Source organism: Loxodonta africana, chromosome X (genome assembly GCF_030014295.1).
Source record: "Loxodonta africana isolate mLoxAfr1 chromosome X, mLoxAfr1.hap2, whole genome shotgun sequence".
NCBI lineage: Eukaryota > Metazoa > Chordata > Mammalia > Proboscidea > Elephantidae > Loxodonta > Loxodonta africana.
The window spans coordinates 175,506,571-175,578,138 of record NC_087369.1 but is presented as its reverse complement, the minus strand read 5'-3'; the positions used below and the strand labels follow the sequence as shown (position 1 = coordinate 175,578,138).

At 44.5% G+C, this 71,568-nt stretch overlaps 2 protein-coding genes across 2 annotated transcripts; one reads left to right on the top strand and one right to left on the bottom strand.

The window, feature by feature from the left end:
* Positions 1 to 24,318: 24,318 nt before the first annotated feature.
* LOC135228816 (PWWP domain-containing DNA repair factor 4-like) lies at positions 24,319 to 28,553 on the bottom strand. Its single transcript, XM_064277726.1, has one exon. It carries the CDS (start codon positions 26,345 to 26,347, stop codon positions 24,623 to 24,625), a length of 1,725 nt encoding a protein of 574 aa, XP_064133796.1. The 5' UTR covers positions 26,348 to 28,553; the 3' UTR covers positions 24,319 to 24,622.
* A 5,016-nt stretch (positions 28,554 to 33,569) lies between these two features.
* LOC111748444 (synaptonemal complex protein 3-like) lies at positions 33,570 to 51,003 on the top strand. The gene is made up of 9 exons (XM_064278500.1): positions 33,570 to 33,712; positions 35,687 to 35,832; positions 36,023 to 36,092; positions 36,266 to 36,300; positions 38,388 to 38,505; positions 39,343 to 39,442; positions 41,229 to 41,327; positions 50,121 to 50,225; positions 50,351 to 51,003. The coding sequence occupies exons 1-9, from the start codon at positions 33,570 to 33,572 to the stop codon at positions 50,402 to 50,404; spliced, it is 870 nt and encodes a 289-aa protein (XP_064134570.1). The 3' UTR covers positions 50,405 to 51,003.
* The last annotated feature ends 20,565 nt before the right edge of the window (positions 51,004 to 71,568 follow it).

The window sequence follows — 71,568 nt, the reverse complement described above, 5'->3', positions numbered from 1 at the left end:
TAGCATCTCTTGTTTCCTACCATAGCTTGCAGAGACCCTAACCCCGTCTCATTAATATAAAAAAGACAACCCATTCCCAAATGGGATTATAACCACAGGCATACTAAAAAAAAAAAAAAAGCAAAGGAAACTCGTTGACATTGAATGGATTCAGACTCATAGCGACCCTAGAGCATACAGTAGAAGTGCTACATGGGGTTTTCAAGGTTGTAAATCTTTACAGAAGCAGACTGCCACACCTTTCTCCCATGGAGCAGCTGGGGGTTGGCACCACTGACTTTATAGTTAGCAGCTGAGTGCTTAAGCACTGAGCCAGCCCAACCACAGGCATAGTAGACCTAAGGATTTACAACACATGTTTTGGGGGGACACAATTAAATTCGTAACAATAGCAGCAATTGAAATATATTGTTTAACGACTTGAGAACTCTTAAAATAGTTGATGCTACTTCCAAGTAGCACCCTATTCCCTCTGTTTTCATCTTAACTTTTAGAATTTTGCCCCCAAACCTGCTCCTCCTTCAGTCTTCTCCCAGAGGCTGGCTCCTCTCCCGTGCCTAGCCTTAAGGTGTTGGGACCCTATTTCTTCTCTCTGTATGTTCTCCCGTGATCCCGTCCCGCTCCTGGTTTAAATGCCACCTGTTTACATCTGCCGTTGATGAGCAGTTCCATGGTAGCATCTCTTGTTTCCAACCATAGCGTGCAGAGGAGGGCCCACACTAAGCTTCTCAAAGATGCAGTGTGACTCCTCACCAGCATGTTTCTTCTTACAGGAGTGTCTCTCTGTCCTCCCAAAGACTCAGCTTGGAGATTGGATCTCTGGCCTGACAAATTAAAACATTTCTAATACTCCATTCCCCCGACCTTCTGAGCAATTGCTCAACACCCTTCCAGTATCTCCACCTCATTTACTGAAGGCTGCAGTCCAGGTGAAGGATTCCACCCCAGAAGCATATTATGTTGGTTCCAGGACCTTGAGCCCCGAGTCCCAGGTGTGTGCTCCCATGTCAAGAAGTTCTCCAAGGTATTGACTTATAATCTGCCCCCCTGCCCCCCGCGGGTCCCACATGCTCAAAACCCATTCCCACATGTATTATCCCAGCTCTTGCAGGTCCTGCAGCTCCTTCTGAATATAAGGTGTTTCCCACCCAAACAGGAACGCTGTTTTCCTCCTTTGGCTGGGATGATACCGCACCCTGCCATCAGTCTGGAAGCAATGAAAAATTAGCGGGGGATGGATGTTGGGTAAGAGAAGAAAAATCTCTTGAGACACTGCCTTGGATGAAGTCATTGCAGGGTCCCCAGGAAAAAGGGGGCTGCTTCTACCTGGCTAAGGATTCAGTAAAAATGGCATGGCAGTGGCGGCTGACTCCCCTCTAACTTCTCGAGTGAGAGACAGAATCACCATGAGCATCCACAGCCCAAGGCTGATTGCTATGAGGTGGAGGTCAGACATACCGACAACCTCCAACCCTTCTGGTTTTTTACTATTTTTTTCCATCCTTTTACTTTCAACCTATCCGTGTTAATTTTATTCCTTTTTTTAAATTTTTATTGTGCTTTAAGTGAAAGTTTACAAATCAACTCACTCTCTCATACAAAAATTTGTGTACACCTTGCTATATAATCCTAATTGCTTTCCCCCTAATCACACAGCCCCCTCCTTCCCTCCACTCTCTCTTTTCGTGTCCATTCTGACAGCTTCTGAGACCCTTTGCCCTCTCATCTCCCCTCCAGATAGGAGATGCCAACGTAGTCTCGTGTCTGCTTGAAAAGAGAAGCTCACTCCTCACCAGTATCATTTTCTCTCCCACAGTCCAGTTCAATCCTTGTCTGAAGAGTTGGTTTTGGGAATGGTTCCTGTCTTGGACTAACAGAAGGTCTGTGGACCATGGCCACCAGGGTTGCTCTAGTCTCAGTCAGACCATTAAGTCTGGTCTTTTTAGGAGCATTTGGGGTCTGCATCCCACTGCTGTCCTGCTCCCTCAGTGGTTCTCTGCTGTGTCCCCTGTCAGGGTAGTCATCCGTTGCAGCCCGGCACGGTCTAGTTCTCCTGGTCTCAGGCTGATGTCGTCTCTGGTTTATGTGGCCCCTTGTGTCTCTTGGGCTCATAATTACCTTGTGTCCTTAGTGTTCTTCATCCCCCTTTGCTCCAGGTGGCTTGAGACCAATTGATGCATCTCAGATGGCTGCTTGCTAGCGTTTAAGACCCCAGACGCCACTCTCCAAAGTGGGATAGAGAAGGTTTTCTTAACAGATTTCATTATGCCAGTTGACTTAGATGTCTCGTGAAAGCATGGTCCACAACCCCCCGCCCCTGCTACACTGGCCTTTGAAGCATTCAGTTTATTCAGGAAACTTCTTTGCTTTCAGTTTAGTCCAGTTGTGCTGACCTCTCCAGTATTGCGTGTTGTCTTTCCCTTCACCTAAAGTAGTTCTTATCTACTATCTACTTAGTGAATACCCCTCTGCCTCCCTCCCCCCTCGCGTAACCATCAAAGAATAGTTTCTTCTCTGTTTAGACTGTTTCTCAAGTTCTTATAATAGTGGTGTTACACAATATTTGTCCTTTTGCAACTGACTAATTGCACTCAGCATAATGCCTTCCTGATACCTCCATGTTACGAAATGTTTCATAGATTCATCATTGTTCTTTATCGACGTGTAATATTCCATTGTGTGAATATGCCGTAATTTATTTATCCATTCATCCATTGATGGGCACCTTGGTTGCTTCCAACTTTTTCTACTGTAAACAGTGCTACAATGAACATGGGTGTGCATATATCTGTTTGTGTAAAGGCTCTTATTTCTCTAGGATATATTCCAAGGAGTGGGATTGCTGGATCGTGGTAGTTCTATTTCTAGCTTTTTAAGGAAGCACCAAATTGATTTCCAAAGTGGTTGTACCATTTGACATTCCCACCAGCAGTGTGTAAGTGTTCCAGTCTCCCCACAACCTCTCCAACATTTATTATTTTGTGTGTTTTGGATTAATGCCAGCTTCACTGGAGTGAAATGGAATCTCACTGTAGTTTTGATTTGCATTTCTCTAAAGGCTAATGATCTTGAGCATTTCCTCATATATCTGTTAGCTACCTGAATGTCTTCGTTAGTGAAGTGTCTGTTCATATCCCCTTTGCCCGTTTTTTAATTGGGTTATGTGTCTGTTTGTAGTTGAGTTTTTGCAGTATCATACAGATTTTACAGGTCAGGCGCTGATCCGAAATGTCATAGCTAAACACTTTTTCCCAGTCTGTAGGTAATCTTTTTACTCTTCTGGTGAACTCTTTGGATGAGCATGTTGCTGTTGTTGTTGTTATTAGGTGCCGTCGAGTCAGTTCCGACTCATAGCGACCCTATGTACAACAGAACGAAACACTGCCCTGTCCTTCGTCATCCTCACAATCGTTGTTACGCTTGAGCTCATTGTTGCAGCCACTGTGTCAATCCACCTCGTTGAGGGTCTTCCTCTTTTCCGCTGACCCTGTACTCTGCCAAGCATGATGTCCTTCTCCAGGGGCTGAGCCCTCCTGACAACATGTCCCAAGTATGTAAGACGCAGTCTCGCCATCCGTGCCTCTCAGGAGCATTCTGGCCGCACTTATTCCAAGACAGATTTGTTCATTCTTTTGGCAGTCCATGGTATATTCAATATTCTTCGCCAACACCACAGTTCAAAGGCGTCAACTCTTCTTCGGGTTTCCTTACTCATCGTCCAGCTTTCACGTGTAGTTGATGCGATTGAAAATACCATGGCTTGGGTCAGGCGCACCTTAGTCTTCTGGGTGACATCTTTGCTCTTCAACACTTTGAAGAGGTCCTTTGCAGCAGATTTCCCCAATGCAAAGCATGCTGCTACCATGGCTGTTGATTGTGGATCCAAGGAAAATGAAATCCTTGACAACTTCAATCTTTTCTCTGTTTATCATGATGTTGCTCATTGGTCCAATTCTGAGGATTTTTTTTTTCTTTATGTTGAGGTGTAATCCATACTGAAGGCTGTGGTCTTTGATCTTCATCAGTAAGTGCTTCAAGTCCTCTTCATTTTCAGGAAGCAAGGTTGTGTCATCTGCATAACGCAGGTTGTTAATGAGTCTTCCTCCAATCCTGATGCCCCGTTCTTCTTCATATAGTCCACTTTCTCAGATTCATTTGCTCAGCATACAGACTGAATAAGTATGGTGAAAGGATACCAGCCTGACGCACACCTTTCCTGACTTTAAACCAATCAGTGTCCCCTTGTTCTGTCCAAACAACTGCCTCTTGAGCTATGTAAAGTTTCCTCAAGAGCACAATTAAGTGTTCTGGAATTCCCATTCTTCGCAATTTTATCCATAGTTTGCTATGATCCACACAGTCGAATGTCTTTGCATAGTCAACAAAACACAAGTAAACATCCTTCTGGTATTCTCTATTTTCAGCCAGCATCCATCTGACATCAGCAGTGATATCCCTGGTTCCCCGTCCTCTTCTGTAACCGGCCTGAATTTCTGGCAGATTCCTGTTGATATACTGCTGCAGCCATTTTTGAATGATCTTCAGCAAAATTTTGTTTGTGTGTGATATTAATGATATTTGTCCGTAATTTCCACGTTCGGTTGGATCACCTTTCTTGGGACTAGGCATCAGTATGGATCTGTTCCAGTCAGTTGGCCAGGAAGCTGTCTTCCACATTTCTTGGCATAGACGAGTGAGCATCTCCAGCGCTTTATCTGTTTGTTGAAACATCTCAATTGATATTCCATCAATCCCTGGAGCCTTGTTATTCACCAATGCCTTCAGAGCAGCTTGGACTTCTTCCTTCAGTACCATCGCTTCCTGATCATATGCCACCTCTTGAAATGGTTGAACATCGACTAATTCTTTTTGGTAGAATGACTCTGTGTATTCCTTCCATCTTCTTTTGATGCTTCCTGCGTCTCTTAATATTTTCCCCATGGAATCCTTCACTATTGCAACTCGAGGCTTGAATTTTTTCTTCAGTTCTTTCAGCTTGAGAAAGGCCGAGCGTGTTCTTCCCTTTTGGTTTTCCATCTCCAGCTCTTTGCACATGTCATTATAATACTTTACTTTGTCTTCTTGAGAGGCCCTTTGAAATCTTCTGTTCAGTTCTTTTACTTCATCAATTCTTCCTTTTGCTTTAACTGCTCGACGTTCAAGAGCAAGTTGCAGAGTCTCCTCTGACATCCATCTTCGTCTTTTCTTCTTTCTTGTCTTTTCAGTGACCTCTTGCTTTCTTCATGGATGATGTCCTTGATGTCCTTCCACAACTCGTCTGGTCTTCTGTCGCTAGTGTTCAATGCATCAAATCTATTCTTGAGATGGTCTCTAAATTCAGTTGGGTTATGCTCAAGGTCATATTTTGGCTCTCGTGGACTTGCTCTGATTTTCTTCAGTTTCAGCTTGAACTTGCATATGAGCAATTGATGGTCTGTTCCACAGTCAGCCCCTGGCCTTGTTCTGACTGATGATATTGAGCTTTTCCATCATCTCTTTCCACAGATGTTGTCAATTTGATTTCTGTGTGTTCCATCTGGCAAGGTCCATGTGTATAGTCGGTGTTTATGTTGGTGAAAGAAGGTATTTGCAGTGAAGAAGTTGTTGGCCTTGCAAAATTCTATCATTCGATCTCTTGCATTGTTTCTCTCACCAAGGCCATGATTTCCAACTCCTGATCCTACTTCTTTGTTTCCAACTTTCACATTCCAATCGCCAGTAATTTCAATGGATCTTGATTGAATATTCGGTCAATTTCAGACTACAGCAGCTGATAAAAAAACTTCTATTTTTTCATCTTTGGATGAAGCATAGGTGTTTGATTTTCAGAAGCTCCCAGTTATCTGGTTTCTCTTCTGCATTGTTAGTAATCTTTTGAATACTGTTTATGCCATGTATTAGGGCTCCTAACGTTGTCCCTATTTTTTCTTCCATGAGCTTTATCATTTTCGATTTTATATTTGGGTCTTAGATCCATTTTGACTTCGTTTTTGTGCATGGTGTGAGGTATGGGTCTTGTTTCTTTCTTTTTTTTTTTTTTTTTGCGGGTGGATATCCAGTTATGCCAGCACCATTTGTTAAAAAGGCTATCTTTTCCCCCATTTAAGTGATTCGGGGACTTTGTCAAATATCAACTGCTCGTATATGGATGGATTTATGTCTGGCTTCTCAATTCTGTTCCATTGGTCTATGTATCTCTTGTTGTACCAGTACCAGGCTGTTCCGACTACTGTGGTGGTATGATAGGTTCTAAAATCAGGTAGAGTGAGGCCTCCCACTTTGTTCTTGTTTTTCAGTAATGCTTTACTTCTCTGGGGCCTCTTTCCCTTCCATATGAAGTTGGTGATTTGTTTCTCCATCTCATTAAAGAATGTCGTTGGAATTTGGATCGGAATTGCATTGTATCTATAGATCGCCGAGGGTAGGATAGACATTTTTACAATGTTAAGTCTTCCTATCCATGAGCGAGGTATTTTTTTCCTCTTTGGTAGGTGTCTTTTGGTCTCTTGCAGAAATGATTTGTAGTTCTCTTTGTATAAGTCTTTTACATCTCTGGTAAGGTTTATTCTTGGGGGCTACTGTAAATGGGATCGATTTGGTGATTTCCTCTAGGATGTTCCTTTTGTTGCTGTAGAGGAATCCAACGGATTTTGGTATGTTTATCTTGTATCCTTGGAAACCCTGGCGGCATAGTGGTTAAGTGCTACGGCTGCTCACCAAAGGGTCGGCAGTTCGAATCCGCCAGGCGCTCCTTGGAAACTCTATGGGGCAGTTCTACTCTGTCCTATAGGTTCGCTATGAGTCAGAATCGACTCGACGGCACTGGGGTCTTTTTTTATCTTGTATCCTGATAGTCTGCTGAACTCTTCTATTAGTTTCAGTAGTTTTCTTGAGGATTCCTTACGGTTTTCTGTGTATAAGGTCATGTTATCTGCAAATAGAGATACTTTTACTTCTTCCTTGCCAACCTGGATGCCCTTTATTTCTTTATCTAGCCTAGTTGCTCTGGCTAGGACCTCCAGCACAATGTTGAATAAGAGCGGTGGTAAAGGGCATCCTTGTCTGGTTCCCGATCTCAAGGGGAATGCTTTCAGGCTCTCTCCATTTAGGGTGATGTTGGCTGTTGGCTTTGTGTAAATGCCCTTTATTATGTTGAGGAATTTTCCTTCTATTCCTATTTTGCTGAGAGTTTTTATCATGAATGAGTGTTGAACTTTGTCAAATGCCTTTCTGCATCAATTGATAACATCATTTGGTTTTTGACTTTTATTTATATGGTGGATTACATTAATTGTTTTTCTAATATTGAACCATCTTTGCATACCTGGTATAAATCCCACTTGGTCATGGCGAATTATTTTTTTGATATGTTGTTGAATTCTATTGGCTAGAATTTGGTTGAAGATTTTTGCATCTACCTTCATGAGGGATATATGTCCATCATTTTCTTTTCTTGTGGTGCGTTTATCCGGTTTTGGTATCAGGGATATGGTGCCTTCATAGAATGAGTTTGGGAGTATTCCCTCCTTTTCTGTGCTCTGCAATACCTTCAGTAGTAGTGGTGTTAACTCTTTTTTGAAAGTTTGGTAGAATTCTGCAATGAAGCCGTCAGGCCCAGGGTTCTTTTTTGTTGGGAGTTTTTCGATTACCTTTTCAATCTCTTTTGTTATGGGTCTATTTAGTGTCTCTACCTCTGTTTGTGTTAGTTTAGGTAGGTAGTGTGTTTCTAGGAATTCATCCGTTTCTTCTAGGTTTACAAATTTGTTAGAGTACAATTTTTCAAAGTAATCTAATATGATTCTTTAAATTTCATTTGGGTCTGTGGTAATATCGTCCATCTCATTTCTTAGTCAGGTTATTTGTTTCCTCTCCTTTTTTTCTTTTGTCAGTTTGGCCAATGGTTTATCAATTTTGTTAATTTTTTCATAGAACAAGCTCTTGGTCTTGTTAATTGTATCGGTTGTTTTTCTGTTTTCTATTTCATTTAATTCTGCTCCAGTTTTTATTATTTGCTTTCTTCTGGTGCCTGAGGATTTCTTTTGTTGCTCTCTTTGTTCAAGTTGTAGGGATAATTCTTTGATTTTGGCCCTTTCTTCTTTTTGGATGTGTGCATTTATTGATAGAAATCGACCTCTGAGCACTGCTTCTGCTGTGTCCCAAAGGTTCTAATAGGAAGTGTTTTCATTCTCATTGGGTTCTATGAATCTCTCCATTCCATCCTTAATGTCTTCTTATAATCCAGTCTTTTTTGAGCAGGGTATTGTTCAGTTTCCAAGTGTTTGATTTCTTTTCCCTGCTTTTTCTGTTATTGATTTCCACTTTTATGGCCTTACGGTCAGAGAAGATGCTTTGTAATATTTCAATGTTTTGGATTCTGCTAAGGCTGGCACTGGGTAAAGGCTTACTTTATGACCTAATACGTGGTCTCTTCTAGAAAATGTTCCATGTGCACTAGAAAAGAAAGTAAAATTGGCTGCTGTTGGGTGGAGTGTTCTGTGTATATGTCCATGAGGTCAACTTGGTTGATTGTGGCATTTAGACCTTCCGTGTCTTTATTGCATTTCTTTCTGGATGTCCTGTCCTTCACTAAAAGTGGTGCTTTGAAGTGTCCTACTATAATTGTGGAGCTGTGTATGTCACTTTTCAATGCTGGCAGGGTTTGTTTTATGTATCTTGCAGCCCTGTCATTGGGTGCATAAATGTTTCATATGGTTATAGCCTCCTGGTATATCGTCTCTTTAATCATTACATAGTGTCCTCCTTATCCTTTCTGATGGATTTAACTTTAAAGTCTATTTTGCCAGAATTTAATATTGCCACTCCTGCTCTTTTTTGATTGTCGTTTGCTTGATATATTTTTTTCCATCTTTAGAGTTTTAGTTTGTTTGTGTCTCTAAGTCTAAGGTGTGTCTCTTGTAGGCAGCATATAGACGGATCATGTTTTTTTATCCATTCTGCCACTCTCTGTCTCTTCATTGGTGAACTTAGTCCATTGACATTCAGCCTAATTATGGATAGGTATGAATTTAGTGCTATCATTTTGATGTCCTTTTGTGTGTGTTGTTGACAGTTTATTTTTCCCACTTAATTTTTTGTGCTGAGTCGTTTATCTTTATATATTGTCTGTTCCTGATATTCATTGTTGTTGATTTTGTTTCTGCTGAGTCTCTATTTTTTTTCTCGCATTTTATTTTGATGTGTAGGATAGTTTGTCTCCTTTGTGGTTACCTTAACATTTACCCCGATTTTTCTAAATTTAAACCTAACTTTTATTTCTTTCTATCGCCTTGTCTTCTTCTCCATATGAAGGATCTATGAGTACATTTCTTAGTCTCTCCTTATTGTTTTAATGTTGTCTTCTTTTGCGGAATAACATCGCTGTTTCCCTGTTTTGAGTGTTTTTTTACCTTGATTTATTTTTGTGATTTCCCTGTCTGGGTTGACATCTGATTGCTCTGTCCCATGTTCTCGTCTTGGGTTGATACCTGATATTATTGATTTTCTAACCAAAGAGCTCTCTTCAGTATTTCTGGTAGTTTTGGTTTGGTTTTACAACTTCCCTAATCTTCTGTTTATCTGGAAATGTCCGAATTTCACCTTCATATTTGAGAGACAGTTTTGCTGGATATATGACTCTTGGCTGGCAATTTTTGTTCATCCATGCTTTACATAAGTCATTCCATTGCCTTCTTGCCTGCACGGATTCTGCCGAGTAGTCCGAGGTTATTCTTATTGATTCTCCTTTGTAGGTGACTTTTTGTTTATCCCTAGCTGCTCTTAAAATTCTCTCTTTATCTTTGGTAACTTTGAGTATAATATGTCTTGGTGACTTTCTTTTAACATCTACCTTATGTAGAGTTCAATGAGCACCTTGGATAGCTATCTTCTCATCTTTCACAATATCAGGGAAGTTTTCTGCCAACAAATCTTCAACAATTCTCTCCGTATTTTCTGTTATCCCTCCCTGGTCTGGTACTCCAATCACTCATCGGTTATTTCTCTTCATAGAGTCCCACATGATTCCTAAGGTTTCTTCATTTTTTTTAATTCTTCTTATCTGGTTTTTCTTCAGATATATTGGTGCCAAGTGCTTTATCTTCAAGTTCACCAATTCTGCCCTCCACTTGCTCAGTTCCGCTCCTCTGACTTTCTACTGAGTTGTCTAATTCTGAACTTTTATTGTTAATCTTCTGATTTTCTGATTGCTGTCTGTCTATGGATTCTTGCAGCTTATTAAATTTTTTCATTATGTTCCTGAATAACCTTTTTAATTTCTTCAACTGCTTTATCTGTGTGTTCCTTGTCTCGTTCTGTGTATTCCCTGATTTCCTTCCTTCCTGTTGTCCTCAACGGCTCTGTATATCAATCTCTTGTATTCTGCCTCTGGTAATTCCAGGAAGGCACTTTCATCTAGATGATCCCCTGATTCTTTGTTTTGAGAGCTTATTGAGGCGCTCATGGTCCATTTGTTTATGCGACTTGATATTGGCTGTTGTCTCTGAATCGTCTATAAGTTATTGTATTAGTTTATTTTATGTTTGATTACTGTATCCTAGCTTCTTGCTATGTTTTGTTTTGATATGCCCAAATGGGTTGCTTGAGTGAGCTAGCTTGATTATTTTTGCCTTTGGAGCTCTGACATCCTGTCCCCAGGTGGCTAGAGCTGTTATCAGGTATATCAGTCTAGGATTCCATTCCCTTTTCTTGTATGAATTCCGCTCAGGTGTCCAGGTAGCTGATCTTCAAGTGTGTGCTACAGGCTCTGTTCTACAGTCTTAGAGGGGCTGAAGTGATTGGTGTAAGTACCAGTCTCTGGTTGCAGCAGGGGCTTATGCTCTGAAGAAGGCACGGGGCTGAGAATCATCCCCCAAGTGTCTCTGAGGAAAGCACATCCCTCTTCCCTAGAGTGTACAGGTGGGTGGGTTCTGCAGACGGACCATGGGCACCCAATGTTTTTGGTTGTGAAGACTGGGAGGTACCAGTCATCCTTGGACCACTGTTGCGGGTGGCTGGGGGACCTGAGAGGAGCCACCAGTCCTTAGGCCCCTGACGTGGGTATGTGAGGACCCTGTCTAATAGACAAAACGGTGTCAAACATCAATCACCCACCCCTCCATCGCACAGCTGAAACAGTTGTAGTATGCCAACAACGGTCTGTTCTACTGAAAATAGGCCCACACAGGTCCATGCAGGGGGGAAAGGTACTCAAAGCCCACAAACCATTTATGCCTGGAGAGGAGCTGCTTCTATCTTGAGCTCCCCTGGTTAGTGGAGCTGGCAAATTATCTTTTCCCCCAATTGCAAGTTTGTTCCTTCTCCAAGGCCGAGAGGATGGCTCTAGGTGCTCCACTGGGCCTATCTCAGGCTCAGTGAAATCAACAGCCTCTGAAGCCAGCTTGGGGGCGGGGCGTGGTAAAATATACGCAAGTACTTAGCTTTTGCCGAGAGGAGCATTCTTCTCTGGTTGTGGAGGTGTGAGTAGTCTGTGTGGCTGGCTGCTTCTCCCTTAGGAGACTGTGGACGAACGCTAGTACCAGCCCACCACAGCTGCTATTGGGAATGGTGCCTGAGGGCTTCTGGCAATTCAGGTCTGTTAATTCCTCTCTGCTTCTGAACTGTCTCTTCTTCACCCTACCCCTCAGTTTGCTTTCTAACTTTGCCTTTGATGCTCAGGGCTCCTAGCCTGTCATAAATATACTTGTTTCGAAATCTATAAGAAAGGAGAGGCAGAGCCAAGATGGCGGACTAGGCAGACGCTACCTCGGATCCCTCTTACAACAAAGACACAGAAAAACAAGTGAATCGATCACATACATAACAATCTACGAACCCTGAACAACAAACACAGATTTAGAGATGGAGAATAAACTAATACGGGGAAGCAGCGATTGTTTTCAGAGCGTGGAGCCAGCATACCAGTCAGGTACGGCACAAGCACAGAGAGCTGCTCCACCCCCCTGAACTAACCCCGGGAGGGGGACCAGCCGGATCCGCGGGCGGCGTGGGACGCAGCCGGTAGGAGAAGTCCCCGGGAGGTAGTGACTGGTCTTGGAACGGGGAGAGCAGCGTCCCAGCCGGGGAACTGTCCCGCCGGGATTTGGACTGGACGCAGGTACGGCATAAACACGGAGAGCTGCTCCACCCCCTGAACTAACCCCGGGAGGGGGCCCAGCCGGTTTTGCGTGGGTGGCGTGGGACGCAGCTGGTAGGAGAAGTCCCCGGGAGGCAGCGACTGGTATTGGAGTGGGGAGAACAGCGTCCCAGCCGGGACACTCGGTCACGGCACAAGCACGGGGAGCTGCTCCACCCACCTGAACTAACCCCGGGAGTGGGCCCAACTGGTTTTCAGAGGCGGCACGGCAACGCGGCTGGAGGGACGAGAAGTCCCCGGGAGGCAGCGACTGATTTTGGAGTCGAGAGTGCACCGTCCCAGCAGGGGAGCCTTGACGCTGGGCGTGGGGCTGGAAGCAGAGGATCTGACCATGACTCCAGCGGGCCAGACACCCCGGGGGCAATCTCCACACAGCCAGCACACATAGGCGACGCGCCCCGCGGGAATCTCAGATATAATAGTCATTCCAAGCAAGACAAGCAACTCTGGCTATATTCTGAGGTGCTACTCTCCTATCTCTCTGTTCCCTCCCCCACCCTCCCCAGGCGGCTTCATTAACATCCGAATAGCCTGAGCCAGAGGGAGAACTCTGATAGGGATCTGACTGCATTTTTTTTTAGCGGATTTTCTGGAAAAACTAGTTTCCCAGTGATGGCTCGGAGACAACAATCCATATCAAACCACTTAAAGAAGCAGACCATGACAGCTTCTCCAACCCCCCAAACAAAAGAATCAAAATCTTTCCCAAATGAAGATACAATCCTGGAATTATCAGATACAGAATATAAAAAACTAATTTACAGAATGCTTCAAGACATCACAAATGAAATAAGGCAAACTGCAGAAAAAGCCAAGGAACACACTGATAAAACTGTTGAAGAACTCAAAAAGATTATTCAAGAACATACTGGAAAAATTAATAAGTTGCAAGAATCCATAGAGAGACAGCATGTAGAAATCCAAAAGATTAACAATAAAATTACAGAATTAGACAACACAATAGGAAGTCAGAGGAGCAGACTCGAGCAATTAGAATGCAGACTGGGACATCTGGAGGACCAGGGAATCAACACCAACATAGCTGAAAAAAAATCAGATAAAAGAATTAAAAAAAATGAAGAAACCCTAAGAATCATGTGGGACTCTATCAAGAAGGATAACCTGCGGGTGATTGGAGTCCAAGAACAGGGAGGGGAGACAGAAAACAGAGAGAAAATAGTTGAAGAACTCCTGACACAAAACTTCCCTGACATCATGAAAGACGAAAGGATATCTATCCAAGATGCTCATCGAACCCCGTTTAAGATTGATCCAAAAAGAAAAACACCAAGACATATTATCATCAAACTCACCAAAACCAAAGATAAACAGAAAATTTTAAAAGCAGCCAGGGAGAAAAGAAAGGTTTCCTTCAAGGGAGAATCAATAAGAATAAGTTCAGACTACTCAGCAGAAACCATGCAGGCAAGAAGGCAATGGGACGACATATACAGAACACTGAAGGAGAAAAACTGCCAGCCAAGGATCATATATCCAGCAAAACTCTCTCTGAAATATGAAGGCGAAATTAAGATATTTACAGATAAACACAAGTTTAGAGAATTTGCAAAAACCAAACCAAAGCTACAAGAAATACTAAAGGATATTGTTTGGTCAGAGAACCAATAATATCAGATATCAGCACAACACAAGGTCACCAAACAGAACGTCCTGATATCAACTCAAATAGGGAAATCACAAAAACAAACAAATTAAGATTAATTGAAAAAAAATACACATAACAGGGAATCATGGAAGTCAATAGGTAAAAGATCACAATAATCAAAAAGAGGGACTAAATACAGGAGGCATTGAACTGCCATATGGAGAGCGATACAAGGCGATATAGAACAATACAAGTTAGGTTTTTACTTAGAAAAATAGGGGTAAATAATAAGGTAACCACAAAAAGGTATAACAACTCTATAACTCAAGATAAAAGCCAAGAAAAACGTAACGACTCAACTAGCATAAAGTCAAACACTATGAAAATGAGGATCTCACAATTTACTAAGAAAAACGCCTCAGCACAAAAAAGTATGTGGAAAAATGAAATTGACAACAACACACATAAAAAGGCATCAAAATGACAGCACTAAAAACTTATTTATCTATAATTACGCTGAATGTAAATGGACTAAATGCACCAATAAAGAGACAGAGAGTCACAGACTGGATAAAGAAACATGATCCATCTATATGCTGCCTACAAGAGACACACCTTAGACTTAGAGTCACAAACAAACTAAAACTCAAAGGATGGAAAAAAATATATCAAGCAAACAATAAGCAAAAAAGAAGAGGAGTAGCAATATTAATTTCTGACAAAATAGACTTTAGACTTAAATCCACCACAAAGGATAAAGAAGGACACTATATAATGATAAAAGGGACAATTGATCAGGAAGACATAACCCCAATGACAGGGCTGCAAGATACATAAATCAAATTTTAACAGAATTGAAAAGTGAGATAGATACCTCCACAAATATAGTAGGAGACTTCAACACACCACTTTCGGAGAAGGACAGGACATCCAGTAAGAAGCTCAATAGAGACACGGAAGATCTAATTACAACAATCAATCAAATTGACCTCATTGACTTATACAGAACTCTCCACCCAACTGCCGCAAAGTATATTTTTTTTTCTAGCGCACATGGAACATTCTCTAGAATAGACCACATATTAGGTCATAAAACAAACCTTTGCAGAGTCCAAAACATCGCAATATTACAAAGCATCTTCTCAGACCACAAGGCAATAAAACTAGAGATCAATAACAGAAAAACTAGGGAAAAGAAATCAAATACTTGGAAAATGAACAATACCCTCCCGAAAAAAGACTGGGTTATAGAAGACATCAAGGAGGGAATAAGGAAATTCATAGAAAGCAATGAGAATGAAAATACTTCCTATCAAAACCTCTGGGACACAGCAAAAGCCGTGCTCAGAGGCCAATTTATATCGATAAATGCACACATACAAAAAGAAGAAAGAGCCAAAATCAGAGAACTGTCCCTACAACTTGAACAAATAGAAAGTGAGCAACAAAAGAATCCATCAGGCACCAGAAGAAAACAAATAATAAAAATTAGAGCTGAACTAAATGAATTAGAGAACAGAAAAACAATTGAAAGAATTAACAAAGCCAAAAGCTGGTTCTTTGAAAAAATTAACAAAATTGATAAACCATTGGCTAGACTGACTAAAGAAATACAGGAAAGGAAACAAATAACCCGAATAAGAAACGAGAAGCACCACATCACAACAGAACCAAATGAAATTAAGAGAATCCTTTCAGATTATTATGAAAAATTGTACTCTAACAAATTTGAAAACCTAGAAGAAATGGATGAATTCCTGGAAAAACACTACCTACCTAAACTAACACATTCAGAAGTAGAACAACTAAATAGACCCATAACAAAAAAAGAGATTGAAACGGTAATCAAAAAACTCCCAACAAAAAAAAAGCCCTGGCCCGGACGGCTTCACGGCAGAGTTCTACCAAACGTTCAGAGAAGAGTTAACACCACTACTTCTGAAGGTATTCCAAAGCATAGAAAATGACGGAATACTACCCAACTCATTCTATGAAGCCACCATCTTCCTGATACCAAAACCAGGTAAAGACATTACAAAAAAAGAAAATTATAGACCTATATCCCTCATGAACACAGATGCAAAAATCCTCAACAAAATTCTAGCCAATAGAATCCAACAACACATCAAAAAAATAATTCACCCTGATCAAGTGGGATTTATACCAGGTATGCAAGGCTGGTTTAATATCAGAAAAACCATTCATGTAATCCACCATATAAATAAAACAAAAGACAAAAACCACATGATCCTATCAATTGATGCAGAAAAGGCATTTGACAAAGTCCAACACCCATTTATGAGAAAAACTCTTACCAAAATAGGAATTGAAGGAAAATTCCTCAACATAATAAAGGGCATCTATGCAAAGCCAACAGCCAATATCACTCTAAATGGAGAGAACCTGAAAGCATTTCCCTTGAGAACGGGAACCAGACAAGGATGCCCTTTATCACCGCTCTTATTCAACATCGTGCTGGAAGTCCTAGCCAGGGCAATTAGGCTAGACAAAGAAATAAAAGGTATCCGGATTGGCAAGGAGGAAGTAAAGTTATCACTATTTGCAGATGACATGATTATATACACAGAAAACCCTAAGGAATCCTCCAGAAAACTACTGAAACTAATAGAAGAGTTTGGCAGAGTCTCAGGTTATAAAATAAACATACAAAAATCACTTGGATTCCTCTACATCAACAAAAAGAACACCGAAGAGGAAATAACCAAATCAATACCATTCACAGTAGCCCCCAAGAAGATAAGATACTTAGGAATAAATCTTACCAAGGATGTAAAAGACCTATACAAAGAAAACTACAAAGCTCTACTAGAAGAAATTCAAAAGGACATACTTAAGTGGAAAAACATACCTTGCTCATGGATAGGAAGACTTAACATAGTAAAAATGTCTATTCTACCAAAAGGCATCTATACATTTAACGCACTTCCGATCCAAATTCCAATGTCATATTTTAAGGGGATAGAGAAACAAATCACCAATTTCATATGGAAGGGAAAGAAGCCCCGGATAAGCAAAGCACTACTGAAAAAGAAGAAGAAAGTGGGAGGCCTCACTCTACCTGATTTCAGAACCTATTATACAGCCACAGTAGCCAAAACAGCCTGGTACTGGTACAAGAACAGGCACATAGACCAATGGAACAGAATTGAGAACCCAGACATAGATCCATCCACGTATGAGCAGCTGATATTTGACAAAGGACCAGTGTCAATTAATTGGGGAAAAGATAGCCTTTTTAACAAATGGTGCTGGCACAACTGGATATCCATTTGCAAAAAAATGAAACAGGACCCATACCTCACACCATGCACAAAAACTAACTCCAAGTGGATCAAAGACCTAAACATAAAGACTAAAACGATAAAGATCATGGAAGAAAAAATTGGGACAACCCTAGGAGCCCTAATACAAGGCATAACCAGAATACAAAACATTACCAAAAATGACGAAGAGAAACCCGATAACTGGGAGCTCCTAAAAATCAAACACCTATGCTCATCTAAAGACTTCACCAAAAGAGTAAAAAGACCACCTACAGACTGGGAAAGAATTTTCAGCTATGACATCTCCGACCAGCGCCTGATCTCTAAAATCTATATGATTCTGTCAAAACTCAACCACAAAAAGACAAACAACCCAATCAAGAAGTGGGCAAAGGATATGAACACACATTTCACTAAAGAAGATATTCAGGCAGCCAACAGATACATGAGAAAATGCTCTCGATCATTAGCCATTCAAAAAACATGAGAAAATGCTCTCGATCATTGGCCATTAGAGAAATGCAAATTAAAACTACGATGAGATTCCATCTCACACCAGCAAGGCTGGCATTAATCCAAAAAACACAAAATAATAAATGTTGGAGAGGCTGCGGAGAGATTGGAACTCTTATACACTGCTGGTGGAAATGTAAAATGGTACAACCACTTTGGAAATCTATCTGGCGTTATCTTAAACCGTTAGAAATAGAACTACCATACAACCCAGAAATCCCACTCCTCGGAATATACCGTAGAGATACAAGAGCCTTCACACAAACAGATATATGCACACCCATGTTTATTGCAGCTCCGTTTACAATAGCAAAAAGTTGGAAGCAACCAAGGTGTCCATCAACGGATGAATGGGTAAATAAATTGTGGTATATTCACACAACGGAATACTACGCATCGATAAAGAACAGTGACGAATCTGTGAAACATTTCATAACATGGAGGAACCTGGAAGGCATTATGCTGAGCGAAATTAGTCAGAGGCAAAAGGACAAATACTGTATAAGACCACTATTATAAGATCTTGAGAAATAGTAAACCTGAGAAGAACACATACTTTTGTGGTTACGAGGAGGGGAGAGAGGGAGGGTGGGTGAGGGTTTTTTATTGATTAATCAGTAGATGAGAACTGCTTTAGGTGAAGGGAAAGACAACACTCAGTACATGGAAGGTCAGCTCAATTGGACTGGACCAAAAGCAAAGAAGTTTCCGGGATAAAATGAATGCTTCAAAGGTCAGCGGAGCAAGGGCGGGGGTCTGGGGAACATGCTTTGCGGGGACTTCTAAGTCAATTGGCAAAATAATTCTCTTATGAAATCATTCTGCATCCCACTTTGAAATGTGGCGTCTGGGGTCTTAAATGCTAACAAGCGGCCATCTAAGATGCAGCAATTGGTCTCAACCCACCTGGAGCAAAGGAAAATGAAGAACACCAAGGCCACAAGACAACTAAGAGCCCAAGAGACAGAAAGGGCCACATGAACCAGAGACCTACATCATCCTGAGACCAGAAGAACTAGTTGGTGCCCGGCCACAATCGATGACTGCCCTGACAGGAAGCACAGCAGAGGACCCCTGAGGGAGCAGGAGATCAGTGGGATGCAGACCCCAAATTCTCATAAAATGACCATACTTAGTGGTCTGACTGAGACTAGAGGAATCCCGGCGGCCATGCTCCCCAGACCTTCTGTCGGCACAGGACAAGAACCATCCCCGAAGACAACTCATCAGAAATGAAAGGGACTGGTCAGCGGGTGGGAGAGAGACGCTGATGAAGAGTGAGCTAGTTATATCAGGTGGACACTTGAGATTGTGTTGGCAACTCTTGTCTGGAGGGGGGATGGGAGGATAGAGAGAGAGGGAAGCCGGCAAAATTGTCACGAAAGGAGAGACTGAAAGGGCTGACTCAAGAGGGGGAGAGCAAGTGGGAGTAGGGAGTGAGATGTATGTAAACTTATATGTGACAGACTGATTGGATTTGTAAACGTTCACTTGAAGCTTAATAAAAGTTAATTAAGAAAAAAAAAGGCAAAAAAAAAATTCTATAAGAAATATAGTTCCAAGAGTGCTAAAAGAGATTTAAAAAAAAAAAAAGATTATTTTCCATTAGTGTAATCATGGAAAGCTCTTCAGCGAAGATGGCATTTAATACCAAAGTATAAAAAAATATTGTGTCCATCAATTGCTTTCTGTGTATGTCTTATCTTCTCAGCGACACTATAATCTTCTTGTGACTAGAGACTGGATATTACACTTCTTCCTTTCTTTTTTTTTTTTGTATTTCCTTGTCTTTTATTCTCTTAGCAAGGATTAGCTGCCTAGGAGGCCCTTCATACATAATTGTCCATAATTGGTCAAATGGACACAGGGAACACAGGGTGGGAAGGGAGAGCATGCTGTCACATTGTGGGGATTGCAAACAGTGTCACAAACAATGTGCGCATAAATTTTTGAATGAGAAATTAACTTGAGCTGTAAACTTGCACCTGAAGCACAATAAAAAATAAATAAAACTGATTACCATTAATCTATATTGTCAAATACTTCCAACAAATAGACAAGAATAGAATAATAAAATGAATACCTGTGTTACATAACCACTGCCTGGCTAGATAAAATCTTAAGATTATGTGTATTTAATTTTCTAAAAAAATTAAGCAGTAAAGAATCAAGTCTGTACAACATGACACACGTTAATTGTACGTGTAAAAATACATTGAAATGGTAAAATGTTTTGTTATCTAGATACTTACTACAATAAAAATAAACTGAATCTTGAAAAAAAAAATATATACTCGTTTCACTTGCTTTTTCAGGTCTTTGTTGTAAGAAAGCTCGCCAGAAGCGTCCGTGTATTTCACCAACTTGGCTCCGCCTCTCTCCCTCCAGGCCTTCTTCTTCTTTTTTTCTTTTTTGACCAATTCTGACACCAGCCATCCCTCCCACAACACTCAGTAGTTCTCTGCTGGGTTCAACAACTCACTGCAGTGACCACACAGAACTCACAAATGGTACTAACAGTTACGGGGTTTCTTAGGGAAGTAACAGGTTGCAATTCAGGATACAGTTCTTTGGTCAGGACAGCCTCTTCTTGGCCGTGCCCACTGGCAGGCCTCTCTCTGGCCCTCGGCCTCTTGGCCCAGCCTCTGCCCTGCTCCAAGGTGCTCAGCTCTCTCGCTCTGTGGGTTGGCAAACCTAGCAGTACCAACAGGTGTCCAGGGACACCCCATTCTACCAGCATGCCTCCGGCCCAAGGATGCTCAGCTTAATAGCTCCATGGGCCTGGAAGACCACTGCACCATCTCCTGACAGTCTCCTGGTTGTGTTACCTCTGCTGTCACCATTCCTCTGCCACTGCTTCTTACCCTCTCTCACCATTTCTTGTGTTAAAGCTCTCCGTCTCTGTCTCCTGGGCTTAGGAGATTCTCAATGCAAGCATGCCAGGTCCAAAGGACACACTCCACTCTTAGCTCTTCTTCCTTGGTGGTAGAGAGGTGCCCCCTTTCCAACTCTGGGATGGTTCATTTTAAGCCTAGTGGGGTGGTAAAATGGACCAATCCCCCCGTTAGGGTTCCATGCACCTTATTTGCATTGTTAGCAAGCTGTCTAATCCCCTTGTGGGCCACAAGAACCTTATTTGCGTAGCCTCACCCAGTCATGTGGTGGGACTTACAAGACCACGGTGAGAGAAACCATATAAAAGCGATCCATCACACCACTGATTCTGATTCTCAAACTTGTCACCTAGTTATGTGGGTTACACTCTCTCCTTACCAGGATATATATATATATATATATATGTATGTATTTATATTTATTTATAGAGGTATGTGTCCCTTATTGTCCATGATACGTTCTGTGAAATGGGACGTTAGTTGTTTTGGATGTTGTGTAAACACCATTGCAGATACAGGTGAGAGGCGTGCAGGACACTCGCTGGGCAGGCCCAAGACCCGTGCTGCTGCCTCCACCCCGAGGGATTGCTTGAAAACTTAGGCTGGTGCTGCCACAGGTCTTGTGCCATCCCTGCTCGGTCTCCTAGAGCCACACCGGGCCCAAGCCATGGCATGTACTCGCTGAATAGTCGGCTGCCTCCAGGCTTGCTGCCAGCTCCCTTCCTTTCCTTCTTCCCTGCCTGCCTGCCCCATCTCCCATAATGGGCTTTAAACTCTTCCAGTCCTGCCCACCCCTCCTCTGCATCCTCCTCTGCTTCCCCCTACTCCCCCAGACACCTTTCCGGCTCCTCCTCCCACCACCTCTACAGCCCAGACTACTAGGTGGCCACCACCATGGGAGGAACGAAGTTCTTGAGCCCGGGCTTGACACACAGGGTGCCGTGACCAAGTGGGGCAGTGGCCTCACAGGCTATCCCCTTAGGCAGCTCCATCGGGCATCTGTGAGATCCCTGCCTGAGGCGAGCATGGTGAGACAGTCGAGGACGGCTGCTGGGACCCCTTCCCGGTGCCACCCCAGGGCTGTGGCTGATGTGGGACGCGGAGAGCTAGTGAGAGACAGATGGGATGTGTAGCACTCAGCACAAAGTACGTCCACTGTGTCCCGATCTCTGATCAGGATTTCTGAGCTCTATTCCAACCTTATGGGATCACACACGTATTATGCAGTGGGACATTGACTGGACAGACGTTATGGGGCACATATCTGTGTAAGGAGACTAGGTGCCCTCTAGTCAATTCCAACTCATGGTGATCGACCACATGTGTGTCAGAGCAGAACTTCACCCCATAGGGTTTCATAGTCGTGGCCACTCAGAAACAGATGACTAGGACTTTCTTCCGAGGTGCTTCTGGATGGACTCAAACTGCCCAAATTTTGGTTGGTTAGTAGCCAAGCACTTCTGTTTGTGCCACCCAGAAGTCCACATATAGAGACTAGTGAATGGTGGGCTTTCTGCCTCTGTGAAGCGTAGCCAATCTGACAATTAGGCTTAGGGCCTGATATTCAGCAGCCTGCCTCATGAGAGGAGGTAAGACGGCTCTCCTCAAGCCAAATCATTTGCGGGGTGACAGATTGTGCCTTCCCTTGGACACACAAACCTAAGAGAGATCCTTCTGAAGGCAGTCTAGAGTCTGTCTTCCGTAGTTCTCAGACTGGAAGCAATCTCAGAGGCCAGGCAGCCACAAATCCACCCCCATGCTCCAAAGGCCATTGAGGGACCACAGAGTCAACGGGAGAATAGACACCGGCCTGAGGAATATTCCCTTCTCTTCAGTAAAAACCTCGGTTATAAATGACGTCCCCTCTCTTCCCCCCATACCTAATAGACACTCACGGTCTCTCAACTTGAGGGCTCTAAATATCAGATGCAGACAGTCAGCCCGTAACAGTGACAGATGTTTCTCAGAAAGGGCATTAAGTAGTGGGTACATGACTGACGGATGTTTCTCAGGACGAAGATTCAGTAGTGTATCCTACTCATCATAGAAGCTAGGTTGTCTCCCAGGTCACAGGATTAACACCTCCTTTCTATGGCACCTGCAATTTATCTTCAGAGCAGAGCCTTAACCCACGACTTGCTTGCTCTCCCGACTCACCATGCCATGAATCGGTGAATGAGGGTGTAAGGTGACCCCAACGAGAAAGCCGAAGCTGGGACATCCACGGGAATCGAGGGACATGGATTTGCAGGGTAATGCTAGCGTGTGTCCCAGTGTAGAAGGTCTACAGAGAGCATGGAGATGGTCTGCCCTCAAATACTTCTCAGGGGCATGAGGATGCCATGGGAGTGGTATGGGTGTTGTCATCAGGGAGTCTTGCTCTCTTCCAAAGCAGGTTCTGAAGCTGATACAATTTAAGAGGCCCTCTTGAAAATAATACACACTTATGCATGAAAAGGAAAAGTTAATTATTTGGAATGACTGGAAAATAGGTAACGACCAAAAAAGATGACAACATATTATCTATATAAACATAATTTTTACAGAGAGACCACGTAGGGAGTTGTGCAGCCTGAAGGATGATGGAACAGAAACTGGAGGCGAAAGAGAGGATGCCTTTTATTGTGAACAAAACAAACACCTGACTTGTGTAGATTGTACAAAAACACGTGGTCATGTGAACACATAACCCGCGAGCGGCAGCTGACTCCCTCTAGAAGGGAAATGCAGTCAGGTGCGTGTAAGGCTTTAGCATTTATTTTCACGTCAGGCTTTACAAACAAAGCAGCTTTTCTAACATTTATTCTGAAAAAAAAGTCTTGTTTCAAGCTAGGGTAACAATTCCTTGGCTTCAGGAGTTATCTTGAATTGCGTGTGTTTAACTATATTTTCACAAGAGCCATACTCGGCTGAATGCAGACTTTTTTGGTTACCCAGTTCCGAGTCCCTGATCCCGGTCCACCAACTCCTTCCAGCAGCCTGGAATGGCTCAGGGGTCTGCATTTATACTGCTGGAGCCTGTTGGCGCTACTCTATGAACAAGTCAAAGATAAAGCTTGTCTGGTTTGAGACAAATGACCACTGCGTTCTTGGAGATACAGGGCCCAGGACAAAGGGCCTGTCTGTCCTATGATTCAGACCACGCTGGGTGGGGTCCAAAGCAGTCAGGATGGACTCAGAGATCTAGAGTAGCCAGCCAGTGAGTAGAGCGAGCGTAGGTAACTGCCTACCACGTGGGGACAGACAGCTGTATGAAGGGGGCCTGGTCACCATCAGTTATGAAGACAGCCAGAAGCCTGTCTGCTTTCAGGGAACATTCACACGGAGGCAGGGGCACGCCCATAGGTGGAGTATGAAGAAATGCAGTGTGAGCCCTCTGGCTGAGGGCTGAGGACTGTTTTCTGCTAGCCAAGATCTCAGTCAGTGCATCAGGATTCCACGGGGATGATCTATTAACTTGACGTTTGAATAACAAGTGGCTTTTCGAAGAAGCATTTGAAGGGAGTGGTCACGGAAAAGAAGCATCTCTGTTGTTGCTTTCATAACTTAGAGACATTTTTTCAAAAGATAAAGAGGTAGAGCAAGAAAAATCCAGAAAGTATCTGAACGAGAAATCCAGTAACTTTTGTCAAAGTAAGAAAAGAAACGAAAAATTCAGTACATGTTTCTGCAAAAACTATATTTAAAAAAAAAAAAATATTTTAAATTTTTAAAATTACCGTTGCTTTGTACCTGATGCCGGTGATTTTTCATTTTTTTTTTTTTAAGTGAGTGAGTGAGTGAGTGCATCCCGCATTAAGATCGCAAGTCCACCCAGAAGAAACGGTATGGAATACAATGGTGCTTTCCTTTGAAAATACCTGGGGAATAATAAGATGCAAAGGAAAAAAAAACAGGTGGAAGTGGACCAGTTTGCACTGTCCTAACAAAAAAAATATTATTGGGCAAGTGTGGGAACAAGGAATGATGCTGCGTGTGCCTCCCTCCAATTCCGGAGATGGAGCCAAAGCAAACCCACCACGTTTCCAAAATTCTCCCGTTCTCAGAAAATATGTACATGCCACAGAAATGGGGGTCACACACTTCAGCCAGACACATTTTCTTCTTAATCACGTAAATTCCAAGGCTTTCTGCTCAGGTACAGGCACCGGAGTGGATTTAACGAGCTTTCCTCCTAACTAATCTCCGTCTCCTTTCCACCAAGGCTTTTTTTTTTATCAAAGAGCTCTTTTTCCCGGTAATGAACAGGTGGCCCATCCAGGTACTTGGCCTCCGCGTCCTTGTAATCCAATCCCTCCAGCGCAGACATGGAACAAATGATTGCTTCTGGCACAAGGACTTCCAGAACAAAATTGACTTTATCTTTCTTTATCCGCGTCAGCATCCTCTGGTCTATTTGCTTGTAGATTTCTTGTAAATATCTGACCAAGACGTCCAGCTGGTCTTCATCCTCCAGGTATGTCTCAGTGCAGCCCATGTGCCTGGTTGAACTCAAAAACGAGTCCAGCCACGTGGAGTGCTTCCTGCCGTCTACAATGTCGAGAAGGTGTCTTTCGGCCCCCTTTCTTTTCACAATGAAGTCGAGGAGCTTCTGGTTGCCTCGGTCCCTGGCGGCCTTCCTGCGGTCAGGGAGAAGTTTCTTGTAGTGCCCCTTTCCGCCCAGGTGGGGCTCCTCCTCAGACTCCTCCAGGTCATTATAATTCACCCTTGGAAAATTGCTGTCCACCTCGCCCTCCTGGATCGCTTTCCGAATCGGGTAACTAATATCAGCGGTAAAATACTCCAGGAGGGAGCCCACAAAAGACCTGCGGCCTACTGCTTCCCTGTAGTGGGCCACCAGTGAGCAGCACCAGTCCACACTCTGGCCGTACAGCTTCTTGGCTCTGCTCATGAGTTTCGGTTTCTGTTGACAATCCAAGGGCTTCAGTCTTCGGAGAGGGACTCGGATACCCCTCCTCTCCTGGCTCATGTGGGCCTCAATCAAGAGCACCCTTGCGGTCTTCTCTACCCTCCGGACGCTCAGTACCACTGCTGGCCAGTATGGGTAATCTTGAAATTTAAACCAGACCACCATTCCTCTTTCTATGGGGCATGGCTCCTGTGGGCGAGCAACGCACCTAGGTTGATCTTGCCTTGGTCCGTTCCTGCTCTTAGATTTGACGGGACCGGTAGCCTCTGAGTCATCCGCAGGTCGCCCTTTTTTCAGTCCATCCTGAGCTCCTTGTGTCTGAAGCTTCCTTTTCCTGTTGGCAAGACGGAGGTTAGAGGAGCTGGAGCACGTGGCCGCGCCAGCAGAGCTAGGCTTTGAGGGGCCCTGTCTGGTGCCCTCAGTATTCTCAGAGAAGGCAGAGCTTCCACGGGACCTAGTCCGGGGCTTTGGGCAGGCATCCTGAGCCTCTGCTTTCAAAGCTTTGAGGCCGGTGTGCACGGTACCTGATGGCCAAACGGGAGTGCCCTCTGGGTGTTTAGCACAGGCACCCTCTTTCATGACCGTAGGGTGGGAGGACATAACTGCTGAGGTGTCAGCCTTTTTCTTGCCCTCCTTCTCCTCACCGCCTTCCGAAAATGAAGGGAAACTGTGGCCCTCTGTGGAGCTTGATGATGACTTTGGTTCCGTTTGACTCAGGACAGGACCCGGGGCTGGGTACTTCTGTAGCTCCTCACCACACAGAGCATCACACCTCACGAGAGGCACCACCGTGCACTGAACAGATATTACCGGCAGACACTGGAAGAGGGAAAAGGAAAAACCTCTCAGGGAAATCCCTTTTGCAAAGCAGAAAAAGCCTGGCCACTGGGATTGATAAAACATACAATGAAGAAAGATAGAGTGGGTATTGGACAGAGGGTGTGGCCACATGGCCAGTATTTGGGGGAAAAACATGACATCTACACCCATATCCTTTCATTTATCTTTATTACTACTATCGCTCTTCAAAAAGGACCTGTACGTCTGCGTGGAGGGTGTCATGCCAGGGGCAACATATGTGTTATTGGATGTTCGGTGTCTTTCGGGATTGTTGAGGTTCAATCTAGGGGGTGCTTCATTTTGGATTTTTCTAGGCTGCCAGTGCCACCCGGTGCAGTCAAGGAACTCAGAGGCAGTGTCCTGTATATAGATGCAGGGTGTCACACCACCATGTCCTGTTCAGGAGCAAGGGCATAGAATTCATTGGATTACGGTCAGTGTCGTGACCAGTAACTGGATATCATGGTATCAAGGACTGCTTGAGGTACAGGCCGTTGGATGGCACCTGTGAATCTTCATTTCTAGGTGGCGATTAAAAACATGTGTTTCCTGAAAACTAGATCTCCACTTCCAAAGGATGAAGTTGGAGCCATATCTCACCCGATATATGAAAATTAAGTCAAAATGGATCAATGACCCAGTAGAAGAACGGAAACCGTAAGACTTCAAGACCTTCTTTTGATGGTAGGCCCTTAGATGTGACACCAAAAGCATGAGAAACAAAATAAAAAATAGAGAAGTTGGACTTTCTCACACTGGAAGAAAACTTGCACATCGAAGGACTTTGTCAGGAAAGTGTGGTGACAGCCTACATGGTGGGAGAGCCATTTGGGAACCACACATCCGATAAGGGTTTAATATCCAGAATGCATAACAAACTCCTACAGTGCAACAACAGAAAGACCAACAACCCAGTAAAAATCTGGGCAAGGGGATTGAGTAGACATTTCTCCCAAGCAGATATACCGGTGGCTAACAAACACGTGAAAAGATGCTCAGTCTCATCAGTCATTCCAACAAAGCCCAGAAATCCAAGCCCGCTGCAATCAAGTCGATTGCAACTCACTCGACCCTATAGGACAGAGTAGAACTGCCCCATGTAGTTTCCAAGGAGCGGCTGGTCAATTCGGCCTGCGGACATATTGGTTAGCAGCCGAACTCTTAACCATTACGCCACCAGGGTTTCTTCATTAGTCACTGTTAGTTGTTGTTGTTGTTAAGTGCCATTGAGTCAGTTCTGACTCATAGCCACCCTATGCACAACAGAACGAAACACTGCCCAGTCCTGCGCCATCCTTAAAATCGTTTTTATGCTTGAGCTCATTGTTGCAGCCACTGTATCAATCCACCTTGTTGAGGGTCTTCCTCTTTTCTGCTGACCCTGTACTCTGCCAAGCATGATATCCTCCTCCAGGGACTGATCCCTCCTGACAACATGTCCAAAATATGTAAGATGCAGTCTCGCCATCCTTGCCTCTAAGGAGCTTTCTGGTCGCACTTCTTCCAAGACAGATTTGTTCGTTCTTTTGGCAGTCCATGGTATATTCGATATTCCTCGCCACACCACAGTTCAAACGCGTCAACTCTTCTACAGTCTTCCTTATTCATTGTCCAGCTTTCCCATGCAGTTGGTGCGATTGAAAACACCATGGCTTGGGTCAGGCGCACCTTAGTCTTTAGGGTGACGTCTTTGCTCTTCAACACTTTGAAGAGGTCCTTTGCAGCAGATTTTCCCAATGCAATGTGTCTTTTGATATCTTGACTGCTGCTTCCATGGCTGTTGATTGTGGATCCAAGGAAAATGAAATCCTTAACAGCCTCAATCTTTTCTCCGTTTGTCATGATGTTGCTCATTGGTGCAGTTGTGAGCATTTTTCTTTTATGTTGAGGTGTAACCCATACTGAAGGCTGTGGTCTCTGATCTTCATTAGTAAGTGCTTCAAGTCCTCTTCGCTTTCAGCAAGCAAGGTTGTGTCATCTGCATAATGCAGGTTGTTAATGAGTCTTCCTCCAATCCTGATGCCCCGTTCTTCTTCATATAGTCCAGCTTCCTGGATTATTTGCTCAGCATGCAGATTAAATAGGTATGGTGAAAGAATACAACCGTGACGCACACCTTTCCTAACTTTAAACCAATCAATATCCCCTTGTTCTGTCCAAACAACTGCCTCTTGATCTATGTACAGGTTCCTCATGAGCACAATTAAGTGTTCTGGAATTCTCATTCTTTGCAGTGTTATCCATAGTTTGTTATAATCCACACAATCGAATGCCTTTGCGTAGTCAATAAAACACAAGTAAACATCCTTCTGGTTTTCTCTGCTTTCAGCCAGCATCCATCTGACATCAGCAATGATATCCCTGGTTCCACGTCCTCTTCTGAAACTGGCCTGAATTTCTGGCACTTCCGTGTCGATATACTGTTGCAGCCATTTTTGAATGATCTTCAGCAAAATTTTGCTTGTGTGTGATATTAATGATATTGTTCTATAATTTCCACATTTGTTTGGTTCACCTTTCTTGGGAATAGGCATAAATATGGCCCTCTTCCAGTCAGTTGGCCAGGAAGCTGTCTTCCACATTTCTTGGCATAGACGAGTGAGCATCTCCAGCGCTGCGTCTGTTTGTTGAAACATCTCAATTGATATTCCATCAATCCCTGGAGCCTTGTTATTCACCAATGCCTTCAGAGCAGCTTGGACTTCTTCCTTCAGTACCATCGCTTCCTGATCATATGCCACCTCTTGAAATGGTTGAACATCGACTAATTCTTTTTGGTAGAATGACTCTGTGTATTCCTTCCATCTTCTTTTGATGCTTCCTGCGTCTTTTAATATTTTCCCCATGGAATCCTTCACTATTGCAACTTGAGGCTTGAACTTTTTCCTCAGTTCTTTCAGCTTGAGAAAGGCCGAGCGTGTTCTTCCCTTTTGGTTTTCCATCTCCAGCTCTTTGCACATGTCATTATAATACTTTACTTTGTCTCCTCAAGAGGCCCTTTGAAATCTTCTGTTCAGTTCTTTCACTTCATGAATTCTGCCTTTTGCTTTAGCAGCTCGAGTTTCGAGAGCAAGTTTCAGAGTCTCCTCTGACATCCATCTTGGTATCTTCCTTCTTTCCTCTCTTTTCAGTGACCTTTTGCTTTCTTCATGGATGATGTCCTTGGTGTCCTTCCACAACTCGTCTGGTCTTCTGTCACTAGTGTTCAATGCATCAAATCTATTCTTGAGATGGTCTCTAAATTCAGGTGGGATATACTCAAGGTCATATTTTGGCTCTCGTGGACTTGCTCTGATTTTCATCAGTTTCAGCTTGAACTTGCATATGAGCAATTGATGGTCTGTTCCACAGTCGGCCCCTGGCCTTGTTCTGACTGATGATATTCAGCTTTTCCATCATCTCTTTCCACAGATGTAGTCAATTTGTAGTCACTAGGAAGATGCAAATCAAGACCACAAGGAGATACCACCTAACACACACTACCAGGATGGTTGTTATCAGAAAAAAAAAAAAAAGTGTTGGCGCGGATGTGGAGAACTGGAACCCTTGTGCCTTGCTGGTGGGAATGTAAAATGGTGCAGCCGCTACGGAAAAGAGTTTGGTTTTCCACACAAAGTTAAGCGTAGAATTACTATGTGCTGTGGCAATTACACCCATAGGTCTATGCCCAAGACTCTCGAAAGGAGACTCAAACAGATGCCAACGTGTGTCGCAGCGTTGTTCACCGTAGCCAACAGGTGGAAACAACCTACATGTCCATCGACAGGTGAAGGGATAAACAAAAAGGGGTCTATCCATACGATGGACTGTTACAGGAGAAATAAAGGCCTGAGACAAGCTCCCACATGGAAGGACCTTGAAAGCATGATGCTGAGTGCAGTCAGCCAGTCAGAAAAGGACAATTCTTGTCTGGTTCCACTTGCATGAAATATCTAGAATTACCGAATGTGGAGAGAACAGAGTTTGTTAGTGGTTGCCGGGGGCCGGGCAGAGGAGTTATTTCGGAAGGGGGACTGAGTGAGGTGATGAAAAACTTGGGGAAATGGAGAGTGGCGATGGTGGCACAACATGGTACTGGTACTTGATGTCACTTAATTGTACACTTAGAATGGCTGGAACGGCAAAATTTTGTTCTATATACTTTACTGCAGTAAAAGATGAACAGCGGATGACACTGTACACTGCAAGGAAAATCCCAGTATGGTCTAAAAACTATAAATGGCACAGCCACGTTTTCGGACTGTGATGCAATAGAATTAAAGGCGGGGTGTGGGGGCGGGGAAGGGCAATAAATAGAATTAAACGATCAAGAAAACCCTTTTATGTCCTGATACCAAACCTGTGGCTCTTAATCGAAAAAGAACTGGCTGTAGAGCCAGGGGCAAAATTAGTTGTACCCAACATCTCAACATAAAATGAACGGAAGGGAAACGTTTAGTGACACGGGACCCATCTTACCCGACAAATGACACACGGACTGTGGTAGTGCGGCTTTGGGACCTGGGTCCCGGGACTCTTCACGCTGTAGCTGGTGATCCAGCAGCCCCGTCACCCGGCTCTCTGCTTATAAGTGGATTCCTCTCCGGGGATCAAAGGGCATCCAGTGCCGATGCCTGCATGCTAGGCACCTCTAGTATGGATCAAAAAAACCACAAGCAGAAAAGCCAGGCGCCTGACGCTGGCACACGTGATCCACGCTCACTGCCCGCTCCCACCCCTGAAAACGTTTCTGCTTCCAGTGTAAATGTTGTTCTCAGCGCCATTTGAAAACAAACACGCTAAAAAAACCTAGAATGGCATTTAAGGTGGTAAAACAGGAGAGGTATTAATCAGCAGTGACTCCATCACCCAGGAGGGTTTGCTGTAGATGTTTGAGTCCACGGGTTCCAGGATTCTCATTTTACTTATACATGTATTTCTACCGTATAAAAAAATGGCTTTTTAAAACACCGTACAGCCTACTGGAAGCTTCTTTGGTAATTTTGTAATTTATATTCCCAACCACATAAGAGATATATTCAACTGGAGTTCCAGAAGAGCCATTCTTTGGGGATGAAGGATAGTGGAACAAACAATGACTGACAATTTCCCAAAATGATGAAAGATATCAAGCGGCATGATCAAATGTGCTAAAACCCAAGTATAATAAATGCATCATTCTCTCTCTTTTTCACACACACACACCCCCCTAGGCCTGTCATAGTAAATCTTCTAGAAACCAGAATCCACTTGGAAAAACATAAAATGGGAAGAGCGAAGAATATGATGAACAGGCAGGGAGGGCTCACTTCCTGCTCTCCCCCCCCCCGCCCCCCGCCACCCTGCCACTACCTTCCAGTGAAAGAGAAGGTGGGCCAATCATTTGGAGGGCTAAAAGGCAAGAAGGGCATAAGGAGGCAGTGGTGGTAGGAAGGAGTAAGCACCAGTGTGGAGAAACCCAGGGAAGACATGGTGGTGCTGATCACCCTTGAGCATGGACAAGCCGCCCCTCAGAGCCTGAACACAGACTCCCGTGGAAAGGGGCTGCCCAGCTCAAAGGGCTTTCTAAGGAAGGTCAGGGACAGGCCTCCTCAGCCTGTGTGCATCACCTCCCTTTGATGGTGAGGAAGCGATTCTCTGGTGCTGGGGCAAGGCCCCTAGGCGCTGGGGCAAGAGCTCTGGGAGAGAGACAGGGTGCACTCCCCTGGTCCGCTGGGCTGGTCTCTCTGAGGGAACCTGATGAAGAGGGCGCTTGGAGCTTGGAGGGCTGAGGATGGTTTTTTGCCAGCAAAGATCTCAGTCAGTGCATGCAGGCTCGAAGCAGACGATCCATTAACTTGACATTTGAATAACAAGTGGCTTTTAGAAGAAGAATTTGAAGGGAGTGGCCGCGGAAAAGAAGCATCTCTGTTGTTGCTTTTGTAACTCAGAGAGTTTTTTTGTAAAGATAAAGAGGTAAAAAAAAAAAAACCAAGAGGTTGAGCAAGGAAAATCCAGAAAGTATCTGAACAAGAAATCCAATAACTTACGTCAAAGTAAGAAAAGGCTCATCACCACACAGAGTATCACACCTCATGAGAGACCCCACCAGGAATTTTGAGAACTCAGTGTTCTTCCTATGGCTTCTGGATCCTTCTCCTGTGTGCTTCCCAAACTTTCTTGGAGGGAGTGCCCTGGACGTCTTTTGTGGTACCCTTTGAGACAGACTGGTGGTGTCTTCTTTGTGGAAAGCGCTTGAGCGACCCAAGCCTGTCCTCTCCTTCAAAATTTCCAGCGCCACCTTCAGGGCTCTTCTGTGGGACTTCTCCTCCCCCGAGCGAGCCCTGACCTTTGACCTTGCCACCCGCAAGAAGACTATGGCTTTTATTGGAGACTCAGTTAGCGTCTGTATTTCTGCAAAAACTCAACAACCAAAAAACAAATAACAGAATTTAAAAACGGGCAAAGGGGATATGCACAGACACTTTACTGACAAAGACTGATAGAAATCTACTGGAATTCGTAGGATCTGGTTGCCACTGGACCAAAGCATAAGACGTTTCCTGGACACATCCAAGCACTTCAATGGACAGAGAAGTTGGGGCTGGGGCCTGGGGACCATAGTATTGGGGGACATGTAGGTCAATTGGCATAACAAAATTTATTAAGAAAATGGTCTGCATCCCACTTTGGTGAGTGGCATCTGGGGCCTTAAAGGCTTGTGAGTGGCCATCTAAGATGCATCAATTGGTCCCAACTCACTAGGAGCAAAGGAGAATGAAGAACACCAAAGACACTGACTTCCCCCGCATAAGTGTTTGTATTTTGGGCACCCAATGCTGTTGGCTTTAAGGACTGGGAGACAGCACTTCTTCTTAGACCCCTGTCACAGGTGGTAGGTGGAGAGGGTGGAGTTACCAGGCTTGAGGACCCTGCTTAATGGATCCAGTGTCAAATGTCAAGGACCTGAAACTCCACCATAGAGCTGATATAGTTGAACTTAGACTTAAGTTATATACCCTGTTGTACTGTGCTAATGAGGGTCTATGCTGTTGAAATCAGGTCTCTGCAGGGGTGAAAGGCATTGAATGTCCTTAGACCCATTATGCCTGTGTCTAGGCAAACCCTGGCAAAATAAACCAATCACGGAAGGACAAATATTGTATGACCTCGCTTCTATAAAAGGACAAGAAAAGGCAAAGGTACACAGACCAAAGTTTATTAGTGGTTGCGAGGGGCGGGGCGGGAGAAAAGGAGTTATGTTTCATTAACTCCCCTATGTTTGTGATTTGCAACTTACAAGTTAAAGGAAGAAATTGGAAAGCAACATGTTAACTATTAAGAACTTGGCACCAGCCTGCAGGTCTGTTTCCGCCAGGGGGCGGGGCTCCGCCGAGGCCCCCCCACCTCACGCATGCGCGCTGTGCTGGCCAATCAGCGCTGCGCCCGCTCAGGCAAGGCTGGCTTGCTCCGCCCCCTCCGGAAGTGCCTCAGAGGAGCTTCCCGGTGGCCAGCTGCCTCGCTCTGGGAGTGTTGCCGCTACAGCCTTTACCTCAGGTGAGGGGCGGGCAGTGTGGGGCGGCTGGGATCCCGGCGGGTCTGCGGTGGCCATCGGGTTCATCAGGTTGACGAGGGGCGTGTGTTCAGTGCGAGACACCCCCCCAAGTCACCTGTGCCCGGTGAGGTGACTGTTCGCCGGGGCCTGATCCGGCCACTGAGTGGAAGGCGGAAGGAGGGGGTGGTGGGGTGGGCCTCTCTGAGGGCCTAGGGTGATGGGAGTCAGTGGGGCATGGAAGGTCTGGGAGGGAGGACGCCTGAGAGGGGAGGGGCCGGATGATGGGAGAGGAGGGAGGGGGGAGGACAGTTGAGAGGGGAGGTAGGGCAGGGGAGGGAGGGCGGGTGAGAGGGGAGGAGGACAGGTGAGGGGGTGGGGAGGCAGGATAGGGGAGGGGGGAGAAGGGAGGATGGGTGAGTGGGAAGGGAGGGAGGATGAGGAATGGGGGACAGGAGTGGATGACAGGTGAGGGGAGGAGGGGGGACAGGTGTGGGGGGAGGGAGGAGAGGGGAGGGGGAGAGAGGAGGGCAAACTGGTGAGGGGGTAAGGGAGGGAGGACAGGTGGAGGAGAGGGAGGACAGGTGGAGGAGAGGGAGGACAGGTGAGGGGATGGGGAGGGAGGACAGGCGAGGGGAGGGGGAGGGAGGAAGAATGAGGGATGGGGGACAGGAGTGGATGACAGGAGTGGGGGGAGAGAGAACAGGGGAGGGGGAGAGAGGAGGGCAAACTGGTGAGGGGGTAAGGGAGGGAGGACAGGTGGAGGAGAGGGAGGACAGGGTAAGGGGATGGGGAGGCAGGATAGGGGAGGGGGCGAGAAGGGAGGATGGGTGAGGGGGAAGGGAGGGAGGATGAGGGATGGGGGACAGGAGTGGATGACAGGTGAGGGGAGGAGGGAGGACAGGTGTGGGGGGAGGGAGGAGAGGGGAGGGGGAGAGAGGAGGGCAAACTGGTGAGGGGGTAAGGGAGGGAGGACAGGTGGAGGAGAGGGAGGACAGGTGGAGGAGAGGGAGGACAGGTGAGGGGATGGGGAGGGAGGACAGGTGAGGTGATGAGGAGTCAGGATGCGGGGGCGAGAAGGGAAGATGGGTGAGGGGGAAGGGAGGGAGAACAGGTGGAGGAGAGGGAGGACTGGTGAGGGGATGGGGAGGGAGGACAGGTGAGGGGATAGGCAGGCAGGATAGGGGAGAGGGCGAGAAGGGAGGCTGGGTGAGGGGGAAGGGAGGGACGATGAGGTCTGGGGACAGGAGTGGATGACAGGTGAGGGGAGGAGGGAGGACACGTGTGGGGGGAGGGAGGAGAGGGGAGGGGCAGAGAGGAGGGCAAACTGGTGAGGGGGTAAGGGAGGGAGGACAGGTGAGGGGAGGGGGAGGGAGGACAGGTGAGGGGGAGGGAGGATCTGCGAGAGGAGTGAGGGAGGGAGGGAGACGGGGGAAGAGGAAGGAAAACTGGTGCAGGGGAAGGGGAAGGAGGACAGGCAAGGATTGAGGAGGGAGGACAGGTAAGGGGGGGTGAAGGGGAGGCTTCGTCCCCTCAGGGACCATGACAGGTGACCAAGGGCCCTACGTTTGTCCCCTGGAGATGTCATGGTGGCCTGTGTGGACGTTCGCTCTCCAAAGCCAAGTGGCAGCAAGTCTTTATTTTATGTGTCCGTTGCTTCAGACTTCTGTCCGGCCTGCTCTGCGGGTGGCCCCCCAGCTGTCACGTTGTCCCTCTGTGACAGGGATCTGCCCCATTTAGCCTGCTAGAATCTGGCAGAGGCAGGACCAAAACCCACACGTCCCAGTGTGGACTCAGGGTTGACCCTGTCATTGTCACCTTTGTCACCTCCTGGTCCAATAATAGAAATGAGGAGACTGCAAACCTTGTTATTTAACCGAGGCGACCCTTGTGAGAGACCTCTGATGTGCAAAGCTACCCATTTGTTTAAATGGCGTGTTTGAACTCGGGAAGTTTAAGGGATCTGTTTTTTAAGTCAGCAAACAGAATCTAATTATGGCACCCACTGGAAGAAAGGGAACGGGGAGACCTGGGAGACGCGTGGTGAAGGATCAGGATAGAGAAGCCTCTGGCACGGAAGATAAAAAAGATCTGAGTGGTTCTGAGCTGGACGGGAAGGAGGAAGGTACAGTGTCCCTAACTAACATCTTGGCAAGTGTGGCGCATAGGGCACACTTTACTCTTTTTCTTTTTTATTTACTTTAAAACCTTTTGTTGGCCAAAAGCCCAAAAGCCTCCAAAATGTATATATGCCGCCATTGAAAATTAACTCGTAGAACATACTTAATTTAAAACTGTTTTTCATTTCAATGAAGGAAAGAGTCCAGTAACTGATAAGGATGGAAGAAAAAGACCATCTGCAGGATCAGTTGAGGAAGAGCTGGGGTAATGTGTTCAAGCAATATTTGCCCATCGGGTCGGGTACTTAAAGAAAAGTCGACTTTGGTTTATGTAGCAAGTATCGCATGTGAAACAGTTGGTGTGAGACATTTCTTCCCAAACGAGCATGCCATTTTTTGTGCCCTTCCTTACAAATTGTTCATGTAATTTCTTCACAGGGCCGAAGTACAGGATATGTTGGAAAGATTTAAAGGTAAGTTTTTTCTTAAGAGATACTGGCAGTTAAACAAAATTGTTTTAAATCACGTAACTTGGAGAATAGGAAATGTGATTCAGTGGACTCTATATAGATGGATGCTTCACGTATGAAATAGTGCTCTAATATTTTATATGACAGCGCAGCACCTTCATGGTTACTGAAAAATAACTGCCAATGATAGAGGTGAAAACAAAAAAACACCCAACCCCGCTGCCATAGAGTCGATTCCGACCTATAGCGACCCTAAAGGACAGAGTAGAACTCCCCCATCGGGCTTCCAAGGATTGCCCGGTGGATTCCAACTGCCGGCCTTCCGGTTAGCAGCCGTAGCTCTTAACCACTACGCCACCAGGGTTTCCAATGATGACAGAGGAGCGGGGGGCAAAAATCATATGCTCAGCAAAGCTTTGTTTGAAGTATTAAAACATTGTATGAAGTGAAACACTTACAGGTAAAAATGTCATATAAAGAGCTCCACAGAAGTACTTAAAAAGAGTTCTTGAATGACTTTAATTACTTAAAGTAGAATTTTTCTCTCTATGGCCTCTGTTTCTTTCAGAGAAAATACATTTAAAAGGATCACTGACTCGATTCTTTAAAATCATATTCTTTTATTTAATTGTTTATCCTGCTTGGGGAACTTTTTAATAGAATAATTTTGTGTGTTTTATATTCGGGAAGGGCCTGGTGGTGCGGTGGTTAAGCACGCGGCTGCTAACCGAAAGGTCGGCACTTCGAACCCACCGGCTGCTCCCTGGGAGAAATATGTGGCAGTCTGCTTCCGTAACGACTTACAGCCTTGGAGTAGTTCTACTTGGGGCAGTTCTACTCTGTCCTACAGGGTTGCTGTCTTAGCCATCTAGTGCAGCTATAACAGAAATACCACAAGGGAATGGCTTTAACAAACAGAAATTTATTCTCCCACAGTTTAGGAGGCTAGAAGTCCAAATTCAGGGCAGTAGCTGTAGGGAAAGACTTTCTCTCTCTGTTGTCCTGGGGGAAGGAAGGTCCTTGTCTCCCTTCAACATCTGTGGCCCAGTGTTCCTGGGAGATGTACGAAGTGTCTTGGCATCAGTCTTCCCCTGGGTCTAGGAGGTTCTCAGTGCAGGGCCCCGGGTTCAAAGGACGAGCTCCACTCCCGGCTCTTCTTCCTTGGTGGTAGGCAGGTCCCCGTCTCTCCTGTTACCTCTTGTAAGATAAAAGGTGTGACTCAAGCAAGGGCATGGCTTGAGTAAGGGTGGTGACTCAAGACACATCCCACGCTAATCCTGCCTCTGGAGCACATAGAGATCAGGATTTACGACAGGCAAAATGGGGGAAGATAGGATAATTGCATCAGATCACCAGATGGCGGATCCTACCAAGTTGACGCATGTTTTTTGGGGACACAGTTCAGTCCATGCCGGTTGCTATCAGTCGGAATCAACTGGATGGCAGTGGGTTCAGCTTCTGGTTATATAATGACTTCTAACAGTATTCCATTTAAATGTGTCCTTTGAATTGGGGGATATTGTATCAATTTAGAAAAATAAATCCTTTATACCTTTTTACTCATTAGGAAGCTAAGTCTGTCCTTGTGACCCTTTACGCACATTCTGGATAATAGAAAATGTTTTAATTTTTAGCTCCTTTTTACCATCTCTAGGAGCCCTGGTGGCACAATGCTTAAAGCGTTCCACTGCTAACAGGAAGGTTGGTGGTTGAAACCCAGCAGCGGCCCCGCAGGAGAAAAGATGTGGCAGTCTGCTTCCGTAAAGATTTACAGCCTTGGGAACCCTATGGCGTTGCTATGAGTCGAAATCGACTTGACAGCACTGGGGTTTTGGGATTTACCATCCCTAAATTTTAAAAATAATCTTTTTAGAAATATTAGAATTTGAAAACAGTAACTAAAAGTGTTAACAGAAAAAAATGGGGCGGGAGGAGAGGAACAACCTTTTTTTTATTTAAATGATGCCTGTTTTTAAAATTATCAATGTCTTTCTATTATTGCTGACCGAAAACTACCCGTATTGATTTGAATATGTGGAAACTAAAAGATTTTAACGTTAAATATAAATGAATATTTATTTTCAACATAGCTGACATTCAAAAAACCCTTATTGCAAAGAGAAGAAGATTTGAAATGAATACCAATGCTTCTGTCAAAAGTAGTAACGAGAAAATTGAGCATGTTTGGAAAACCCAAAAAGAGCAATGGTAAGGCTGTTGGTTTTTTAGAGCTGCGACACTTGTATCATTTCTTGGTATTTATGGATGCAGATGACTTAAGAAATATACAGTTATCCTCTGCTTATTGGAGTCTCTAGTGAAAATGTACCTGACTCGATTGTTCTCAAAGCAAATAAGTTCTTTAGGCTTATAACCTCATTCTTTCATAGAATTGGGCGTATTTCCTAGAAGTCGATAAATATTATCTCCCCTCCCTTTCGAAGGACAATTTAGAGTTCTTACTATAAAAGGAACTTGTATTCATTCTAGAAATATGCAAACTGAATAAAAGGTAAATGCCATACACTTAGTCTTGTGAGTGTTCGCTGTGTTCAACAATGTGGTAAAAGGACAATCTTATAAATAATTTGTATGGTTTAGCTGAATTGGGTTATACATTCTTTTGTACAGCTTCTTATGCCAAAGTGGGGAGAAAAAGCTAAGTGAAATATTCATGTTTGGAAATCTTCCATAATTGGGTCTATTTATCATACCAGAACTTATATGTTACTCAGTAAAAGAGAGTGAAAATTAAACTGCTTGGAGACAAAATTAATGTTTCTGGAAAAATTACATGTACTCTAAAACTCTCTTCATTTTGAAGAGCTAAAGTGTACGAAATAGCTTCTCACTTATCCTGTTAAAAAAAAAATGTTTGGAATCCATAAATCACTGATTTTCCATCTCGGTTTCCTGTCAGAAGATTTAAGCTGCTGCTGTTCCCTTCTTCTTTTGTAGTATAAGTTATGTCAACTTTGCTTTGAACGTGTTTATTTTTTTCACATTGGCATGAAATATGACAGTGCTCCTTGTTGTGTTTTACAGGCAGAAGCTTACTCATGAATACTCTCAGCAGTTTCTGGCTTTGTTTCAGCAGTGGGATATAGATATGAAGAAAGCTGAGGAACGAGAAGTAAAACTAACTGTCGGTATCACGCTTGGCTTCATACGTAATCTATGGTAGCTCAGTCGCAAGTAGGAATGAATGGAGAGCCTAGGCTTGTAGTAGATCCACAGAACGGAGCTCAGTTCCACTAGTCACTGCTGGCTGCGTGTTTTGCCCCGATAACTATAAAGCAGGGAAGTGGAAGCAGATAAAAAAAAAAAAGGAAGAGTTGCCATCAAGCTGAGCCCGACTCGTGTCGAGCCCATGTGTGTCAGAGTAGAACTGTGCTCCACAGGGTTCTCAGTGTCTGATTTTTGGGGATGTAGATCACCAGGCCTTTCTTCCGAGGCGCCTCTGGGTGGACTTGAACCTCCAAGCTTTTGGTTTGCAGCCAAGCACGTTAGCTGAGATCCCAGGGGACTCCATAAGCAAATACCATCCTGTATTGTTGGGATTCCTGCAGTTCCAAGTGACAGAAATTTGCTAAATTATCAAACAGGAATATATTGATTTACAGAAAGAATTGCAGGGGGAGTGTAGCTGCAGGCAAAGCTGGATGGGGTGGGCAAAGGTGGCTCACGCAGTGTCACCTGGGCTCTGTCTCCACCCCTTAGCAGGCTCTCTCAGTGTGGTACGCGAGATAGCCTCTGGTGATCCTAGATTACGAACAGTGTAGCAACCCCAGTGGGCTGAGACAGTCTTACTCAATAGCTCTGTCAGAAAGGCCCTCGGGAGAATTCTCACTGATCTGCCTTGGATCATTTGCCCATCCCTGAACCAGTCACGGTGGGCCAGGGCATGGTGCACTGTTGATGGCCAGACCTGGGCCACCTGCCCGTCCCTATGGGGGATGGAAGTCAGTCCCACCCATATACTGTATAGCTACATTAACTAGCCTTCTCTTTCACTCTTGAATTGTTTGTGAATTTATCACACAACTTTTACCTCCAGACTGAAGCTATTGTTCACATCAGAAAAAAAAACTTGGTGTGTGTGTGTGGCGGGGGGCTTTGTCAGTCAGCTGAGGTTTGGAAAAGTTAAATTTGAGGTGCACGGGAAACACCCAAGGAGGCATGTTGAGTAGGCCACTGGCTATGTGGGCCTGGATTCTGGAGCGGGATCAGCTCTGTCGTATGCTGCTGACAGGCCAAGTAAGGTGGATTTGGCAGCGTGCGGGGCGTTGGTGTCATTAAGGAACGAGGGTTTGGTGGCACGGTGGGTGGAAAAGGCCAGTGAGTATAAGAGAGAACGGCACAGGAAGCAATGGGATGGTAGCTGGGGAGAAAAGGAATACACGTGGGTTTTGACTGGAGAAATAGCAAGATGTTTGTATGCTGATGGTTATGATCTAGAGGGAGAAAAATGAAAGTTTGGAGGGGGGTGGTGGGAGGACAATTGCTGAGCAATATTCTTGAGAGTGGATGGGATCGATCTAGTGGGCAGGAGAAGAAGTCGGTTTTGGCAAGCCAGGATTGTTCCTCCATAAAAACGGGGAGACGGTAGAGTGTATGAGGGCTGATGGGTATAGGTGGGTGGTAGGCGCGGTGATAGGAGACTGGCAGTCCTCTTTGGATGGCTTCTGTTTAGTGAAATAAGTACGGTCACCAGTTAAATGTAAAGACTGTGGAGGAGATGTTGCTGCCTTTGAGGACTGAAGAGAAGGCATGAACTAATTTCCTCAGAGTGGGTTGGGGAAACAGAATTCCAAATGTTAGAAGCAGTGATTTTAATGTTTTTAAACTTAGTGTAGAATTATTCATTGCTCAATTTTACCTATATTTTTATCACGACTTCTTTGTTTGTATATATATATGTATATTTGTAGGTTATGATTCAACAGCAACAAAGGATTTTACAACAAACTAGAATTCTTCAGAACCAGACACTGAAAGCTGCCAAAACTCTTTATGAGCAATTCGTGAAGGTCTGTTGTCCTCGGTAACACAATACATTCTTATAAAACATAATGTGTGTGTGGAAGGAGAAGATGCTTTTTTCCTTTGGAATTTATGGGAGAAAACATTTTTTACGCATTTAAAATTCTTAAGCGCTTTCCGTTTTGACTTGTTCCTGATTTTACGTAGCACCAAATGGTTTTGGCTTTTAGGATTCATTAATGGTTTTGTGGGGTCGTTCAGAGATGGCCCAGACATATAACAGGATGAAAAAGCCAGCGAAGGATCAAAAGTTTCTGAATTGAGAAATATGTACTAGATTTCTCATTACATTAGCAAAACGTGGTCGGTGACACTGACTTGTTGTTCGTGCAGGCACACGCTTGGGCAGGCATCAGTGGGACCTCTACATAGACGCCTTCTTTCTTTGATGGGAGGTTATTTTGCATAACCATGCTCAAAAACATGTTAAAATGTCACTCTTGAAAGCTAGTTGGGATAGTTTAAGAAAACCCATTAAATAGATTTAATATCAACATTCTTTTAATGTCTATAAATATATATACACACACATATACACATATACGTGTGTGTGTTACATGAGTTTTTTGTTTTTTTTAAAGCCTTTCAGAGTAGAGAGCTTGTTGCCTTGCTCTCATGCCCCCTGAGAACAATTTGTTCATCTGTGTCAAAGTCTGATAAATTTTACAAATGGTTTCTTCTAAGTGTTAACCACTCAGGGCAGGCAGTTTAGTGTTGTCTTTGGCCCCTCCGCTTCCTGATCTTTCCCATCCAGATATTTTTACCTCTGCAATGGTTCTTTCCTTTCTTTCTTTCTTTGAATCCCCACTTCTGCTGCCCCAGTTCAGGACCTCATCCGTCCTTTGTGTGCTGTTGAAACTCTTCCATCGGATTTCTCTCTTCTCTAGTCCGTCCTTCATAGAGAGGCCTGCAGTGTCACCTTCCTGAAACATTTCCCTTCTCTCCTGGAAAACTCTCAGTAGCTTCCTATTCTAAAATCTTAGGTGTTCAAGTCCCCAAATAACATGACCCCCTTTTGGAAGGTCATTTCCTGCATCCTTTCTCTCCTCCCACCCCTCCAGCTGAATTGCTTTAAGTGACCTAATGCGCCATGTGCTTCCATGAGGTTGCCTGTGCCCCCCCGCCCCCGATGACACTTAACTCCTCTTTCTTCCCCTGTGGAAATCTTAGTCTTTTGCTGAGTAACTGGGAACTAATCTCGTTTTCCACTGTGTAGATACAGCAAGTTTTGTTTCCACACCTATTTGTTATCAAATGTTGGTGGTATTTTTGCTGATGTGTTTCTCCTTCTTCCTGGAGTGAGGATGAGATGGTGTATCATTTGTTTTATAGTTCCTGCACAGTGCTTAACACGGTGACGGTACTTCTTACACGGTAGGCACGAGATCACCATTGGTTGGGTGAGGAGTAAAGATTGAAAACGTAATTTATATTTTTCGTAACTTGAAAAGCTCCCATTACAGATCGCTTTTTTCCTCCAATAAGATCATGTTCGTTGACTGTCAGTCATACTAAGTGGCTTTAGAAAGCTTCTTAGAGAGTTTCACAGTTACCGTATTTATTGATAGGGAACCTCAGTCTTTCTCTTTGCTCCGTCTTGACCTTAACAGTTCATTAGCCCATTGTTTCAAGCAAAGTATACTAGTGTTGAACCTCCCGTAACAATATTTGACTCAGTCTGACATCTTTTCTATTGTGCTAGTGGGTATTTTGGCCTTTCTGTATTGCTTGGAATATTTTTATTTGGAATAAACAGTAAGCATCTTTTTTTTTTCCTTTTCTTTTCTTGGGACTGATTTATTTCGCTCTGCATACTGTTTTTAGGGTTCATCCATGTTGTAGCTATGGGCACTTTTTTTTTTTATTAACTTTTATTGAGCTTCAAGTGAACGTTTACAAATCAAGTCAGACTTTCACATATAAGCTTATATACACCTTACTCCGTACTCCCACTTGCTCTGCCCCTAATGAGGCAGCCCTTCCAGTCTCTCCTTTAGTGATGCGTAGTATTCCATTGTGTGAATATACCACAATTTATTTAACCATTCACCCGATGATGGACACCTTGGTTGCTTCCAGGTTTTGCTATTGTAAACAGAGCTGCAATAAACATGGGTGTGCATATATCTGTTCATGTAAAGGCTCTTATTTCTCTAGGGTATATTCCGAGGAGTGGGATTTCTGGGTTGTATGGTAGTTCTATTTCTAACTGTTTAAGATAACGCCAGATAGATTTCCAAAGTGCTTGTACCATTTTACATTCCCACCAGCAGTGTATGAGAGTTCCAATCTCTCCGCAGCCTCTCCAACATTTATTATTTTGTGTTTTTTGGATTAATGCCAGCCTTGTTGGAGTGAGATGGAATCTCATCATGGTTTTAATTTGCATTTCTCTAATGGCTAATGATCGAGAGCATTTTCTCATGTATCTGTTAGCTGCCTGAATATCTTCTTTAGTGAAGTGTGTGTTCATATCCTTTGCCCACTTCTTGATTGGGTTGTTTGTCTTTTTGTGGTTGGGTTTTGACAGAATCATACAGATTTTAGAGATCAGGCGCTGGTCGGAGATGTCATAGCTGAAAATTCTTTCCCAGTCTGTAGGTGGTCTTTTTACTCTTTTGGTGAAGTCTTTAGATGAGCATAGGTGTTTGATTTTTAGGAGCTCCCAGTTATCTGGTTTCTCTTTGTCATTTTTGGTAATGTTTTGTATTCTGGTTATGCCTTGTATTAGGGCTCCTAAGGTGGTCCCTATTTTTTCTTCCATGATCTTTATTGTTTTAGTCTTTATGTTTAGGTCTTTGATCCACTTGGAGTTAGTTTTTGTGCATGGTGTGAGGTATGGGTCCTGTTTCATTTTTTTGCAAATGGATATCCAGTTGTGCCAGCACCATTTGTTAAAAAGGCTATCTTTTCCCCGATTAACTGACACTGGGCCTTTGTCAAATATCAGCTGCTCATATGTGGATAGATTTATATCTGGGTTCTCAATTCTGTTCCACTGGTCTATGTGCCTGTTGTTGTACCAGTACCAGGCTGTTTTGACTACTGTGGCTGAAATCAGGTAGAGTGAGGCCTCCCACTTTCTTCTTCTTTTTCAGTAATGCCTTGCTTATCTGAGGCTTCTTTCCCTTCCATATGAAGTTGGTGATTTGTTTCTCTATCACCTTAAAAAATGACATTGGAATTTGGATCGGAAGTGCATTGTATGTATAGATGGCTTTTGGTAGAATAGACCTTTTTGCTATGTTAAGTCTTCCTATCCAGGAGCAAGGTATGTTTTTCCACTTAAGTAGGTCCTTTTGAATTTCTTGTAGTAGTACCTTATAGTTTTCTTTGTATAGGTCTTTTACATCCTTGGTAAGATTTATTCCTAAGGATTTTATCTTCTTGGGGACTACTGTGAATGGTATTGATTTGGTGATTTCCTCTTCGATGTTCTTTTTGTTGATGTAGAGGAATCCAAGTGATTTTTGTATGTTTATCTTATAACCTGAGACTCTGCCAAACTCTTCTATTAGTTTCAGTAGTTTTCTGGAGGATTCCTTAGGGTTTTCTGTGTATAAGATCATGTAATCTGCAAATAGAGATAATTTTACTTCCTCCTTGCCAATCCGGATGCCCTTTATTTCTTTGTCTAGCCTAATTGCTCTGGCTAGGACTTCTAGCACGATGTTGAATAAGAGCGGTGATAAAGGGCATCCTTGTCTGGTTCCCGTTCTCAAGGGAAATGCTTTCAGGCTCTCTGCATTTAGAGTGATGTTGGCTGTTGGCTTTGCATAGATGCCCTTTATTATGTTGAGGAATTTTCCTTCAATTCCTATTTTGGTGAGAGTTTTTATCATAAATGGGTGTTGGACTTTGTCAAATGCCTTTTCTGCATCAATTGATAAGATCATGTGGTTTTTGTCTTTTGTTTTATTTATATGGTGGATTACATGAATGGTTTCTCTAATATTAAACCAGCCTTGCATACCTGGTATGAATCCCACTTGGTCGTGGTGAATTATTTTTTTGATATGTTGTTGAATTCTATTGGCTAGAATTTTGTTGAGGATTTTTGCATCTATGTTCATGAGGGATATAGGTCTGTAATTTTCTTTTTTTGTGATGTCTTTACTTGGTTTTGGTATCAGGGAGATGGTGGCTTCATAGAATGAGTTAGGCAGTATTCCGTCATTTTCTATGCTTTGAAATACCTTTAGTAGTGGTGGTGTTAACTCCTCTCTGAAAGTTTGGTAGAACTCTGCAGTATAGCCATCTGGGCCCGGGCTTTTTTTTTGTTGGGAGTTTTTTGATTACTGTTTCGATTTCTTTTTTTGTTATGGGTCTATTTAGTTGTTCTACTTTTGATTGTATTAGTTTAGGTAGGTAGTGTTTTTCCAGGAATTCATCCATTTCTTCTAGGTTTGCAAATTTGTTAGAGTACAGTTTTTCGTAATAATCTGATGTGATTCTTTTACTTTCAGTTGGGTCTGTTGTGATGTGGCCCTTCTCATTTCTTATTCGGGTTATTTGTTTCCTTTCCTGTATTTCTTTAGTCAGTCTAGCCAATGGTTTATCAATTTTTTCAAAGAACCAGCTTTTGGCTTTGTTAATTTTTTCAATTGTTTTTCTGTCCTCTAATTCATTTAGTTCAGCTCTAATTTTTATTATTTGTTTTCTTCTGGTGCCTGATGGATTCTTTTGTTGCTCACTTTCTATTTGTTCAAGTTGTAGGGACAGTTCTCTGATTTTGGCTCTTTCTTCTTTTTGTATGTGTGCATTTATCAATATAAATTGGCCTCTGAGCACTCCTTTTGCTGTGTCCCAGAGGTTTTGATAGGAAGTATTTTCATTCTCGTTGCATTCTATGAATTTCCTTATTCCCTCCTTAATGTCTTCTATAACCCAGTCTTTTTTTCAGGAGGGTATTGTTCAGTTTCCAAGTATTTGATTTCTTTTCCCTAGTTTTTCTGTTATTGATTTCTACTTTTATGGCCTTGTGGTCTGAGAAGATGCTTTGTAATATTGCGATGTTTTGGATTCTGCAAAGGTTTATTTTATGACCTAATATGTGGTCTATTCTAGAGAATGTACCATGTGCGCTAGAAAAAAAAGTATACTTTGCAGCAGTTGGGTGGAGAGTTCTGTATAAGTCAATGAGGTCAAGTTGGTTGATTGTTGTAATTAGGTCTTCCGTGTCTCTATTGAGCTTCTTACTGGATGTCCTGTCCTTCTCCGAAAGTGGTGTGTTGAAGTCTCCTACTATAATTGTGGAGGTGTCTATCTCACTTTTCAGTTCTGTTAAAATTTGATTTATGTATCTTGCAGCCCTGTCATTGGGGTTATGTCTTCCTGATCAATTGTCCCTTTTATCATTATGTAGTGTCCTTCTTTATCCTTTGTAGTGGATTTCAGTTTAAAGTCTATTTTGTCAGAAATTAATATTGCTACTCCTCTTCTTTTTTGCTTATTGTTTGCTTGATGTATTTTTTTCCATCCTTTGAGTTTTAGTTTGTTTGTGTCTCTAAGTCTAAGGTGTGTCTCTTGTAGGCAGCATATAGACGGATCATGTTTCTTTATCCAGTCCGAGACTCTCTGTCTCTTTATTGGTGCATTTAGTCCATTTACATTCAGCGTAATTATAGATAAGTAAGTGTTTAGTGTTGTCATTTTGATGCCTTTTTATGTGTGTTGTTGACAATTTCATTTTTCCACTTACTTTTTTGCGCTGAGACGTTTTTCTTTGTAAATTGTGAGATCCTCATTTTCATAGTATTTGGCTTTATGTTTGTCGAGTCGTTACGTTTTTCTTGGCTTTTATTTTGAGTTATAGAGTTGTTATACCTCTTTGTGGTTACCTTAATATTTACGCCTATTTTTCTAAGTAAAATCCTAACTTGTATTGTCCTCTATCGCCTTGTAACCCTCTCCATATGGCAGTTCTATGCCACCTGTATTTAGTCCCTCTTTTTGATTTTTTTTTTTATTATGGTGATCTTTTACATATTGACTTCAATGATTCCCTGTTTTGCGCATTTTTTTAAAATTAATCTTAATTTATTTTTGTGATTTCCCTATTTGAGTTGATATCAGGATGTTCTGTTCTGTGACTTTGTGTTGTGCTGGTATCTGATATTATTGGTTTTCTGACCAAACAATTTCCTTTAGTATTTCTTGTAGCTTTGGTTTGGGTTTTGCAAATTCTCTAAGCTTGTGTTTATCTGTAAATATCTTAATTTCGCCTTCATATTTCAGAGAGAGTTTTGCTGGATATATGATCCTTGGCTGGCAGTTTTTCTCCTTCAGTGCTCTGTATATGTCATCCCATTGCCTTCTTGCCTGCATGGTTTCTGCTGAGTAGTCTGAACTTATTCTTATTGATTCTCCCTTGAAGGAGACCTTTCTTTTCTCCCTGGCTGCTTTTAAAATTTTCTCTTTATCTTTGGTTTTGGCAAGTTTGATGATAATATGTCTTGGTGTTTTTCTTTTTAGATCAGTCTTAAATGGGGTTCGATGAGCATCTTGGATAGATATCCTTTCGTCTTTCATGATGTCAGGGAAGTTTTCTGTCAGCAGTGCTTCAGCTATTTTCTCTGTGTTTTCTGTCCTCCCTCCCTGTTCTGGGACTCCAATCACACGCAAGTTATCCTTCTTGATAGAGTCCCACATGATTCTTAGGGTTTCTTCATTTTTTTAAATTCTTTTATCTGATTTTTTTTCAGCTATGTTGGTGTTAATTCCCTGGTCCTCCAGATTTCCCACTCTGCATTCTAATTGCTCGAGTCTGCTCCTCTGACTTCCTATTGCGTTGTCTAATTCTGTAATTTTATTGTTAATCTTTTGGATTTCTGCATGCTGTCTCTCTATGGATTTTTGCAACTTATTTTTCCACTGTGTTCTTGAATTTTCTTTTTGAGTTCTTCAACTGTTTTATCAGTGTGTTCCTTGGCTTTTTCTGCAGTTTGCCTTATTTCATTTCTGAGGTCATCCCTGATGTTTTGAAGCATTCTGTAAATTAGTTTTTTATATTCTGTATCTGATAATTCCAGGATTATATCTTCATTTGGGAAAGATTTTAATTCTTTTGTTTGGGGGGTTGTAGAAGCTGTCATGTTCTGCTTCTTTATGTGGTTTGATATCGACTGCTGTCTCCGAGCCATCACTAAGATATTGTAGTGATTTATTCTATATTTGCTCACTGAGTCTTACCTTGTTTTGTTTTCTTTCAATATACGTGGATGGGCTACTAGATTGTGCTGTCTTGATTGTTGTAGCCCTTGACTTACTTATGACCTATTACCAGCTGGTTTGGGCTGTTGCCAGATATATATGCCTGAGTCTATTCACTATTCTTGAGTAGAATCTGATTTTGGGTCATCAAGTATGTGCTGCACCCTAACACCTATACACCTTGAGAAGTAGTGGTGATAGTTGTTTGCACCAGATTCTATTAGCAGCTGGGGTTCACACTCCGAGGGGGGCAGGATGCTGACAGGCTTCCCCTAAGTGTCAATGAGGTAGGTGTGTCTCTATTCCTAAAGCACCTTGGTGGGAGGGCTCTGCAGCTGTACCTTAGGCCCCCAATGCAAGTACCTCTACAGATTGGTAGGTGTCACCCTCCTTAGACCCCTAAGGCAAGAGGCTAGGTGGTCTGGGGGGAGCTTCAGCCCTCAGTTCCCTCTTGTGGGTCAGTTAGGGCTCTGTTGAATAAGCAGAGATATCAGACCTGGGAAACTTGTTTTTCCAGTAAATCCACTAAAAAAAAATGCAGTCAGATCCCTATCAGAACTGCCTTTGCATTATAACAGTCACCTTGTTCCCTGTAAGGATGAAAGCCTGAGATTTGGATCATATATGCTTGGCTAGAGCTGGTTCTGTGTTTTTCGTCCAATTAGGGAAGGATTTTTGGTCCCTGGGTTTTTTGTGGTTGCTTCTCTCAGGCCAGAAGAATGGGTTAGGAAAAGACCAAAAAAAAAAAAAAAGGAAAAGCAAAGCCACGGAGCGGGAGCCATTCTCCCTCTGGCTCAGGAAATTCCAATGTTAATTAAGCTGCCTGGGAAGGGGAGGGGAGGGTTCAGAAAAACAGGAGAGAGTTGCACCCCGGAATATAGCCAAAGTTGCTTATCTTGCCTGGGGTGACTATTTTATCTGAGATTCCCGAGGGGCGTGTCAGCTATGTGTGCTGGCTGTGTGGAGATTGCCCCGGAGGGTCAGGCCCGCTGAAGCCGCGGTCAGATCCTCCGCTGCCAGTCCAAAGGCCAGCGTCAAGGTTCCCCTGTGGGGACGGTGCACCCCCGGCTCCAAAACCAGTCACTGCCTCCCGGGGACTTCTCCCACCAGCCGTGTCGCCACACCGCCCACGCGGACCGGCTGGGCCCCCTCCCGGGGTCAGTTCCGGGGGGTAGGGCTGCGCCCCGTGTTTGCGCCATCACGAGATGTTGTGTTCAGCTCCCCTGGGCCCAGTCCTAAGCCCGGCGCCAAGGTTACCTGACTGGGACGCTGGCTCCAGGCTCCAAAGACAGTCGCTGCTTCCCCGTAGTTGTTCGCTCTCCCTCTCTGTCACTCAGGTCAACTCTTTAAATCTGTGTTTGTCATTCAGGGTTCGTAGATTGTCATGTATGTGATCGATTCACTTGTTTTTCTGAGTCTTTGTTGCCAGAGGGATCCGAGGTAGCGTCTACCTAGTCAGCCATCTTGGCCCCCCCATCATCTTTTAGAAATTAAAAAGTTCATACATTTGCAATTTAATCATGCAAGTTTAGAAGCTGAGATGACCGAACCAGACTTTTTGGTTTTAGAACGTCGAGGACATGGAGAAGAATCATGAAGACATTCTTACTCAAGCACAGAGCGAACTTAGAAAAGACATGGCTTCGCTGCAGAACAAAATTTTAGTGGAATCTGTAAGTAGTGTATATTTAAATTTGCACAGTAAGAGTTAATGTAAGCATTGAAATGTTTTATTTGCTGAGATATGCAAAACACTTAACAAAATGTTAAAGATGTCATCTGTCCTTTCGTGTAACAGCAGTGGCAAGAGATGGCGATTGTCCGAAAGACTCTTCGATCCCTGTTCTTCTGATGACCCTTTGAAGAAAGAGCTAGAATAGTAACATGACACAGTTCTAATATTCGCTAGGTGACACATTCTACTTTAAATTACTGCATCTTGTTGATCGTTACCTTGTTTGTTGAGCACAAGACTCCCTTTCTGTTAACCACCAGACAAAGCCTGAATCGTTATCTGAATAGCAGCAGTTTCAAAGTCATGCGTATGGAGCTTTCAGCCCTTTGGTAGCAACGGTGACTTTTCCTCCCTTGCGCTGTTATTTAACTTTTAAGAGTCAAGATGATTTAATTTTAGGTTTTGGCCTTAGAGAATCTGTATCAGTCCCAAAAGGTAGAAAGCACGAGTACGGAAGGTTACATTGTTCTTCCTTATGAAAAATACAATAAAGATATAAACGAAATCGATTTTCTCTGTGCTTCTTTCTGTAGACATACTCCTTAATTTTCAGAGAAGATTCTGACAAAAGTAACGATTCAAAGGACAAGTATTTTATCGACTTAGAAAACTCAGAAGCAACTTAATTTTGTGTTCTAGAGTAAATCGCACTGCTAAAAATCGTTAAAATAACCAAAGAGCCACCAGCTGCACGTGGGAGCCTGAGGGACTCCAGCCACGACCAGGCAGAGCGCAGGAACTGGCCAGCTTAGCTCTCTCCGCAGTCGTGACTCCCAGAATTGGGAGAAATTGTTGCTTTTTCAAGTCACTAATACTTGGGTTGGTTTGTTATTCAGTGACAGGCAAATTCAAACAGGCCACTCGCTATACTGTGTACTAGAATGAGCATCACCAGGTTTTTTAAATCTCTGTTTAATTTTCCTTGACTCAGTTAAGTACTCCTTCATTTTATTATACTGCGTCCTGGCCCAGAAAAAGGAATTTTTAACTTCAAGACTCCAGCTGGATCTATTGCTAATATATTTGTTAGCAAATATAATGTGAATGTAGTAAAATTAAGAGGCATGCGCACTTTCTGCCTGACCCCCAACTTCTTCTCTTTGGTCTGAAGACTCTGATCAGTGGAAGTTGGTTTTAAGCAGTACACCCTCTATAGAACAGGTAATTTTTTTTCTCAGACTTGGATTTTGTTAGTGCTGTACTTAGTGACTTTTGAGGAATAATTTAGCCAGCTAAACTACCTTAACGTAATGAAATCTACAAACCTCAGCCCCGAAGCCAATGCCTTGCTTAATGGGGAGACACTGACTAGAGACATTCCTACTAACATTGGAAACGAGAAAGAGATGCCTAACTCTTTAATAATGTGAAATGGAGGAACTGGCCACTGTAATTAGACACGAGAAAGTAAATTTCAAAATAAAAATCAGAACGGATTAGTGGAAGCCCCATTATAATAAACATTGAGAGAAATTAGTAAAGTAACAGGTAGAAAAATGAATATACAGAAGCGAAAAGCCTATGTATAATGATAATCAGTTGGAAGATACAATAGAAGATCCCATGAACAATGGCAGAAATAAACTAGGCATAAATTGAATAAGAAATATCCAAAATCTATATAAGTACAAGTATAAATCACACTGAAAGGCACAAAAGTAGATTTGTGAATAAAGGGAAAGAGGGACTAGGTTCTCGGACGTGAAAGCTCAACTTCGTAGAGAGTCAGTTTTCCCTAAGTAAATTCATAAATTTCGTACCATCATGATAAAAAAATGCCATGAGGTTTTTTTGTTGTTGTTGTTCTTCCTTTTCTGTAGCTAGACAAGTTGATTGTGAGTTCCATTTAGGAAAAGAACAGGCAGCAAAACCACGAAAAAGAAGAGCAATGAGGCCAGCCACCCCTGCAGATGCTGGTTTTCACCTATCAGCCTGGCACAGTGCCTGTCAACGTGAAATTCCTTTGGTTGGGGCAGGGGACGTAGGCAGACTCATATATTGTCAGTGCAGATGCAGTATGGCACAAGTCCAGCGGAAGGGAGTTGGGCAGCAGTCAGCAAAATGATACGTTCATGAACCCCTTGGTCCAATAATCTAATTTGGAGGACTGTCTCAAAGATGCACCAGCAAAACACGAAGTGATGAATGTACAAGGCTATTCACAGTGAGTTATTTGTTAGCTTCTGTGTTAGCAACAGACTGGCAACAACCTAAATGCTCCTCAACGGGGAACTGGTCGAATAAACCATAGTCGATAGAGATCTCTGTTGACGAGTGTGAAGCCATCTGTAGAGGACACCATTATGTGAAAAAAGAAAGGCGTAGAGCTATAATGTATAGTGCTATTCTGTCTCCAAGAAATGCGGAGGAGTGTGTGTGTGTGTTGCTTATTCTTTTTCACCAAAAAGATGGACTGAAACAAATAGAAGTGGTTACCAGTGGGGGAGGGAGAGACCAGGGTGGAGAGTACAAGAATGGAAGTGCTTTATTTTACAGTTTTGGTTTTGAAACCAGTACATGTTTTGTGAAGTATAAAAGAAAATTAAACCTAAAAGCCAGCTCTAAAAATTAAAGTGAAAGGAATGGATGTAGTCAGATGTCCTTGGAAACCCTGGTGGCGCAGCGGTTGAGAGCTACGGCTGCTCACCAAAAGGTCGGCAGTTTGAATCCACCTGGTGCTCCTTGGAAACCCTGTGGGGCAGTTCTCCTCTGTCCTATGGGGCGCTGTGAGTCGTAATCGACTCGATGGCAGCGGGTTTGGTTGTTTTTTTTTTTTTTTGGTTAGATGTCATTAGTGGCTTAGCCATGCAGAGCAGACCTTTTTCAAATGACTTTAAAGCATAACCATTGGACTGTGTATCCCTAATGGGATAGAGCCTCAGGATAAGAAGAACCACGAGACATCTTGAATTATATTCAGGAATCATATTGCTAGTAGTAATACTGGTCTTGTTATTTTGAAGTATAACATATACACAGAGGGAGAACGGGGGAGGATAAGCAATCATGTTAATATCATTAGACATCAAGATTCTCGGTGTAAAATAAAAGAGATACAAAAGTAAAAAGAAAGGATTTGGATGGGAATAGCAGCACGAAATCATGAAATATCAGTGTGATCTCTCTCAGCAGAAACTGCAATTGTTATTATGAATTCTCAAAACAAATAAATAAATAAATAAGAAATGTTACTGCCTAGCTCTGTCCACTGAAAAGGCCAAGAAGTAAAGCCAAGGGAGGACCCTTGGGGCCCAAACTATGGTCTCTACAAGAAACCAGCGCTTCCTGGCTTAATGGCTGGTTCCAGGCCTGGGGCAGCAGTATATGTCCGAGATGAGCCTGGAATGCCCTCCTGTACCCGGAAGCATAGAACTACGGTGGAGCTGTGTCACAAGAACACAGCAGGCTCCTAGAAGGGGCTCTCGATCGTCAACTATCTAGCAATTCGAGCATCACGACACGTAATACCTGCAGTAGTTTGAGTCACACATGCATCGTAATACCCCTGATGTGAGGGTAATATTTGCTACATCCCCAAACAATCATGGGTTATTATATAAGGGGTTGCAAGGACACCAATCCCCCAATCACAAGGGGAAAGAGATCCCACGTTTTTTTCTGCCTTTCTGATATGCAGACTAGTTCACAGGGGCCAATCCCCAGAGTCCCTGAACCGACCCTTTGAGAGCTGCTGACGTCCACTTATCCTTTGTGACCCTTCATCAGCCTTCGAGGGTAGAGACGTTCTCACTCCAACAAAAACAGACAGTAGGAAGCAGAGGTTCAGCAACACGCAGAAAGTGAGACAGCTGGTGAGTGAGCAAAGCCGAGAAGCCACCCCACGTCTGTCCTTCTGACAGTGGCTGGTTTGAACACATTGACCGTGGGAACCCCCCACCACTGGTCCTTCCTGAGAAAGTACGTGGGCTGTGCTGTGGGTCTGCGTGTCTCTCTCCCTTCCCTCCACACACAGAACCTGTCGAGCCATCCTGCAGGGCGCACGCAGGTATACATCTGTGTGGACCGCATGTGGAATGGGATGGCTGTGTCTTGCTCTAGAGCCCCCAGGTCCGTGGTGTGCTGGAGCTGCCTCGTGTCCCTGCGTGACACCTGACTCCCTCCAAGCGTCACTCCCCAGATGGTGTTCAGTGACCTCATGTGCAGGGCGGCTGAAGTCAGTCATGGCGGGAGGGCTCAGGCGACGGGAACCTGGAAACCTTGGAAATCAGAACTGTGCGCCTCCGTCCCGGGGGCCTGTTTCCCAGCACGGAAGTGCCCGGGACTGCTCTGGAAGGGTCACGTCTGAGCTCCTGCGTGGGAGGAAGAGCTGAGCCACAGTGTCCCTCTGTGTCTGCAAAGCGAATGACTGTGTGGCAGAAACCGCACGCAGGTGCTGGTGTATCCCGATGATAAGGGCGTGGGGTCCTCGCCAATGTAACCGAACCTTGGTTTCTGAACTCTGGACTCGCACGGAAGAGACCTATCTCTGAGCATCCTCAAGGGCAGTGTGCTTTCAGCAGCGTCTGGGGAGCAGAGATTGGCAGTGTGAGAGGCTCACCTTCCCCTCAGTACAGTTCCAGGCCACGGGGTGCGCTCTGGCCGTTCTCTCCACACAACCCTGTTTATTCCCATCTGATCTGCCCAAAGGTAGACCCAGGGTCCTCTGACCCTGGAAGAGCCTGAGCTTCTGCTTTGCCTGCCTCTGACATCCAGGCGCTTTATCCTCACACCTTTCCTCCTCTGCATGCCATTTCAAAGTGACCACGGGTCCTTGGGTTGAGTCACTTGATGTGTTACGGTGTGCTGAGAGGTGGTCCAGAACAGCAACTGGATCCCCAGTCTGCATGTGTCAAAACAAGGGAGGAAGGAGCCTGTTAAATCCCCCACCCCCCTTACGTCCTCTGTAACCCAGTGTGTGAAAGGCTGCCCTGCCCCCAGCGCCTCCCCCGTGGGGAACTTGGGGTCTCGTCTCTGATATTTCATTCACTTATTTATTCATTCATTCATTAGACTGGGAGGGAGTAAGAGACTGAAAGCAGTCCCTGCGCTGCCCCTGAGTATGCATCTGGACTTCCTGGTTTCCATAGGAAGCAAACAGCCAAGGAGAATGTTTCCATGGCATTCTGTCTGGTTTCTATGACAGCTGGGATTCGCTCTCCTTTCCTGGGGGCGGAAACATTTCACAAGGATATCTACAGACTGAAGGGATGGAGCAGCCACCACGTAGTAAGGTGTCTGCTATCAATGTCAGTTTGTGAGAGTGAGTGTGTCAGTGAGTGTGTGTGTGTCTCTGTGTGTGTGTTAGGAGAAGGGGTTACAGTTGGATAGTAGGGGCGTTACTGCGGAGGCTGCCAGCTCCTGCTGAAGGGAGGCTGAGGTGACTAAGTAAATCTGCCACCCACCGCCGTTCCTGTGTCCGAGATGACACCCATTGTGTGAGAGCATTGCGGCTCAAGTTCATGAAAACAGAAACCTCCTGGTGGTTCTGATGGCACGCCTCTGTTTAAGAAGTAACTTTAGTGAAAGATTATCGTGTGTCCATCAGGAGAGAGAGAACTTGAGGCGGGCAAATGATGAGAGGAAGTGAGTGAGTAACTGTGGAACTCAGGGGGTGATCGCGTGTCTGTCCCCAGAACTGGCCCACGAATTTAGAAACCGCTCCTCTAAAAGAGAAATTCCCCGTTATCCTACCACTCACTAAAACCAGAAGCGGCTCCCCTGTAGCACATAAGCACACGCTCCAAGCTCCCTCAGGATGCTCTAATGTGTATTGCTGCCTGTTTGGAAGTGGCTGCTGCTGGAGCTCTGGTGATTTCTGTCTTGATGGTGTTTCAGAAGAAAAGCGTAGCATCTAGGGACGGACTGCCGGGCTCTGTCAGGAGTCGGGCTGGGGAAACAGCAATTACAAACACGGTGAAGGATTTCAGGGTCTCTGGGCTCCGAGATCCAGACTCTGCTCTTCGCAAATGAGCCTGGGACTCTGCCAAGCCCATCTTGCCTTCACCAGCTGCTGCCCTGGGAGGGTCTGCCAGTCGTGGTCCCCAGAGGGAGGCAGGGGCCTGGAGGTAGGGGAAACAGGCCCAGCCTTCCTCACTGTCCCCTGTTCCTGTCAGTGTCACCCCAATAAAAGTCCTTTGCACAGACAGGGCTGTGGGATTTTGGTAGGGGCTGAAGGTCCATGACACAGGTTCCCTCCAAGCTCCAAGCGCCCTCTTCATCAGGTTCCCTCAGAGAGACCAGCCCAGCAGACCAGGGGAGTGCACCCTGTCTCTCTCCCAGAGCTCTTGCCCCAGCGCCTAGGGGCCTTGCCCCAGCACCAGAGAATCGCTTCCTCACCATCAAAGGGAGGTGATGCACACAGGCTGAGGAGGCCTGTCCCTGACCTTCCTTAGAAAGCCCTTTGAGCTGGGCAGCCCCTTTCCACGGGAGTCTGTGTTCAGGCTCTGAGGGGCGGCTTGTCCATGCTCAAGGGTGATCAGCACCACCATGTCTTCCCTGGGTTTCTCCACACTGGTGCTTACTCCTTCCTACCACCACTGCCTCCTTATGCCCTTCTTGCCTTTTAGCCCTCCAAATGATTGGCCCACCTTCTCTTTCACTGGAAGGTAGTGGCAGGGTGGCGGGGGGCGGGGGGGGGGAGAGCAGGAAGTGAGCCCTCCCTGCCTGTTCATCATATTCTTCGCTCTTCCCATTTTATGTTTTTCCAAGTCGATTCTGGTTTCTAGAAGATTTACTGCCGGGGGCCAGCCTCAGCAATGAACAGGGTCACCAGAGGAGGGGTAGAGTTCGGCGAAAGAGAATGAGAGGTAGTGTGTCTTATATTTTCATTCTGCAGAAGAAGAAGCCTCTGCTCTTTATTTTTTACATGGTCTTTTATATCATAAGCTTACAAAAGCATAACATCGCATGATCAATAAAGGGGCAGTACAAGATATAATCATAAACATCATTTCCCAGAGACATAATTTTCCAAGTGACACATAGTACAGTTCCGCATACATACACAAGTACAATGAGTTTTTTGTTTAATTGAAGAGAATATTTTGTTGATATATTTTTACACAAAATAATAATTGACTTCATATTGCTTTACACTTATGCTTAATTTTGCAATACCTTCCACAGTTTTTATAACAATTAATCTTTTTGCAAAATCATTGTTACATAGGCTTTGTCCATCTTGTCCAGGGTGGTCAAGTTCCTGAAGCCCAGCCACTTTGGGTTACGTCATATTGTCCACGATTATGCCAAGGACAATTAGCCCAATCTCTATACCCAAAGACCAGTCAAGCGCAGCAGTGAGCGGGGTGGACGAGAAAGTTGACCTGTAATTGGCTGAGAGATTGGCTGAGAGAACTCACTGCCTTTTGTTTTTCCACTTTTATGGGGTCATGTGTGGGTGGTGGTTTAATCACAAAAAAGGGCCTTGGTAAATACCAGGATTTCACCATCCTATTCTTGTTTTCCATAGTCGAGCTATTTGTTTTTCCCCTAAGACAACTTCATGTTGATCCCCAAGTAACACACGGGCTGTCCCTACCCGAGATTTCACCAGGGGATTATGAGTAGGACGCCCCCCGTCCAAAGGTCCCTAAATCTATAATGGAATTTTATGCTTATACATTCTGCTATATACAGGCTGAAAATGAAATAGAAACATAACACAGATGACAGAGATATTCCTGACTTTTCAGGAATTCTTCGATGTTTATGCTGGGGGCAGTGGGTGCAGAGGGGCCACCCTTGCAGCCTGGCTCTTCCTGACTTTTCAGGAATTCTTTGATGTTTATGCTGGGGGCAGTGGGTGCAGAGAGGCTGCCCTTGCAGCCTGGCTCCCCCTGACTTTTCAGGGATTCTTTGATGTTTATGCTGGGGGCAGTGGGTGCAGAGGGGCCGCCCTTGCAGCCTGGCTCCCAGCAATTTACTATGACAGGCCTAGGGGGGTGTGTGTGTGTGAAAAAGAGAGAGAATGATGCATTTATTATACTTGGGTTTTAGCACATTTGATCATGCCGCTTGATATCTTTCATCATTTTGGGAAATTGTCAGTCATTGTTTGTTCCACTATCCTTCATCCCCAAAGAATGGCTCTTCTGGAACTCCAGTTGAATATATCTCTTATGTGGTTGGGAATATAAATTACAAAATTACCAAAGAAGCTTCCAGTAGGCTGTACGGTGTTTTAAAAAGCCATTTTTTTATACGGTAGAAATACATGTATAAGTAAAATGAGAATCCTGGAACCCGTGGACTCAAACATCTACAGCAAACCCTCCTGGGTGATGGAGTCACTGCTGATTAATACCTCTCCTGTTTTACCACCTTAAATGCCATTCTAGGTTTTTTTAGCGTGTTTGTTTTCAAATGGCGCTGAGAACAACATTTACACTGGAAGCAGAAACGTTTTCAGGGGTGGGAGCGGGCAGTGAGCGTGGATCACGTGTGCCAGCGTCAGGCGCCTGGCTTTTCTGCTTGTGGTTTTTTTGATCCATACTAGAGGTGCCTAGCATGCAGGCATCGGCACTGGATGCCCTTTGATCCCCGGAGAGGAATCCACTTATAAGCAGAGAGCCGGGTGACGGGGCTGCTGGATCACCAGCTACAGCGTGAAGAGTCCCGGGACCCAGGTCCCAAAGCCTCACTACCACAGTCCGTGTGTCATTTGTCGGGTAAGATGGGTCCCGTGTCACTAAACGTTTCCCTTCCGTTCATTTTATGTTGAGATGTTGGGTACAACTAATTTTGCCCCTGGCTCTACAGCCAGTTCTTTTTCGATTAAGAGCCACAGGTTTGGTATCAGGACATAAAAGGGTTTTCTTGATCGTTTAATTCTATTTATTGCCCTTCCCCGCCCCCACACCCCGCCTTTAATTCTATTGCATCACAGTCCGAAAACGTGGCTGTGCCATTTATAGTTTTTAGACCATACTGGGATTTTCCTTGCAGTGTACAGTGTCATCCGCTGTTCATCTTTTACTGCAGTAAAGTATATAGAACAAAATTTTGCCGTTCCAGCCATTCTAAGTGTACAATTAAGTGACATCAAGTACCAGTACCATGTTGTGCCACCATCGCCACTCTCCATTTCCCCAAGTTTTTCATCACCTCACTCAGTCCCCCTTCCGAAATAACTCCTCTGCCCGGCCCCCGGCAACCACTAACAAACTCTGTTCTCTCCACATTCGGTAATTCTAGATATTTCATGCAAGTGGAACCAGACAAGAATTGTCCTTTTCTGACTGGCTGACTGCACTCAGCATCATGCTTTCAAGGTCCTTCCATGTGGGAGCTTGTCTCAGGCCTTTATTTCTCCTGTAACAGTCCATCGTATGGATAGACCCCTTTTTGTTTATCCCTTCACCTGTCGATGGACATGTAGGTTGTTTCCACCTGTTGGCTACGGTGAACAACGCTGCGACACACGTTGGCATCTGTTTGAGTCTCCTTTCGAGAGTCTTGGGCATAGACCTATGGGTGTAATTGCCACAGCACATAGTAATTCTACGCTTAACTTTGTGTGGAAAACCAAACTCTTTTCCGTAGCGGCTGCACCATTTTACATTCCCACCAGCAAGGCACAAGGGTTCCAGTTCTCCACATCCGCGCCAACACTTTTTTTTTTTTTTCTGATAACAACCATCCTGGTAGTGTGTGTTAGGTGGTATCTCCTTGTGGTCTTGATTTGCATCTTCCTAGTGACTACAAATTGACTACATCTGTGGAAAGAGATGATGGAAAAGCTGAATATCATCAGTCAGAACAAGGCCAGGGGCCGACTGTGGAACAGACCATCAATTGCTCATATGCAAGTTCAAGCTGAAACTGATGAAAATCAGAGCAAGTCCACGAGAGCCAAAATATGACCTTGAGTATATCCCACCTGAATTTAGAGACCATCTCAAGAATAGATTTGATGCATTGAACACTAGTGACAGAAGACCAGACGAGTTGTGGAAGGACACCAAGGACATCATCCATGAAGAAAGCAAAAGGTCACTGAAAAGAGAGGAAAGAAGGAAGATACCAAGATGGATGTCAGAGGAGACTCTGAAACTTGCTCTCGAAACTCGAGCTGCTAAAGCAAAAGGCAGAATTCATGAAGTGAAAGAACTGAACAGAAGATTTCAAAGGGCCTCTTGAGGAGACAAAGTAAAGTATTATAATGACATGTGCAAAGAGCTGGAGATGGAAAACCAAAAGGGAAGAACACGCTCGGCCTTTCTCAAGCTGAAAGAACTGAGGAAAAAGTTCAAGCCTCAAGTTGCAATAGTGAAGGATTCCATGGGGAAAATATTAAAAGACGCAGGAAGCATCAAAAGAAGATGGAAGGAATACACAGAGTCATTCTACCAAAAAGAATTAGTCGATGTTCAACCATTTCAAGAGGTGGCATATGATCAGGAAGCGATGGTACTGAAGGAAGAAGTCCAAGCTGCTCTGAAGGCATTGGTGAATAACAAGGCTCCAGGGATTGATGGAATATCAATTGAGATGTTTCAACAAACAGACGCAGCGCTGGAGATGCTCACTCGTCTATGCCAAGAAATGTGGAAGACAGCTTCCTGGCCAACTGACTGGAAGAGGGCCATATTTATGCCTATTCCCAAGAAAGGTGAACCAAACAAATGTGGAAATTATAGAACAATATCATTAATATCACACACAAGCAAAATTTTGCTGAAGATCATTCAAAAATGGCTGCAACAGTATATCGACACGGAAGTGCCAGAAATTCAGGCCAGTTTCAGAAGAGGACGTGGAACCAGGGATATCATTGCTGATGTCAGATGGATGCTGGCTGAAAGCAGAGAAAACCAGAAGGATGTTTACTTGTGTTTTATTGACTACGCAAAGGCATTCGATTGTGTGGATTATAACAAACTATGGATAACACTGCAAAGAATGAGAATTCCAGAACACTTAATTGTGCTCATGAGGAACCTGTACATAGATCAAGAGGCAGTTGTTTGGACAGAACAAGGGGATATTGATTGGTTTAAAGTTAGGAAAGGTGTGCGTCACGGTTGTATTCTTTCACCATACCTATTTAATCTGCATGCTGAGCAAATAATCCAGGAAGCTGGACTATATGAAGAAGAACGGGGCATCAGGATTGGAGGAAGACTCATTAACAACCTGCATTATGCAGATGACACAACCTTGCTTGCTGAAAGCGAAGAGGACTTGAAGCACTTACTAATGAAGATCAGAGACCACAGCCTTCAGTATGGGTTACACCTCAACATAAAAGAAAAATGCTCACAACTGCACCAATGAGCAACATCATGACAAACGGAGAAAAGATTGAGGCTGTTAAGGATTTCATTTTCCTTGGATCCACAATCAACAGCCATGGAAGCAGCAGTCAAGATATCAAAAGACACATTGCATTGGGAAAATCTGCTGCAAAGGACCTCTTCAAAGTGTTGAAGAGCAAAGACGTCACCCTAAAGACTAAGGTGCGCCTGACCCAAGCCATGGTGTTTTCAATCGCACCAACTGCATGGGAAAGCTGGACAATGAATAAGGAAGACTGTAGAAGAGTTGACGCGTTTGAACTGTGGTGTGGCGAGGAATATCGAATATACCATGGACTGCCAAAAGAACGAACAAATCTGTCTTGGAAGAAGTGCGACCAGAAAGCTCCTTAGAGGCAAGGATGGCGAGACTGCATCTTACATATTTTGGACATGTTGTCAGGAGGGATCAGTCCCTGGAGGAGGATATCATGCTTGGCAGAGTACAGGGTCAGCAGAAAAGAGGAAGACCCTCAACAAGGTGGATTGATACAGTGGCTGCAACAATGAGCTCAAGCATAAAAACGATTTTAAGGATGGCGCAGGACTGGGCAGTGTTTCGTTCTGTTGTGCATAGGGTGGCTATGAGTCAGAACTGACTCAATGGCACTTAACAACAACAACAACTAACAGTGACTAATGAAGAAACCCTGGTGGCGTAATGGTTAAGAGTTCGGCTGCTAACCAATATGTCCGCAGGCCGAATTGACCAGCCGCTCCTTGGAAACTACATGGGGCAGTTCTACTCTGTCCTATAGGGTCGAGTGAGTTGCAATCGACTTGATTGCAGCGGGCTTGGATTTCTGGGCTTTGTTGGAATGACTGATGAGACTGAGCATCTTTTCACGTGTTTGTTAGCCACCGGTATATCTGCTTGGGAGAAATGTCTACTCAATCCCCTTGCCCAGATTTTTACTGGGTTGTTGGTCTTTCTGTTGTTGCACTGTAGGAGTTTGTTATGCATTCTGGATATTAAACCCTTATCGGATGTGTGGTTCCCAAATGGCTCTCCCACCATGTAGGCTGTCACCACACTTTCCTGACAAAGTCCTTCGATGTGCAAGTTTTCTTCCAGTGTGAGAAAGTCCAACTTCTCTATTTTTTATTTTGTTTCTCATGCTTTTGGTGTCACATCTAAGGGCCTACCATCAAAAGAAGGTCTTGAAGTCTTACGGTTTCCGTTCTTCTACTGGGTCATTGATCCATTTTGACTTAATTTTCATATATCGGGTGAGATATGGCTCCAACTTCATCCTTTGGAAGTGGAGATCTAGTTTTCAGGAAACACATGTTTTTAATCGCCACCTAGAAATGAAGATTCACAGGTGCCATCCAACGGCCTGTACCTCAAGCAGTCCTTGATACCATGATATCCAGTTACTGGTCACGACACTGACCGTAATCCAATGAATTCTATGCCCTTGCTCCTGAACAGGACATGGTGGTGTGACACCCTGCATCTATATACAGGACACTGCCTCTGAGTTCCTTGACTGCACCGGGTGGCACTGGCAGCCTAGAAAAATCCAAAATGAAGCACCCCCTAGATTGAACCTCAACAATCCCGAAAGACACCGAACATCCAATAACACATATGTTGCCCCTGGCATGACACCCTCCACGCAGACGTACAGGTCCTTTTTGAAGAGCGATAGTAGTAATAAAGATAAATGAAAGGATATGGGTGTAGATGTCATGTTTTTCCCCCAAATACTGGCCATGTGGCCACACCCTCTGTCCAATACCCACTCTATCTTTCTTCATTGTATGTTTTATCAATCCCAGTGGCCAGGCTTTTTCTGCTTTGCAAAAGGGATTTCCCTGAGAGGTTTTTCCTTTTCCCTCTTCCAGTGTCTGCCGGTAATATCTGTTCAGTGCACGGTGGTGCCTCTCGTGAGGTGTGATGCTCTGTGTGGTGAGGAGCTACAGAAGTACCCAGCCCCGGGTCCTGTCCTGAGTCAAACGGAACCAAAGTCATCATCAAGCTCCACAGAGGGCCACAGTTTCCCTTCATTTTCGGAAGGCGGTGAGGAGAAGGAGGGCAAGAAAAAGGCTGACACCTCAGCAGTTATGTCCTCCCACCCTACGGTCATGAAAGAGGGTGCCTGTGCTAAACACCCAGAGGGCACTCCCGTTTGGCCATCAGGTACCGTGCACACCGGCCTCAAAGCTTTGAAAGCAGAGGCTCAGGATGCCTGCCCAAAGCCCCGGACTAGGTCCCGTGGAAGCTCTGCCTTCTCTGAGAATACTGAGGGCACCAGACAGGGCCCCTCAAAGCCTAGCTCTGCTGGCGCGGCCACGTGCTCCAGCTCCTCTAACCTCCGTCTTGCCAACAGGAAAAGGAAGCTTCAGACACAAGGAGCTCAGGATGGACTGAAAAAAGGGCGACCTGCGGATGACTCAGAGGCTACCGGTCCCGTCAAATCTAAGAGCAGGAACGGACCAAGGCAAGATCAACCTAGGTGCGTTGCTCGCCCACAGGAGCCATGCCCCATAGAAAGAGGAATGGTGGTCTGGTTTAAATTTCAAGATTACCCATACTGGCCAGCAGTGGTACTGAGCGTCCGGAGGGTAGAGAAGACCGCAAGGGTGCTCTTGATTGAGGCCCACATGAGCCAGGAGAGGAGGGGTATCCGAGTCCCTCTCCGAAGACTGAAGCCCTTGGATTGTCAACAGAAACCGAAACTCATGAGCAGAGCCAAGAAGCTGTACGGCCAGAGTGTGGACTGGTGCTGCTCACTGGTGGCCCACTACAGGGAAGCAGTAGGCCGCAGGTCTTTTGTGGGCTCCCTCCTGGAGTATTTTACCGCTGATATTAGTTACCCGATTCGGAAAGCGATCCAGGAGGGCGAGGTGGACAGCAATTTTCCAAGGGTGAATTATAATGACCTGGAGGAGTCTGAGGAGGAGCCCCACCTGGGCGGAAAGGGGCACTACAAGAAACTTCTCCCTGACCGCAGGAAGGCCGCCAGGGACCGAGGCAACCAGAAGCTCCTCGACTTCATTGTGAAAAGAAAGGGGGCCGAAAGACACCTTCTCGACATTGTAGACGGCAGGAAGCACTCCACGTGGCTGGACTCGTTTTTGAGTTCAACCAGGCACATGGGCTGCACTGAGACATACCTGGAGGATGAAGACCAGCTGGACGTCTTGGTCAGATATTTACAAGAAATCTACAAGCAAATAGACCAGAGGATGCTGACGCGGATAAAGAAAGATAAAGTCAATTTTGTTCTGGAAGTCCTTGTGCCAGAAGCAATCATTTGTTCCATGTCTGCGCTGGAGGGATTGGATTACAAGGACGCGGAGGCCAAGTACCTGGATGGGCCACCTGTTCATTACCGGGAAAAAGAGCTCTTTGATAAAAAAAAAAGCCTTGGTGGAAAGGAGACGGAGATTAGTTAGGAGGAAAGCTCGTTAAATCCACTCCGGTGCCTGTACCTGAGCAGAAAGCCTTGGAATTTACGTGATTAAGAAGAAAATGTGTCTGGCTGAAGTGTGTGACCCCCATTTCTGTGGCATGTACATATTTTCTGAGAACGGGAGAATTTTGGAAACGTGGTGGGTTTGCTTTGGCTCCATCTCCGGAATTGGAGGGAGGCACACGCAGCATCATTCCTTGTTCCCACACTTGCCCAATAATATTTTTTTTGTTAGGACAGTGCAAACTGGTCCACTTCCACCTGTTTTTTTTTCCTTTGCATCTTATTATTCCCCAGGTATTTTCAAAGGAAAGCACCATTGTATTCCATACCGTTTCTTCTGGGTGGACTTGCGATCTTAATGCGGGATGCACTCACTCACTCACTCACTTAAAAAAAAAAAAAAATGAAAAATCACCGGCATCAGGTACAAAGCAACGGTAATTTTAAAAATTTAAAATATTTTTTTTTTTTTAAATATAGTTTTTGCAGAAACATGTACTGAATTTTTCGTTTCTTTTCTTACTTTGACAAAAGTTACTGGATTTCTCGTTCAGATACTTTCTGGATTTTTCTTGCTCTACCTCTTTATCTTTTGAAAAAATGTCTCTAAGTTATGAAAGCAACAACAGAGATGCTTCTTTTCCGTGACCACTCCCTTCAAATGCTTCTTCGAAAAGCCACTTGTTATTCAAACGTCAAGTTAATAGATCATCCCCGTGGAATCCTGATGCACTGACTGAGATCTTGGCTAGCAGAAAACAGTCCTCAGCCCTCAGCCAGAGGGCTCACACTGCATTTCTTCATACTCCACCTATGGGCGTGCCCCTGCCTCCGTGTGAATGTTCCCTGAAAGCAGACAGGCTTCTGGCTGTCTTCATAACTGATGGTGACCAGGCCCCCTTCATACAGCTGTCTGTCCCCACGTGGTAGGCAGTTACCTACGCTCGCTCTACTCACTGGCTGGCTACTCTAGATCTCTGAGTCCATCCTGACTGCTTTGGACCCCACCCAGCGTGGTCTGAATCATAGGACAGACAGGCCCTTTGTCCTGGGCCCTGTATCTCCAAGAACGCAGTGGTCATTTGTCTCAAACCAGACAAGCTTTATCTTTGACTTGTTCATAGAGTAGCGCCAACAGGCTCCAGCAGTATAAATGCAGACCCCTGAGCCATTCCAGGCTGCTGGAAGGAGTTGGTGGACCGGGATCAGGGACTCGGAACTGGGTAACCAAAAAAGTCTGCATTCAGCCGAGTATGGCTCTTGTGAAAATATAGTTAAACACACGCAATTCAAGATAACTCCTGAAGCCAAGGAATTGTTACCCTAGCTTGAAACAAGACTTTTTTTTCAGAATAAATGTTAGAAAAGCTGCTTTGTTTGTAAAGCCTGACGTGAAAATAAATGCTAAAGCCTTACACGCACCTGACTGCATTTCCCTTCTAGAGGGAGTCAGCTGCCGCTCGCGGGTTATGTGTTCACATGACCACGTGTTTTTGTACAATCTACACAAGTCAGGTGTTTGTTTTGTTCACAATAAAAGGCATCCTCTCTTTCGCCTCCAGTTTCTGTTCCATCATCCTTCAGGCTGCACAACTCCCTACGTGGTCTCTCTGTAAAAATTATGTTTATATAGATAATATGTTGTCATCTTTTTTGGTCGTTACCTATTTTCCAGTCATTCCAAATAATTAACTTTTCCTTTTCATGCATAAGTGTGTATTATTTTCAAGAGGGCCTCTTAAATTGTATCAGCTTCAGAACCTGCTTTGGAAGAGAGCAAGACTCCCTGATGACAACACCCATACCACTCCCATGGCATCCTCATGCCCCTGAGAAGTATTTGAGGGCAGACCATCTCCATGCTCTCTGTAGACCTTCTACACTGGGACACACGCTAGCATTACCCTGCAAATCCATGTCCCTCGATTCCCGTGGATGTCCCAGCTTCGGCTTTCTCGTTGGGGTCACCTTACACCCTCATTCACCGATTCATGGCATGGTGAGTCGGGAGAGCAAGCAAGTCATGGGTTAAGGCTCTGCTCTGAAGATAAATTGCAGGTGCCATAGAAAGGAGGTGTTAATCCTGTGACCTGGGAGACAACCTAGCTTCTATGATGAGTAGGATACACTACTGAATCTTCGTCCTGAGAAACATCCGTCAGTCATGTACCCACTACTTAATGCCCTTTCTGAGAAACATCTGTCACTGTTACGGGCTGACTGTCTGCATCTGATATTTAGAGCCCTCAAGTTGAGAGACCGTGAGTGTCTATTAGGTATGGGGGGAAGAGAGGGGACGTCATTTATAACCGAGGTTTTTACTGAAGAGAAGGGAATATTCCTCAGGCCGGTGTCTATTCTCCCGTTGACTCTGTGGTCCCTCAATGGCCTTTGGAGCATGGGGGTGGATTTGTGGCTGCCTGGCCTCTGAGATTGCTTCCAGTCTGAGAACTACGGAAGACAGACTCTAGACTGCCTTCAGAAGGATCTCTCTTAGGTTTGTGTGTCCAAGGGAAGGCACAATCTGTCACCCCGCAAATGATTTGGCTTGAGGAGAGCCGTCTTACCTCCTCTCATGAGGCAGGCTGCTGAATATCAGGCCCTAAGCCTAATTGTCAGATTGGCTACGCTTCACAGAGGCAGAAAGCCCACCATTCACTAGTCTCTATATGTGGACTTCTGGGTGGCACAAACAGAAGTGCTTGGCTACTAACCAACCAAAATTTGGGCAGTTTGAGTCCATCCAGAAGCACCTCGGAAGAAAGTCCTAGTCATCTGTTTCTGAGTGGCCACGACTATGAAACCCTATGGGGTGAAGTTCTGCTCTGACACACATGTGGTCGATCACCATGAGTTGGAATTGACTAGAGGGCACCTAGTCTCCTTACACAGATATGTGCCCCATAACGTCTGTCCAGTCAATGTCCCACTGCATAATACGTGTGTGATCCCATAAGGTTGGAATAGAGCTCAGAAATCCTGATCAGAGATCGGGACACAGTGGACGTACTTTGTGCTGAGTGCTACACATCCCATCTGTCTCTCACTAGCTCTCCGCGTCCCACATCAGCCACAGCCCTGGGGTGGCACCGGGAAGGGGTCCCAGCAGCCGTCCTCGACTGTCTCACCATGCTCGCCTCAGGCAGGGATCTCACAGATGCCCGATGGAGCTGCCTAAGGGGATAGCCTGTGAGGCCACTGCCCCACTTGGTCACGGCACCCTGTGTGTCAAGCCCGGGCTCAAGAACTTCGTTCCTCCCATGGTGGTGGCCACCTAGTAGTCTGGGCTGTAGAGGTGGTGGGAGGAGGAGCCGGAAAGGTGTCTGGGGGAGTAGGGGGAAGCAGAGGAGGATGCAGAGGAGGGGTGGGCAGGACTGGAAGAGTTTAAAGCCCATTATGGGAGATGGGGCAGGCAGGCAGGGAAGAAGGAAAGGAAGGGAGCTGGCAGCAAGCCTGGAGGCAGCCGACTATTCAGCGAGTACATGCCATGGCTTGGGCCCGGTGTGGCTCTAGGAGACCGAGCAGGGATGGCACAAGACCTGTGGCAGCACCAGCCTAAGTTTTCAAGCAATCCCTCGGGGTGGAGGCAGCAGCACGGGTCTTGGGCCTGCCCAGCGAGTGTCCTGCACGCCTCTCACCTGTATCTGCAATGGTGTTTACACAACATCCAAAACAACTAACGTCCCATTTCACAGAACGTATCATGGACAATAAGGGACACATACCTCTATAAATAAATATAAATACATACATATATATATATATATATATATCCTGGTAAGGAGAGAGTGTAACCCACATAACTAGGTGACAAGTTTGAGAATCAGAATCAGTGGTGTGATGGATCGCTTTTATATGGTTTCTCTCACCGTGGTCTTGTAAGTCCCACCACATGACTGGGTGAGGCTACGCAAATAAGGTTCTTGTGGCCCACAAGGGGATTAGACAGCTTGCTAACAATGCAAATAAGGTGCATGGAACCCTAACGGGGGGATTGGTCCATTTTACCACCCCACTAGGCTTAAAATGAACCATCCCAGAGTTGGAAAGGGGGCACCTCTCTACCACCAAGGAAGAAGAGCTAAGAGTGGAGTGTGTCCTTTGGACCTGGCATGCTTGCATTGAGAATCTCCTAAGCCCAGGAGACAGAGACGGAGAGCTTTAACACAAGAAATGGTGAGAGAGGGTAAGAAGCAGTGGCAGAGGAATGGTGACAGCAGAGGTAACACAACCAGGAGACTGTCAGGAGATGGTGCAGTGGTCTTCCAGGCCCATGGAGCTATTAAGCTGAGCATCCTTGGGCCGGAGGCATGCTGGTAGAATGGGGTGTCCCTGGACACCTGTTGGTACTGCTAGGTTTGCCAACCCACAGAGCGAGAGAGCTGAGCACCTTGGAGCAGGGCAGAGGCTGGGCCAAGAGGCCGAGGGCCAGAGAGAGGCCTGCCAGTGGGCACGGCCAAGAAGAGGCTGTCCTGACCAAAGAACTGTATCCTGAATTGCAACCTGTTACTTCCCTAAGAAACCCCGTAACTGTTAGTACCATTTGTGAGTTCTGTGTGGTCACTGCAGTGAGTTGTTGAACCCAGCAGAGAACTACTGAGTGTTGTGGGAGGGATGGCTGGTGTCAGAATTGGTCAAAAAAGAAAAAAAGAAGAAGAAGGCCTGGAGGGAGAGAGGCGGAGCCAAGTTGGTGAAATACACGGACGCTTCTGGCGAGCTTTCTTACAACAAAGACCTGAAAAAGCAAGTGAAACGAGTATATATTTTTTTTTTCAAGATTCAGTTTATTTTTATTGTAGTAAGTATCTAGATAACAAAACATTTTACCATTTCAATGTATTTTTACACGTACAATTAACGTGTGTCATGTTGTACAGACTTGATTCTTTACTGCTTAATTTTTTTAGAAAATTAAATACACATAATCTTAAGATTTTATCTAGCCAGGCAGTGGTTATGTAACACAGGTATTCATTTTATTATTCTATTCTTGTCTATTTGTTGGAAGTATTTGACAATATAGATTAATGGTAATCAGTTTTATTTATTTTTTATTGTGCTTCAGGTGCAAGTTTACAGCTCAAGTTAATTTCTCATTCAAAAATTTATGCGCACATTGTTTGTGACACTGTTTGCAATCCCCACAATGTGACAGCATGCTCTCCCTTCCCACCCTGTGTTCCCTGTGTCCATTTGACCAATTATGGACAATTATGTATGAAGGGCCTCCTAGGCAGCTAATCCTTGCTAAGAGAATAAAAGACAAGGAAATACAAAAAAAAAAAAGAAAGGAAGAAGTGTAATATCCAGTCTCTAGTCACAAGAAGATTATAGTGTCGCTGAGAAGATAAGACATACACAGAAAGCAATTGATGGACACAATATTTTTTTATACTTTGGTATTAAATGCCATCTTCGCTGAAGAGCTTTCCATGATTACACTAATGGAAAATAATCTTTTTTTTTTTTTAAATCTCTTTTAGCACTCTTGGAACTATATTTCTTATAGAATTTTTTTTTTGCCTTTTTTTTTCTTAATTAACTTTTATTAAGCTTCAAGTGAACGTTTACAAATCCAATCAGTCTGTCACATATAAGTTTACATACATCTCACTCCCTACTCCCACTTGCTCTCCCCCTCTTGAGTCAGCCCTTTCAGTCTCTCCTTTCGTGACAATTTTGCCGGCTTCCCTCTCTCTCTATCCTCCCATCCCCCCTCCAGACAAGAGTTGCCAACACAATCTCAAGTGTCCACCTGATATAACTAGCTCACTCTTCATCAGCGTCTCTCTCCCACCCGCTGACCAGTCCCTTTCATTTCTGATGAGTTGTCTTCGGGGATGGTTCTTGTCCTGTGCCGACAGAAGGTCTGGGGAGCATGGCCGCCGGGATTCCTCTAGTCTCAGTCAGACCACTAAGTATGGTCATTTTATGAGAATTTGGGGTCTGCATCCCACTGATCTCCTGCTCCCTCAGGGGTCCTCTGCTGTGCTTCCTGTCAGGGCAGTCATCGATTGTGGCCGGGCACCAACTAGTTCTTCTGGTCTCAGGATGATGTAGGTCTCTGGTTCATGTGGCCCTTTCTGTCTCTTGGGCTCTTAGTTGTCTTGTGGCCTTGGTGTTCTTCATTTTCCTTTGCTCCAGGTGGGTTGAGACCAATTGCTGCATCTTAGATGGCCGCTTGTTAGCATTTAAGACCCCAGACGCCACATTTCAAAGTGGGATGCAGAATGATTTCATAAGAGAATTATTTTGCCAATTGACTTAGAAGTCCCCGCAAAGCATGTTCCCCAGACCCCCGCCCTTGCTCCGCTGACCTTTGAAGCATTCATTTTATCCCGGAAACTTCTTTGCTTTTGGTCCAGTCCAATTGAGCTGACCTTCCATGTATTGAGTGTTGTCTTTCCCTTCACCTAAAGCAGTTCTCATCTACTGATTAATCAATAAAAAACCCTCACCCACCCTCCCTCTCTCCCCTCCTCGTAACCACAAAAGTATGTGTTCTTCTCAGGTTTACTATTTCTCAAGATCTTATAATAGTGGTCTTATACAGTATTTG

What these genes read in the sequence shown, in the direction of transcription:
- LOC135228816 (XM_064277726.1), bottom strand. Translation starts at nt 26,347, where the DNA reads ATGGGTGTAGATGTCATGTTTTTCCCCCAAATACTGGCCATGTGGCCA.
- LOC111748444 (XM_064278500.1), top strand. Translation starts at nt 33,570, where the DNA reads ATGCGCGCTGTGCTGGCCAATCAGCGCTGCGCCCGCTCAGGCAAGGCT. An exon ending in GCTGGACGGGAAGGAGGAAG is followed by an intron (nt 35,833 to 36,022) that starts GTACAGTGTCCC and finishes ATTTCAATGAAG; the next exon opens with GAAAGAGTCCAGTAACTGAT. An exon ending in TCAGTTGAGGAAGAGCTGGG is followed by an intron (nt 36,093 to 36,265) that starts GTAATGTGTTCA and finishes ATTTCTTCACAG; the next exon opens with GGCCGAAGTACAGGATATGT.